Raw genomic sequence first — 60,948 nt, forward strand, 5'->3', positions numbered from 1 at the left:
AAATTTATGAGGTTTTTAGAGGTCACGTAACGTGGATTTTTTAGAGGCCAGGTAACGTCGATTTTTAAAAGATTATTAGATGTCAATTAAAGGGGATTTTTAAAATATATTTTGAGGCCACGTAACGTGGGGCTTTAAAAAAATGTTTAGAGGCTACATAACGTGGATTTTTTAAATATTTTTAGAGGCCACCCAAAGTGGCTTTTTTTAAATATTTTTAGATGCCATATAACGTGGCTTTTTTAAATATTTTTAGAGGCCATATAACGTAGCCTTTTTTTTTTAAATTAGAGGATACGTAACGTGGCTTTTTTTTAAAAAAAAATAGAGGCTACGTAACGTGACTTTTTTTAAAAAAAAATTTAGAGGCTACGTAACGTGGCTTTTTAAAAAAAAAATTATGTGGATTTTAGAGGCCACGTAACGTGGAAATGTTTAAAAGATCTTTAGAGGCCAGGTAACGTCGATTTTTAAAAGATTTTTAGATGCCACTTAACGGGGATTTTTAAAAGATTTTTTGAGGCCACGTAATGTGGGGTTTTAAAAAATGTTTAGAGGCTACGTAACGTGGATTTTTTAAATATTTTTAGAGGTCACCCAACGTGGCTTTTTTAAATATTTTTAGAGGCCTCCTAATGCGGATTTTTTAAACATATATAGAGGTCACCTAACATGGATCTTTTAAATATTTATAGAGACCAGATATTTTGTGGCCATTTACCGTGTATTTTAAAAGATTTTTAGAGGACACTTAACGTAGATTTTTAAAGGACTTTTAGATGCTACGTAACGTGGATTTTTAAGAGATTTTTAGAAGACACTTAACGTAGATTTTTAAGGATGTTTCGTAACGTAGATTTTTAAGAGATTTTTAGAAGACACTTAACGTAGATTTTTAAGGATGTTTCGTAACGTAGATTTTTAAAAGATTCTTAGAGGCCACGTGACGTATATTTTTAAAAGATTTTAGAAGCCTCTTTACGTCCTTCAGCACCATAAACGTGGATTTTTAAGAAGAATTTTCTATGGTCTTCCAGCGCCATTAAGCGTGGTCTTTTAAAAAGATAATTTCTAGGTCCTTCAGCGCCATAAACGTGGACTTTTAAGAAGATATTTCTATGGTCCTTCAGCGCCATTAAACGTAGATTTTTAGGAAGAATTTTCTATGGTCCTTCAGCGCCATTAAGCGTGGATTTTTAAGAAGAATTTTCTATGATTTTTAAGCTCCATTAAACGTGAATTTTTAAGAAGAATTATCTATGGTCCTTCAGCACCATTAAACATTTTCAAAAATAATTAAACGTGCATTTTTAAGAAGAATTTTCTATGATCCTTCAGCGCCACTAAATGTGAATTTTTAGGAGGAATTTCCAATGATCCTTCAGCATCATTAAAAGTGAATTTTTGAAAAGAATTTTCTATGGTCCTTCAGCTCCATTAAACGTGGTTTTTTAAGAAGAATTTTCTGTGGTCCTTCAGCGCCATAAACGTGGATTTTTAAGAAGAATTTTCTATGGTCCTTAATCGCCATTAAACGTGAATTTTTAAGAAGAATGTCCTTCAGCACCATTAAACGTGGATTTTTAAGAAGATTTTTTCAAGGTACTTCAGAGCAAGTAAAAAATTTTTTAAGAAGAATTTTCCATAGTACTTTAAAGCAAACAAACGTGGCTTTTTTAAAAAGAATTTTTCATGGTACTTCAGAGCAAATACAAGTTTTTTAAGAAGAATTTTCCATAGTACTTTAGAGCAAACAAACGTGGCTTTTTTTAAGAAGAATTTTTCATGGTACTTCAGAGCAAATAAACGTTGATTTTTAGAAGAGCCATTAACCGGGATTTTTTGAGAAGATTTTTGTATGGTCCTTCATTAGACGTGGATATTTTAAAAATATTTTTTATAGTAATTCAGAGCAATTAAACGTGGATTTCTTCAGTCAATTTAGCTACGGTAAAAAAAGTAAGAACGGCGTTCGGTTCGGTCAGGCCTAGAATTGTTATACCATCCACCACAAGCTGTATCGAAGTAAAATGGAACAATTAGTTTCCTTTCGTTTATGAAGAAGACTAAATACCAAATTTCTGCAAGTTCGTTAAAAGAATGTGGTACCGTTCCATATGGGCTATATGAAAACGTCGCTCTATACCTACAAATTTCTGGCGGAAAGTTTTTAGATTCAAAGAAGGCTAAATACCAAATTTCCTATATTTCGGTAAAACTTTCAAAATATCTAAAATCAAGAGGTACGCTTCTATGGGTGATATAGGAACCCGCGGACCTATACTGATACTTATCTTCTGGAATATTTTATAACCCTGTGTAAGACTGAGTAACAAATTTCAGTCTTTCAGTGGGATATTGATGTCACAACCTTCAGAATTACGAAAATCGGGAGGTACCATTCTATGGGGGCTATATCGAAACGTTGAGCTATGCCGACGAATTTCAGTCATAAAGGCATTTACCTCCAACAAAGACTAAATACCAAATTTCAGCCATTTCGGTGGGTTGCTGTGCCCACAACCTTCAAAATACCGAAAATCGGAAGGTACCGTTCTGTGAAACCTATATGAAGGCGCAGACCTATACCGGCATAATTCTGGGGGAAAGTTTTATTCCTCCAACAAAGACTAAGTACAGAATTTCAGCCATTTCGGTGTGATAATGAAGCTAAAACCTTCAAAATGCAGAAAATCGGGTGGTACCGTTATATGGGGGCTATATGAAGGCGTGGACCTATACCGACAAATTGCACATGGAAAGTTTTATACCCTAAATGAAGACTTAATACCAAAATTTCAGCCATTTCAGTGGATCATTGTGGCCACAACCTTCAAAATACCGAAAATCGGGAGGTACCGTTCTATGGGGGCTATACGAAGACGTGGACCTATACCGACAAAATTCTGGGGGAAAGTTGTATACCCCCAACAAAGACTAAGTACCAAATTTCAGCCATTTCGTTGTGATAATGAAGCTAAAACCTTTAAAATACCGAAAATCGGTTGGTACCGTTCTATGGGAGATATATAAAAACGTAAAGCGATTAGCCCATTTGCAATACCAATCATCCTAGGAGTAATAGAAACTTCTTCAAATTTCAAAGCGCTATCTTAAAAATTGCGAGTGGTTTCTTGATTTCAATAGACGGTCCGTCCGAACATGGTTACATGGACTTAGAATTTTACCCTGATCAAGAGGGTCTCCGATGAATATTTCGATGTGTTACAAATGGAATGACAAATTTATTTATGGTGGAGGTTATAACAATAAAAAATGTTCTATTAGGGGTATCCCTTGACTTACATGGGCTAAGCAGCTAGTGTTTCGCTTACCTGCAAATAAAGAAGAATATAATATTAATTAATATTTTATAATAACTGTTTGTCTGTATGAATAACCTCTTGTAATTAAAATGATAATCTCTATTTAACAGTTTCCAAAAAAATCTTTTACATGTTAACAATTTCAATGATCCTTTAACACGAAACAACTTGTCAGCAGGCCATTAGAAATAAAACGCTTCTAAAATTTTGTACTATAAACATTTAAAAACCAACAAACTAATTGTTCATTTTAAAAAGCTTTTTAGTAAATTTCAAATGGTACTTAGTCAAATGCAAAAAGCCACAAAACATAATTCACTCTACTATGTTGCATATTCTGATCTGCCCAGCTCTCCTCTACATTCACTTTATTCATTCCCCATTTGTTGTTTTTTTCTGGTTCCCTTTTAGATAAGATAATCATAATGATGGTGGCCAGTGTTTTCATTTTTAAGGGGGAAAATAACAAAAAAAAAAAAAAAGAAACAGAAAAATTTGGTCAGTCAAGGTCGAATTGAGGATGAGCGTCATATTAGAAGGTGGACATCGTTTCAGCAATAAATCTTCAGAGGGGGATTTAAAAAGAAATGCCTACACAATGAGGAGCCATTTTCTCATAAGCAGGACAGACAGGGTATAATTTGGAATTTTCGCAAAAGAATAGGACTTATGCCTTTGTCGCCAGTGAGTTGTACACTGATGGAGATTTGGCTATTAACGACTCAGTCTTTCCCAATTTGTACAAAATATTTAAAACACTATTTTAATCTCTTCATATCTCCAAACATTGTGCTGATAATGTGACGAACTTAGAATAATCTTTATGCCATGCTATAGCATATAATAATAAAAATGTAAAAGCATTTGAAGAACATTTTACAGGCTAATACAACTAAACTACCACTTACCATGATTACCACCATCAAACTATTACCAAAAAAAAAGAACCCTTATCCAGCAAAATAGAAAGAATAACAGCAGTGCCAGAAATGCTCGCTCCCACAACAACCTATCCCAACACGAAACACACACCGACTTACTCACCAACCAAAGGGGGTAACTTAGCGCGACAAAATAAACCCCTAAAAACAACAACAAAATCCCACAACATTTAAACCAAAAAATACTAGACTTATCAAGTCGGCGGACCAAGAGCCACAAATAACAACAGCAACAATAACAACGTGAGTAGAAATATATATTACCAAAACAAAAAAACAAAACAAAAATGCAACAACTATTACCAACACAAAAGCAGCAGCTTCAACAATAGCAAATACCCTGAAAAATAAACAACTCCAAGAGGGAGTAATGACCTCTTCTTTTGGGCTTTGGAGTTTAAAGAATAAAACCGATAAAAATGCACTTCCAACCGTACACAAAAAACAGTCATCATAGCTATAGACGCCAAAGAGAAGAAACAAAAAAAAAACGTGCAACGACGAAATGCAGTCAGCCAACCTTACGCACGTACGGGTACAACATACCCATACACACATACAAACATAGTTATGCAGATGCATATTAAATATTTTTTCCAGGATGTTTTCACAGGGACAGTGGTTAAAGGGGAAGAAATAAAGATTTTCAGGGGCAAGGTTAGAGCTCAACAATCTTAGATTTTCTAAAAATTTTTAAAAGTCCAACAAGCGTGGATATTTTAAAGAATTTTGGGAGCTATTTTAAGTTTTATTTAAAAAAAATGTACCACAAAACTTGGATTTTTATGTATTTTAGGAGTTTAAAAATCGTGGATCTTGTAAAGGTTTTAGGAGGCCACCTAACGTGGAGTTTTTAAATATTTTTAGAGGCCACCTAACGTGGATTTTTTAAATATTTTTAGAGGCCACCTAACGTGGATTTTTTAAATATTTTTAGAGGCCACCTAACGTGGATTTTTTAAATATTTTTAGAGGCCACCTAACGTGGATTTTTTAAATATTTTTAGAGGCCACCTAACGTGGATTTTTTTAAATATTTTTAGAGGCCTCCTAACGTGGATTTTTTAAATATTTTTAGAGGCCACCTAACGTGGATTTTTTAAATATTTTTAGAGGCCACCTAACGTGGATTTTTTTAAATATTTTTAGAGGCCACCTAACGTGGATTTTTTAAATATTTTTAGAGGCCACCTAACGTGGATTTTTTTAAATATTTTTAGAGGCCACCTAACGTGGATTTTTAAAAGATTTTTAGAGGCCATTCAACGTGGATTTTTAAAAGATTTTTAGAGGCCACCTAACGTAGATTTTTTAAATATTTTTAGAGGATTTTTAAGATATTTTAAGAGGCCATGTAAGGGGGTTCTTTGAAGATTTTTAGAGGCCACGTATCGTGGATTTTTAATAGATTGTTAGAGGCCACGTATCGTGGATTTTTAAAAGATTTTTAGATGCCACGTATCGTGGATTTTTAAAAGATTTTTAGAGGCCACGTATCGTGGATTTTTAAAAGATTTTTAGAGGCCACGTATCGTGGATTTTTAAAAGATTTTTAGAGGCCACGTATCGTGGATTTTTAAAAGATTTTTAGAGGCCACGTATCGTGGATTTTTAAAAGATTTTTAGAGGCCACGTATCGTGGATTTTTAAAAGATTTTTAGAGGCCACGTATCGTGGATTTTTAAAAGATTTTTAGAGGCCACCTAACGTGGATTTTTAAAAGATTTTTAGAGGCCACGTATCGTAGATTTTTAAAAGATTTTTAGAGGCCACGTATCGTGGATTTTTAAAAGATTTTTAGAGGCCACGTATCGTGGATTTTTAAAAGATTTTTAGAGGCCACGTATCGTGGATTTTTAAAAGATTTTTAGAGGCCACGTATCGTGGATTTTTAAAAGATTTTTAGAGGCCACGTATCGTGGATTTTTAAAAGATTTTTAGAGGCCACCTAACGTGGATTTTTGAAATATTTTTAGAGGCCACCTAACGTGGATTTTTTAAATATTTTTAGAGGCCACCTAACGTGGATTTTTTAAATATTTTTAGAGGCCACCTAACGCGGATTTTTTAAATATTTTTAGAGGCCACCTAACGTGGATTTTTGAAATATTTTTAGAGGCCAACTAACGTGGATTTTTTAAATATTTTTAGAGGCCACCTAACGTGGATTTTTTAAATATTTTTAGAGGCCACCTAACGTGGATTTTTTAAATATTTTTAGAGGCCACCTAACGTGGATTTTTTAAATATATTTAGAGGCCACCTAACGTGGAGTTTTTAAATATTTTTAGAGGCCACCTAACGTGGATTTTTTTAATATTTTTAGAGGCCACCTAACGTGGATTTTTAAACAATTTTTAGAGGCCACCTAACGTGGATTTTTTTAAATTATTTTTAGAGGCCACCTAACGGGGATTTTTTAAATATTTTTAGAGGCCACCTAACGTGGATTTTTTAAATATTTTTAGAGGCCACCTAACGTGGATTTTTTAAATATTTTTAGAGGCCACCTAACGTGGATTTTTTAAATATTTTTAGAGGCCACCTAACGTGGATTTTTTAAATATTTTTAGAGGCCACCTAACGTGGATTTTTTAAATATTTTTAGAGGCCACCTAACGTGGATTTTTTAAATATTTTTAGAGGCCACCTAACGTGGATTTTTTAAATATTTTTAGAGGCCACCTAACGTGGATTTTTTAAATATTTTTAGAGGCCACCTAACGTGGATTTTTTAAATATTTTTAGAGGCCACCTAACGTGGATTTTTTAAATATTTTTAGAGGCCACCTAACGTGGATTTTTTTAATATTTTTAGAGGCCACCTATCGTGGATTTTTGTAAATATTTTTAGAGGCCACCTAACGTGATTTTTTTAAATATTTCCAGAGGCCACCTAACGTGGATTTTTTAAATATTTTTAGAGGCCACCTAACGTGGATTTTTTTAATATTTTTAGAGGCCACCTAACGTGGATTTTTTAAATATTTTTAGAGGCCACCTAACGTGGATTTTTTTAATATTTTTAGAGGCCACCTATCGTGGATTTTTGTAAATATTTTTAGAGGCCACCTATCGTGGATTTTTGTAAATATTTTTAGAGGCCACCTAACGTGGATTTTTTTAAACGTTTTTAGAGGCCACCTAACGTGATTTTTTTTAAATATTTCCAGAGGCCACCTAACGTGTTTATATTTTAAATATTTTTAGAGGCCACCTAACGTGGATTTTTTAAATATTTTTAGAGGCCACCTCACGTGTTTTTATATAAATATTTTTAGAGGCCACTTAACCTGGATTTTTTAAATGTTTTTAAAGGCCACCTAACGTGCATTTTTAAATATTTTTAGAGGCCACCTAACGTGGATTTTTTAAATATTTTTAGAGGCCACCTAACGTGGATTTTTTTAAATATTTTTAGAGGCCACCTAACGTGGATTTTTTTAAATATTTTTAGAGGCCACCTAACGTGGATTTTTTAAATATTTTTAGAGGCCACCTAACGTGGATTTTTTAAATATTTTTAGAGGCCACCTAACGTGGATTTTTTTAAATATTTTTAGAGGCCACCTAACGTGGATTTTTTAAATATTTTTAGAGGCCACCTAACGTGTATTTTTTAAATATTTTTAGAGGCCACCTAACGTGGATTTTTTAAATATTTTTAGAGGCCACCTAACGTGGATTTTTTAAATATTTTTAGAGGCCACCTAACGTGGATTTTTTAAATATTTTTAGAGGCCACCTAACGTGGATTTTTTAAATATTTTTAGAGGCCACCTAACGTGGATTTTTTAAATATTTTTAGAGGCCACCTAACGTGGATTTTTTAAATATTTTTAGAGGCCACCTAACGTGGATTTTTTAAATATTCTTAGAGGCCACCTAACGTGGATGTTTTAAATATTTTTAGAGGCCACCTAACGTGGATTTTTTTAAATATTTTTAGAGGCCACCTAACGTGGATTTTTTAATTATTTTTAGAAGCCACCTAACGTGGATTTTTTAAATATTTTTAGAGGCCACCTAACGTGGATTTTTTAATTATTTTTAGAAGCCACCTAACGTGGATTTTTTAAATATTTTTAGAGGTCATCTAACGTGGATTTTTTTAAATATTTTTAGAGGCCACGTATCGTGGATTTTTAAAAGATTTTTAGAGGCCACGTATCGTGGATTTTTAAAAGATTTTTAGAGGCCACGTATCGTGGATTTTTAAAAGATTTTTAGAGGCCACGTATCGTGGATTTTTAAAAGATTTTTAGAGGCCACTGAAGGGGTCACAGAAACTGTATTTTTAAAGATTTTCATAGGGCATCAAGGAGGGCAGGGAGCGTGAATGTGCAGAGGAAAACAAACTGATAGGCATAGCTCTACTAATATCATTTCAAAGCCACCATGCCGATTGGATCCACTTTGCGTCAACCAAAAAAGCCACAAAGTACATTGCAATGCCACCGAACACGACAACAAGAAAAACATTTACTGTAGAAGAGCCAGAAGTGCAACAAAAACAAATACATTCCTCTCACAGCGAACGGAGGCAGCATCATCTGCATGCAACATGCATAAATGTAAAGGGAAAATGTGTGAAGCGAACAAAAAAAAAATACAAACAAAATAAAACATTTACACGAAATAGAAAATATGCAGCTAGTCCATCCAGCTACTACTGGCACAAATGGTGAACTATAATAATGATGGTGATCGTTGCTCTCGTTGAAGATACCACGACTAGTGCTCTTAAACGATGGTAAAACTGCTACCAACCACAAGTTGTACAGCATCAAACAGCAAGTACTGCTGCTAAATTTTAAGTTAGCCAAGTTAACAAAGCAAACGTTTAGCGAACTTCAGTTGTTTTTTGGTGGGATTTTTGGAAGGGTATATGGTTAGCTGTGTGATGCTGATGCTGCTGATGTTATTTGTTCCTGCTGTTCAGCTGCTGTTGTTAAATTCCCATTAACACAAAATGTTCCTTCAAAACTGTTTTTAGTATTTTAGTTGACGTTAATGTTGTTGCTGTTTCGGTTTTTTTAGGGGGAATCATCAGCTACAAATTCTAATGCATTAAATTTGTGGTTTTTAGTTTTGTTTTAGAATTTAAGCGAAGCTGAGTGAGACAAAGGCCACGGAAAAAGATGTAAAGTGAAAAATGAAGAAATAATTTGGAGGTTGTTTTTACCTAGTATTGAAAGGAATGGGTTTTAATTTATGCTTCAGTCATGGACTGCTTTCAGATTGTTTATTTTGGATGACGTAAAAACAGGGGTAGGCAGATAACTTATATAGGATTATTAGAACAATAAAAGCGAGCCACATTTTTAACAAAAATTATAATTAATTATTCAAGGGTCAAATGTTCAATCAATCTTTGGGGTTTTGGAAGTATGTTTTAAAGGATCACCTGTACCCTCAAACGTGAGTTTTCAGGAATATGTTTCCAACTATCAGAGTCTCTGCATTTTCCATAGCCGTAAATTTTTCAAATTTAAAAAATTGTTTTTGTTTCCTTTCACATCTAAACACACCACCACTGAACATAAAACACCTGTGGCATGACAAAACAAAAAATTCTTCTTGTCCCATTTTGAAAGGTCATCACCAATAAGCCACCACAAAACTTTATGTTAAAAAAATCCGCCTTTCGCGGAAGTTGGAAATTATGGAAATTGCCTAAATAACTACAAAAACAACAAAAAAACAAAACTTAAAGAACATTTTCTTTGAATAAAGTTTGACACACTTATCGGTACAGAAATCAAACAACTCTACAAGAAGAACGTTTTAACTTTTTCTTTCTTTCTCGTGACAAAAGACGACAAAACAAAATGTTTATCAAAATTCATTCAATATCATTTGTCCCATTTGCATTTGGCTTATTGTTGGGGTATTTTGAGTTCCAGTATATATGTGTGTGTGTTTGAGTTTGGAATAAATAAAACTGACCTATGTCAACCAAAAAATAAACATAAAAAGTTACAAAGTTTTTTCTTCTCTATCTCTCAGCCAGTATTGTGGATGGTGATTGACCTCATAACAAACAAACAAACAACTTGGCCTAGAAATGTAAATGTGGACAGGAAAAGAACTAAATTTTGGGCAATAAAATAACCAAGGCATTTATCATTTAAGTACCAATAAGAAGATTTCTATTAAGAAATGTTTAACCCTTTTTTGGCCCGACGTTGCCTGTGGGAAATTTTGCATGTTTGTGTATGCGTATTTCCCACACCTTTTGAGATATTTATATACAAAGTGGGTGTCGGTAGTTTGATTTCAGGAGAATAAAAAAAGTAAAGGTACTTTTACGAGTAGTCCACTGAAAATTTGGATGTGAAATATTTTAGTGACTTTATAAAATGCTGCATTGTGGTAAAAAAGTGGTTGAAGGGCAATATATCAGTTTTAGAGTCTGCAAACAAAACAGAAAATATTTTTCAAACGCTTCTATGAGCATCTCATTTCAATATGAGCATTTCAACCCAGTGGGAAAATTGGGAACATATTACATTGCAAATATATTTTTTTATGCATTATAACCAATACGTTACATAACGTATCCGCAAGAATCGAGAAAAGAATTATATTGGACAAGAAGTAAAATTATTAAATACATTATAGAAGACATATTCTAAAATTTATCCTAAAGAATCGATCGAGTAATTTTACTTGACAAAAAATCCATATTTATTACCTATTACATTCCTGAAGGATACGACAAGGGAATGCAGTGCTTCAGTTTTTTTCGACTGCTTTTTTATTTTGTAGTCCCGTTATCTGCCGATGCCTTTGCATGTCACAACAAAAAATTTTCAGTTTTGTTATTGTCGTGTTGCAGTGAAGACGTAACTTTATAAAATTTATTTGAATACTTTAAGGACGATTATTAGCAAACAAGAAAAAAACTTTGAGAAATTGGATGAATTTTTTTGGAATTTTGCAGACGAAAATCGTATTATTTTAAATTATTTAACTGCTATTTGCTATTATTTAATAATATAGAATAATAAATTTTTAATTTTGTTCTATTTTCATTATAGATTTCTAATTGTGTTTAAAATCATTATACTTATGTATAAATATAAATAACAAATAATAAAAAGAAATTGTGTCTAATTTTAATATCGGGGGGATAAATTATTAAAAAATGTGCATACATAAATAATACGATGCATTCTAATATATAAATTATATTCGATATTCCTAATGAACTATAAAAGAATATATTGTAATCCATAGATTACACTATGCTTTCTATGGATACCATAAAGGAATATATTATTTTCCTAGGACATGTACCGTGTTACGAATAATGTATTCGGTAATCAATAAAACACAGTGGCTCTGTATTACCCGTTCGATTCCCATTGATTACATTTTCCCACTGGGAAATTATATAACCACCACCATATAAGTTAAATTTGGCCAATTTGTGAACTATATATGATAAATATAGACCAATAAACAAACTCATCAAATATAACGATAATACAAAGACTTAAGAAACAAACCTGGTTAATTTTTGTTACCACAATGGGCCAATGTTGCCCACAGGCAACCGCGCGGAATTGATAATTGATTATTATTGATGATTGATTATTGTTGCGACCACTAATCATAATAAATATGAAAAATATTTTTATCTCTACGGAAAAAAATTCGGGGTTCAAAGGGTTAAGCAACTACTATGAGGCCGGCAACAATGTTTAGAATACCTGAAATAGTCGATTTTTAAAGATTTTAAGAGGCCAGATAATGTTTTTTTTAAGATTGTTTGAATGCCTGAAAACATGGATTTTTAGGAAACCATATAAAGTGGATTTTCTTAAAGATTTTTAGAGGCCACATAATGTATTTTTTTAAAGATTTTTAAAAGGCCACATAACGTTTTTAGTGCATTTTATAAAAAGACCTGAAACGTGAATTTTTAAAGAGTTTTAAAAGGCCTGAAAACATGGATTTTTTTATAGATTTTTAGGATTGTTTTTTTTTTTTTTTAAAGAATTTTAAAAGGCCCCAAGCATAGATTTTTGGGGAATTTTAGGAGGCAAGAAAACGTAGATTTTTTTTAAGATTTTTACGTGAATTTTCTAAAGTTTTTCATATTCTCTGAAAACGTAGATTTTGTTAATGCTTTAAAAAGGCTTGCAGACCTGGAGTTTTAAATTATTTTAGGAGTTCCCAAAACGTGGATTCTTAATTTTTATTTCGAATGCCATAAACACTGGATTATTAAATATTTTTAGAAGGCCTGAAGACGTGATTTTTTTTAAAGATTTTTAGAAGGCCTGAAAACGAGGATTTTTTTATAGATTTTTAGAAGGCCTGAAAACATTGATTTTTTAAAGAATTGTATAAGGCCCCAAACATAGATTTTTGGGGAATTTTAGAGGCCTCAAAAAGTGGATTTTTTTATAGATTTTTAGGAGGCCTGAAAACAATGATTTTTTTAAAAAATTTTATAAGGCCCAAGCATAGATGTTTGGAGAATTTTAGGAGGTCTGAAAACGTAAATTTTTTTTAAGATTTTTACGTGAATTTTCTAAAGTTTTTTAGAATCTCTGAAAACGTAGATTTTTTAAATGCTCTAAAAAAGCTTGAAGACCTGATGTTTTATATTATTTTAAGAGTTTCCAAAACGTAGCTTCTTAAAATTTTTAGAAGGCCATAAGCCCTGGATTATTACATATTTTTAGGGGGCCTGAAGAAAGGGATTTTTAAAATTTGTAGAAGGTCAGAAAGCTTGGATTTTTAAATGATTTTTAAGAGGCCTGAAAACATAAATTTTTAAAAAATTTAGTAGGCCTGAAAACATAAATTTTTAAAGATTTTTAGAATACCACAAATCGGGGATTTTTTTAAGATTTCAAGAAAACCACAAAATGTGAATTTTATTATACCCTTAGCCTTTAGGCTAAAGAGGGAATTTACACTTTGATACGACCAAAAATGTGCCTCATCGAAATAATGGTTTTAGGCCCCAAGTATGTTTGTACGATATCCGTGTCAGACAATTTTGAGTAAATCTAGCAATGTCCGTCCGTCTGTCGGTCTGTCTGGCTGGCTGGCTGGTGCTCACGATAACTCTCGAACGGATCAATCGATTCGGTTCCAATTTTGGGTATCGAAATATTTTGTCCAGATTTGATTTTAGTTCGAAGATGGGCCATATAGGTCCACTCCTTCAGGTACCTCCCCCACAAAAGTTCCAAAATGTTCGGTAAATTTGTGGGCACGATAACTCTTGAAGGAAGTAACCGATTTGGTCCATACTTTGCACATTGTGAAATTTCTACCAAACTTAGATGAGGTTTCAATATGGACTTAATCGGCCCACTGCTTCGGGTACCTTCCACACAAAATTTCGGATAAGTTCAGTTTAGGACTTGCTCTCGGATCGCTTTAATTTTTGTTGCAACAACTTGTATTCACTTCCTCCCATACGAGGGTACAAGTTTCATCAGGTGCAAGTCCATACTTCCTGAGAAAATTGCCGGAAAGGTGCAAAAACCCCTATGACAACTTGTGCAGTGGCTGGAGCGCAAGATAACCCTCCAACGGATCTGTCGATTAGGTCCAAAATTTGGCCTTCGTAATATTTGATCAAAACATAGTTTAAATTCGAAAATGGGCTATATCGGTCCACTCCTTCAGGTACCTCCCCCACAAAACTTCAGAAATGTTCGGAAAAAATTTGCGCACGATAAACATTGAAGGGAATGACCGATTTGGTCCATACGCATTACGCATCCTAATATATCTGCCAGATATAGATCAGGTTTGAATATGGACTATATTTGCCCATTCCTTCGGGTACCTCCCACACAAAATTTCGGATTAGTTCACTTTAAGACTTGTAGTGGGATTCTGTAACTCATTTTTGCTGTTATCGATAATTGTCGGTGAAATTAAAATACGTATAATTTCGATAATTAACTAAATTTTTCGGTAAGTTAACGATGAATAAAAAGTAGTCGCTAGCCTCTACCGACACAAACAGTGATGCATACTTTTCTGCTACTGCTCTCGAATCACTTTGATTTTTGTTAAAGCGATTTGCATTCGCTACCTCCATTACGACGGTAAACGTTTTTTAAGGGGCAAGTCCATATTTCTTGGGAAAACAGCCCGAAAAGTGTAAAAAACCCCTATGTCACCATATGTGGCGGTCGGAGAGCACGATAACTCTCGAACTGTTCAACCGATTTGGTCCAACATTTGGTCTTCGTCATATTATATCCAAACTTACTTTCATGTGGCAATACGGGTCCACAACTTTCGGTACTTCTCCCCAATATTTTAAAAAAAAATGTCACTAAAATGCTAGGACGATATCCCTTGAATGGGGCAACCAATTTGGTCAAAACTTTGCACCTCCTAATATGTTATCAAAATTTAGTATAACTTCTAAAATGGCCCATATCGGTCCTCCCTAAGGGTATCTGCACTACAAAAGTTCAACATTTTTGTATTAGTGCAGTTAATTCCTAATCCACGTTTTTGTCGGAATGTTCACATGTCTAAAAAGGGCCACAAAATTCTGAAGAGACCTTAAAAACATTCGATCTGTCCGGAGGTGAAAGTTTGGCTTCACATTAGCTGAGGGTATGTATCTGTCGGCAAAGCCGATTGACACTTTTTTACTTGTTTTAACTAAAATAAAGATCCCTGATGATGACCGTCGAAGACGGCCGAAATATTGGAAACAAAATAAAACAAATGTAACGCTGTTTTATTAAATAGAGACCTACAGCCGAACAAACTACAACAATATAAAAAAATCAAAGGTCGACAAAAATATAATCAGAAATATTCTTAAACTTTATCTGAGTTGTTTTTAATATATATTTTTTTTTTAATATTTAAACAAATATTTTCCGGATTTCTTACAAATATTTTTTAATTGCTTTGGAATATACATATTTTTGTGGATATTTTTAAAAAAAAAAGATTTTAAATACATATTTTCGTTTTTTTTTTTTTAATATTTTTTATTTAAAAAATATTTTTTTGAGTTGTTTTTAATATATTTTTTTAATATTTCAAAAATACTTTCCGGATTTTTACAAATATTTGTTAATTGCTTTGGAATATATTTTTATGGATATTTTAAAAATATTTTTGTTTTTTTACAAATATTTTTTATTTAAAAATGTGGTCCACCAGTGGATTTTTATGCCACTATCGTAAATAATGTCAAAAAGAAACATATGGGCCATGATTATGCATTTGAAATAATATTTTCTTGTTTTTTTTATTTTTCAATAGTTTTTGATTCTTTTAATTCAAGTATTATTATTTTCCGGATTTTTTACAAATATTTTAATCGCTTTGGTATATATTTTTATGGATATTTTAGAAATATTTTTGACGACGATTATGAATTTTTTAAAGAACATTTTTTGGATTTTAAAATACATATATTTGTTTTTTTACAAATATGTTTTTATTTAAAAATGTGGTTTACCAGTGGATTTTTTAAATTTTTTGGATTTTTTAAAAACATATCGTTTAAACAATTTGAAGGAAAATCTAAGCCTCATTAGTTAATTTTGTTATGAAACCGACAATCGTGATTTTTTTAGAATGTTTTTACAAACGCCTGAACCACAGTCCGGGATTTTAAACAGTATTTTTGAAGGAGTTTTCAGTCACAATCCTGGATTTTTTAAATACATTGGGGGTTTTTCGAAAATATATATTTTCTAATTTTTTAAATATATTTTTGGATTTTAAAAAAAATATTTTTTTATATTTCTGCGATATTTCAAATATATTATTGTATTACAATTTGGGGATTTCTGTAAGTAATATTTTTTGAATTTTCTACAAATATTTTTTAAGAAAATGGGTTGGATTTTTCCACCTATGTGCAGTGCTATGCACACCCGCCTTGCACTCAGAAGGTCTGCGGCTCGATGCCCAGGCCAGGCAACATAAAATTTTCAACGGTAGCAAAATACCCCTCAGTAATTTTGGCGGCATTTCCTGAGAAGTTCAGCCATGTAAAGCTTCTGTACAAGTGGTGTCGTAAGACACGCCGTTTGAACTCGGCGATAAACAGTAGGTCCCATACCATTGAGCTAATATGAATTGGCGTGCACTCATTGATAGGAGAGAAGTCTCCCTTTTTCTTCTGGGATGTTTGTGGGACAATTATTATATGTTGGATTTTTAAAATTATACTTTTGGATTTTTAATGCTATTTTGTTTGTGGATTTAAAAAAAATATTTGTTGAATTTTTAAAAATACTTTTTATTTTTTAAAATATTTTTGGATTTATAAAAATAATTTTTGATTAAAAATCTGCTAATCAAACAATAATGGATATTTCTAAAAAATATTTTTTGAGTTTTTTTTTAAATATTTTTTATTATTTTTGGAACATTTTTCTGTTCGAAATTCGATGTTCTTTCCAAATATATATTTTTTGGAATATTTAGCAATATCTTGTTATGAAAAATTTTGTACACAATTGAGGATTTTAAAATATTGATTTTTGACATTTGTTGAATTTTTAAAAATACTTTTTATTTTCTGGTTGTTTTGTTTTAGTTGAAGATTCAATCATATGATTGTCTAAGTCTGGAGTTTCCCCCATTGGCTTAACTTCATCACTTTCCTCTTTGCAGAGAAAAATGTTTACAAAACGCACTGACAGCTTGCAAAATTAACTGATCGCTACCAATATCATGATTTCATCCCGGCGAAGGGAATTATCAATTGGCTTTTCAGTTTTTGAAATGATGAATTTTTAGTGAAAAACCTGAACTCTTTAAGCATCGAGTATATTCATTTTGTTCTGGTGTTTTTTGGGAAAGCCGAAAAGTGAGCATCATTCTCATTAACATGAGAATACTCGATGCTTAAAGAGTTCAGGTTTTCACTAAAAATTCATCATTTCAAAAACTGAAAAGCCAATTGATAATTCCCTTCGCCGGGATGAAATCATGATATTGGTAGCGATCAGTTAATTTTGCAAGCTGTCAGTGCGTTTTGTAAACATTTTTCTCTGCAAAGAGGAAAGTGATGAAGTTAAGCCAATGGGGGAAACTCCAGACTTAGACAATCTTTTTATTTTCTAAAATATTTTTAGATTTATAAAAATAGTTTTTGATTAAAAATCTGGTAATAAATCAATAATGGATATTTTTATTATAAAAAAATATTTTTTGAGTTTTCTAAAATATTTTTTTATTATTTTAGGAACATTTTTCTGTTTGAAATTCAATGTTTTTTTCCTAATATATATTTTGAAATATTTAGCAATATCTTGTTATGAAAAATTTTTTCCACAATTGAGGATTAAAAGAAAATTGAATTTTGACAAATATTTTTAGATAAAAAATTTGGTCAACATGGATTTTAATAAAAATATTTTTGGATTTTTTACTATAGAGAATTTTTTAAATTATTTTTAAAATTTATTATTTTTTTTAAAGTTTTTAAAAATACTTTTCTGGATTATATAAAAATGTTTGTGATTGCGGTTCAGAATCATGGACTTTGTTAAAATAGTTTGAAGGAACAAACGGATTTTTTAAGAAAATTTTGCGCTTTAAAATTCCACCGCGATTGGGGAACCTTAAGCTGAACATAAGTGCAAATATGTTAAACTTATTTGGATGAGGTACTTAAAGGAGTGTGTTCCTCTTGGGCTTGATCGCAGCTTAGGAGTCACACCTTCCGATAGATGCCATGGTACCCAAAAGCCATTTTAGTTGACCTTCTTAGGATTTCTACAGCTTTCAGGTCATTAGTTGAGAAAAAACTGGCCCAAGGACTAACTACGGACTTAAGTGAAAATTTTGACCTCTTGCGAAGGAGAAATTGTGTCCGATAATAATTTGCCCGATAAAGACTACTTCGAACTTGATTTAAGTTTGAAACAAATCGTATGATGTGCAACGATAGCTATCTGTTCATTTGCCATTTAAGTTGTACAAAATTTTGTTGAGTACAAACCTTCGGTCGATAGTATTATATGGTCGAACTTATTTGACATATTCAGTCTTTAATACTAATGTGATTTCCCAAAACAAAATTAATGTATACATTATTTAAAGCTAACATATGAAAATAAAGTCTCCAAACAGTTTAGTAACAAATGGGAGTCACCCGTAAGATCTTTTCTTAATGTTAAATTTGAAACAGAACATGGAGAGAAAGCGTAACCAGAGGTAGGCTTTAAGAAATTAATTTTATAACCTAAGCAATTAAATAAGATAATTGTGGCTTTGGTTTACGGGAAGTGAAATTTGACAATGTGAGAAGAATCCAGTTTTTTAAAGAAGAACTTAATCTTGATCAGTTCTTCCTACTTGCAGTGACATTGTGAAATTTAACACAATTGACCCAATTAAAACTTCTTCCCAAAAACTATGTAATTCCCCATAGGGAAATCCCGTATGATATACGAAACTACTTCCGTTAGTTTCCCCAACTTCCTGACCAAAATGCATCAATCTGTTTTTATTGAATTCAAAATCTTAACTCAAATTTTTGTCACCATTAAACTGCATCTAATTGTCTAACTAGCCATGTCACCTACTTCCTAACTGTTACTAGCCTCCAAATTCAATTGAATGAATAGCATTATCTGACAAAACAAATCGCTTTAAATTGGAGCAAATATGAAAGCAACCAAAACAATAAAGAACTGAAATGAAAACAGTTCTGAAGAAGCACACACACGCGCGGACAATTGATAAAGAAGCTTCTAACCTGGTTTTTGAGACGAGCTTGTGTGTGTCTGTGTTCTTGGGTCTATTGTCCGCCGTCTCATTACTACTGAGTCATGATGCTAGCAATTTGGTTTTATGTATTGTCGCTTTTCAATTATGTACTGGTTTTCAAAGCATAGCACAAAGAAGGATAGAGAGGAAATAAATGATAAATCAAATCAAAGAAAAACAGAAAACAGGTTAAGAAGAGCAGCATTGTTAATGGGGAGGAAGGCTTTTTTGGAAAGAAGATACATTGGAACACTGTAAAATATGGGGAAGTTATGGAAAATTAAAGTCCATCCATTAGCATCCAGCTTTTCACCATTATTTCCTCCAAATCCCATTTTAAAAACAATTTTTCAAATATAAATAACTTCCCAATCAAGCCAATCATGATATGGCTATTCATTCAAAATATGAACATTAATTATATCATCATCAACATTATCATGTTCTCTTATTTTAACCATCTTCGTCATCATTTTTATAACAATGATTTGTTTGGCGTTTTAATTTTGTTGTTATAACCATCATTTGTTTTAAATATGGAATTAATTTAAATTTTTCACAATAGAAGCTGTCTGTCTCATTGTCTGATTGTTGTCAGTTGAAGGTCACCTTCCCCCGCTAACTTGGCTTTTGGCTTGGCCCAAAACGTTTGGAAGTGATTTAGTTTTTCTTTATTTTTCTAGTTTTTTATTTGTTGAAGACACAATTGTCGTCATTTGATATTGTCATCTTTTGTGTTAACTTTTTTTGCCATGCTTTTGTTGTTATATTTGACTTTGATCTTAAAATTAAAAAAGTCAAGTTATTTGTCTTATTTTTTGTCAGTTGTGTGATTTCGTCTTTGTGTTCCATCAAAACGTGACACCTTATGTTCTTCTCTTTGAAATGCAGTCAAGTGGTTGTGAATGGAAAGATGGAGACTTGAAAAAATAATAAAATAATTTTTGAAATCACATAGAATATTTGATTTCCTAGATTAGTGTTATAATATAAAATGTAATATATAAAATATAAAGTATAGAATATAAAATAAAAAATATAAAATGTACAATATAATATATAAAATATAAATTATAAAATCTATATAAATAACAAGTAAAAAGTCGTTAAGTTCGGCCGGGCCCAACTTTTTATACCCTCCACCATAAAATAGTCTTAATTAAAATGGAATAATTAGGGTCCTTTCACCATTTTAGGTGGAACAACTTTTCGACAATGGATAGACTCCTACGGCCTCCCACTATTGCTTAAATTACACTGTGAACACAAATGTTGGGGCAGAGCTAGTTCCTTTTGGAGATGAAAGCCCTGGGTGTGTGTATATTAAAAACCACGAAGGACAGACGCGCCGTGTGTCGAACTTCCGTGTTATGGCGTGATGAAGTTTTTGCAAGAGACCCAGTAAGCCATCATGAATTAGCATTATATCTTTGTTTGTTGTTTTTGTAGAGCACTTAAGCAACAGTGGACAAAGAAATAACGCTAATTCCTGATGGCCCACAGGGTCTCTAACAAAAATGTCATCACGCCATAACGCGGAAGTTCGATTCACGGCGGATCTGTCCTTCGGGGTTCATAATATACTCACCAAGGCCTTTCTTCCCCAAGAGGAATTTTACGTGCCCCAGACTTCCACCTCCATTTTGTTGCACAGTGTTATTTAATCTAATCTAAAAAAATGTGTTCAGCTAGGTGAAAGGTATCACCTACGGGGCTATATCAAAGAGACAACCTATCTTTAAATTTTTTGGCGGAAAAGTTTTATAGCTGCAGGGAACTTCAAGAGTCAAATTGAGGGTAGTTTCATCAAAACAATGTAGACCCTCAAAAATGAACCCATGTTGACGAATTTTAGTGAAGAAATTTCGTGATCACTTAATACTCCCGAAAATCGTGAGGTACAGTTATATGGGGGGATATACCAAAGCATGGACCTAGATTGACGATTATTTTTGAATAGACGAAATTGTAGCTAAAATTCTCAAAATACCGATCATTACAGCTAGTTCGGTTAAAAATTGCAGCTAAAATTCTCAAAATACCGAAAATCGGGAGATACCGTTATATGGGGGTTATACCAAAACATGGGCCTATGTTGGCGATGTTTGGTGGAGATGTTTCATGACCACTGAGAACTTCAAATGGCAAATTACAGCTAGTTCGGTTAAAAATTGCAGCTAAAATTCTCAAAATACCGAAAATCGATAAATGGGGGCTATACCAAAACATGGACCTATGTTGACGATGTTTCGTGGCGATGTTTCATGACCACTGAGAACTTCAAATGTCAAATTACAGCTGGTTCTGTTAAAAATTGTAACTAAATTGCTCAAAATACCGAAAATCGGGAGGTACGTTTTAAAGGGGGCCATACCAAAACATGGACCTATGTTGACGATGTTTGGTGGAGATATTTAATGACCACTGAGAACCTCAAATGTCAAATTGCAGAAAGTTCTGTTAAAAATTGTGGCTAAAATAAAAATACCGAAAATCGGGAGGTACGGTTATATGGGGACTATACCAAAACATGGACCTAAGCCCATATCCTTTGGGATATAAGTTTGTTGATCACTAGGAACCCTAAGTGCCAAATTATAGCTAATTCGGTCTGCAAATGTGGCGAAGAACGTCAAAATACCTCAAATCCGGCGGTACCGTTATATGGGGGCTATACCAAAGAGTGGACTGATATAGCCCATCTTCGAACTTGACCTGCCTATGGAAAAAAGAATTTTGGGTGCAAAATTTCTGCACTCTATCTCAATTATTGCGGACGCTAGAGTGATTGCAACGGACGGACATGGCTATATCGTCTTAGAATTTTATCCTGATCAAGAATAGGATAAGAAAACGGTCCGTAGGGTAATTGGTTGAATGTGTGTTGTGGTATAACGGTAGAATTCATTTTTCAATACAAAACTCCTTAGGCCATGTTAGCTCGATTAATCCATAAATAATAAACTTTCACAAATAATTGGCCTTCGTCCTAAAAAGACAATAATAAATAAAAATTCACAGCTGAGCCCGGCTGCCCCGGCTGAGGTTTGAACCTGGGTCCTCTCCAACAAATAGACAATGTTGTCAAGGTCCTAGCGCTCTAGGCCACAGCCAATCTATCTATCAAAACTACTGAAAAAGTAGGCATTGCAATTCATGAAGGAAAACCCCCTTTGATTGTACGTGTGTATGTATTGAGAAATAGATTTCTAGACAAGACACTAGGGTGACTTGATAAAGAAAAATACTTCAATAAAATACTTCATATTTACAAATTTGTAAAAATGTGTGTATAAATAGAAGTTATCAAAATCAGCCTTTTTCTTCTAGCCATTAATTAACATTCAAAATACCCCTGACGAGCTTTGGCAACCACCAAGCGAAACGGTCCGTAGGGTAATTGTTTGAATGTGTGTTGTGGTATAACGCTAGAATTCATTTTTCAATACAAAACTCCTTAGGCCATGTCAATCCATAAATAATAAACTGATCAAGAATATATATACTTAATAGGGTCGCAAATGATTAGTTCAATGTGTTATAAACGGAATGACAAACTTAATATACCCTACATACTATGGTGGAGTGTATAAAATTGAAATGACGTTCGTTGGAAATGGCATCAGTTGAGAACGGCTGGACCGATTTGAATAATTCTTAGGGTTTTATGCAAAAAAATTTGACCACGCCCTTGACCTTTTCTACAAAAATTACTTACTTACTTAGTTGGCCCATTACAGAACATTTGTTCTATAGGCCGAACTAAAAAAAGATCTCAAATTCTCTCTGTCTATTGCTTCTCTTTCTGGAATACCGCGCCTTGTCATCTCTTAATCCACTTGTTTGCGCCATCTCTTCTTTGGCCTGCCAATTCTGCATGCACCGCCAAGCGGCTCATATTTATACGCCTTTTTAGCGAGTTCATCATCTCTCGTTCTTATGATATGGACTAGGCAACGCAATCGTTGCATCTCAATACGTTTAAATATATTGATGTCGTTGTATAGCAGATACAACTCCTGGTCCATGCGACATCGATATTCACCGTCAACGCAGATTGGTCCGTAGATCTTTTGAAGAAATTTTCTCTCAAACTCACCAAGCACTGCCTTATCTGCTTGCGCAAGTACCCAGGCTTCGGAACCATACATCAGCACGGGTAGTATCAGTGTTTTTTAAAGCGTTATTTTTGTTTGACGAGATATGGCTTTGTTTTTAAACTGCTTACTTAAGCCAAAGTAGCTTCAGTTAGGCAATACAATTCTTATTTTTATTTCACAACTGATGCCGCTGGGATATATAGAAGAACAACATCAACACTGCTCATGGATGACAACAATATACCAATTTTTGAGACAGAACATATAAAGAATATATGGAAAAACTATATTGAACAACTATTTACCGACGACCGACGTTCAATATACCAACATAATGTAAGTGCTGATATATCTGGAACCCCTATCACGAAATCGGAAGTGGAACGTGCGATCTTATCATTAAAAGATAAGAGATCAACTGGACCTGACGAAATTCCATCTGAAATTTTAAAACTTATAGATGGAGACAACGTATTATTGATTGTCCGCCTATTTAACTGTGTATATGATACTGGTCAATACTCTTACGATTGGTTAAAATCTACCTTTATTCCGATACCCAAAAAATCGAATGCAAAATACAGGCTTATTAGTCTCATGTGCCATATATTAAAAATCTTCCTCCGAATAATCCATACGAGAATATACAGCAAATGTGAAACTGCTATGGGGGGATCCCAATTCGGCTTCAAAGAAGGTATGGGTACCCGAGAAGCTCTACTATCTCTTCAAATACTTGTACAAAAATGTAGAGATGTTCATAAGGATGTGTTCATATGTTTCATAGACTATGAAAAGGCTTTCGACACTGTCAAACATGATAAACTGATAAACATACTAAGAGATATTGGGATAGAAGAAAAGGAAATTAGGTGTATAAGAAATCTATATTGGAACCAAACCGCAAGACTTGAAATAAATGGTGAAGTTACAGACGAAGTCCCCATATCCAAAGGTGTTCGACAAGGCTGCATATTATCACCCCTCCTCTTCAATGTATACTCTCAGCGAATATTTTGTGAATCAGTTGAAAAAGAACGCATGGGTATAAAAATACACGGCAAGATGGTAAACAATATACGATACGCCGATGATACCACCATAGTTGCTGGCAGTATGTCTGATCTACAACATCTACTAAACAAACTGACACAAATAAGCGAAATATATGGTCTCAATATAAATATAAAAAAGACAAAATACATGGTGATCAGTAGAAAAGATAATAACATTTTTGATACAACACTAAAAATAAAGAACGAGACAATTGAGCGTGTAAAAACATTTAAATACCTTGGTGTCCTAATAAACGACAACTGGAATAATTCAAATGAAATCAATCGTCGAGTGGAGATGGCTAGAGATACCTTTTTCAAATATAAAACCGTGCTAACAAATCATGACATAAGCTTAGCAACAAAGATAAGATTTGTGAAATGTTACATTTGGTCAGTGCTACTATATGCAGTCTAAACCTGGACTATTAAAAGTGCAGATGAGAAGAAACTCGAAGCTTTCGAAATATGGATATATCGACGAATTTTAAGAATAACATATACTGCACATATAACAAACCAGGAAGTTCTTCGAAGAATGAACCATGACAGACAACTCCTGCATACTGTTAAATCGCGAAAAATCTCATACTTAGGTCATCTAATGAGAAATGAAAAATACAAATTTATACAAAACATTATAAAAAGCAAAATAGAAGGAAACCGAAACAGAGGCAGGAGGGAGACATACTGGCTAAAAAATATTCTAGATTGGACGGGATACAGATATGAAACCAACTTACTATATGCCGCTAAAAATCGAGAGCTTACATACACTTAGATAATATCTATATTTTGAATTATATTTTTGAATATGTAAACAATAATATTGTATGATCGCTTTACATCCGAATATCGGATACGCAAATAAAGAAGAAGATGTCGTTTGTTGCGTTTACGGCGGTGCCGAGGCAGACGAAGTCCTTTACTACCTCAAAATTATGGGAACCAACGTCAACAGTTGGCCCGATCTCTATGAACGCATTGCGCGTTGACACCATCAACTTGGTTTTCTCACCGTTTACCGCCAGACCCACTTTAGCAGATTCTCCTTCGACCTTCATAAAGGTATCAGTTACTTCTTTTACTGATCGGCCCATGATGTCTATATCATCAGCATAAGCAAGTAACATGTGGTTATTGGTGTAGATTGTGCCACTTCTTTTGACGTTTGCCTCTCGAACAACCTTTTCCAGCAGGATGTTGAAGAGATCACACAAGAGGCTGTCTCCTTGCCTGAAACCTCTTTTAGTACAAAATTCTTCGGAGAGGTTCTTTCCTATTTTAACTGAGGATCTCGTGTCAGTTAAAGTCATTTTCAAAGCCGAATGAGCTTTGCGGGGATACCAAATTCAGACATTGCCTGGAATACCTTTGAATGTAGTGGACTGTCGAAGGCTGCTTTATAATCGACAAAAAGGTGGTAGGTGGCGATCTGCATCTCTTGGGTCTTCTCCAGGATTTGCCGCAGGGTATTTATCTGGTCAATGGTGGACTTGCCAGGTCTAAAGCCGCATTGGTATGGTCCAATTATCTCGTTGACCATATGCTTTAGTCGTTCGCACAATATCCCTGACACGATCTTGCAGTCAATCGTGAGTAGACGTATGCCCCTGTAATTAGAGCATACAGTCTTATCTCCCTTCTAATGGAGGGGTACAGGATACTTAGGTTCCAATCGTCTGGTACTCGTTCTTCCTGTCAGATGGTGCTAACTAGCTGATGAATACACCTTATCAGCATGTCGCCTCCGGTTTTGAACAGCTCGGCTGGTAAGCCATCGGCTCCTGTTGCCTTATTATTCTTCAGCCGGTTGATTGCTGTTTTTACCTCATCTTGGCCGGGCGGTATACATTCTATACCATCTTCTGGGATTGGATCTGTGGTATCTTCGTCGTCTTCGCTGGTTTGAAAAATGCTCTTTCCATATCCTGAGCACACTATCTGTATCAGTTACCAAATTACCTTGCTGGTCCCTACAGGAGAATGTGCCTGTACCAAAGCCATCAGTTTGATGCTTCACTCTTTGGTATCATTTTTGGACTTCATTCTGGCTTCTGTACATCTCGATTTTTTCACACTCCCGCTTTCCCATATCTCTCTTTTTCCTGCGGAAAAACGTTTCTCCTCTCTCGTTTTCTCCCGATATCTCTCTCGTGTGCTACGCGTTTGTTCTGATTGTAAAGTAGTCCTATATACCGCATTTTTCTCTTCGGTAGCAGCACGACACTCCTGGTGATACCATGGATTCCTTGGTGGAGGTCTCTGGTATCCATGTACTGATTTTGCGGCAGTTTCCATGGAGTGGGCAATGTTTTGCCATTGTCGTGATATGTTATCGGGACGAGGAGTGCTTTGATTAAGCAGTTGGGCCAGTTGAGTGGAATATGTGACTGCAGCTTACCGATGTCTAACTTTCGTGTTGTGTCTGTTCGTACTTTGTTTGCTACGTTTAGCGGGGTGCGTACACTGTTGCAACAAGATAGTGGTCCGAGTCTATGGTTGCTCTTCGGAACGAGCGCACATCCAACACTCTCGATGAATGTCTTCCATCTATCACAACGTGATCAATTTGATTTCTTGTTCTTTGATCCGGCGTCAGCCAGGTGCCCTTATGAATATCGAGATGATTAAATCTGGTGCTGCTAACTACCATGTTTTTTGCCGCTGCGAAGTCTATCAGCCTCATGCCATTGTCAGATGTTTCATTGTGGAGACTGAATTTTCCGACTGTTGGGCCAAAGATATTCTCCTTTCCAATTTTGGCATTAAAATCGCCTAGAATAATTTTAATGTCATGGTCAGAACAACGGTCATATGCTTTTTCTAAGCGCTAATAAAATATATCTTTGGTCTGTTCCTCCTTGTCTTCAGTGGGAGCATGAGCGCAAATAAAGCTGATGCTGAAGAATTTTGCTTTTATTCGAATTGTAGCAAGTCTTTCATTCACTGGTGTGAAGCTGGAGACCAGGTGTTTTAACCTCTGACCAACCACAATTCCGCAATCAAACTCATGCTTTATGTCATGACAGCTATAATACAGTGTGTCACTTTTAGGTGTTGTTGTGACGCCTTTCCCGTTCCATTGTATCTCCTGTATGGTAGTAATGTCGGCCTTGTAATTTTCAAGTACGTCTGCCAATGCGAAGACTGCACCTTCTCTATAAAGAGTGCGAACATTCCAGGTGCAGATTCGCAGATCATGGTCCTTAAAACGTTTGCGGGGTTCGTCAACTTTAGAGGGGTTTGTTTTTCTTTTCTTTCGTTTTTTCATAATAGGCTGTTTATTCTAGGGAAGGGTTACTAACCCGAGTATCAAGTATTAAGTATTAAGTATTAAGTATTAAGTATTAAGTATTAAGTATTAAGTATTAAGTATTAAGTATTAAGTATTAAGTATTAAGTATTAAGTATTAAGTATTAAGTATTAAGTATTAAGTATTAAGTATTAAGTATTAAGTATTAAGTATTAAGTATTAAGTATTAAGTATTAAGTATTAAGTATTAAGTATTAAGTATTAAGTATTAAGTATTAAGTATTAAGTATTAAGTATTAAGTATTAAGTATTAAGTATTAAGTATTAAGTATTAAGTATTAAGTATTAAGTATTAAGTATTAAGTATTAAGTATTAAGTATTAAGTATTAAGTATTAAGTATTAAGTATTAAGTATTAAGTATTAAGTATTAAGTATTAAGTATTAAGTATTAAGTATTAAGTATTAAGTATTAAGTATTAAGTATTAAGTATTAAGTATTAAGTATTAAGTATTAAGTATTAAGTATTAAGTATTAAGTATTAAGTATTAAGTATTAAGTATTAAGTATTAAGTATTAAGTATTAAGTATTAAGTATTAAGTATTAAGTATTAAGTATTAAGTATTAAGTATTAAGTATTAAGTATTAAGTATTAAGTATTAAGTATTAAGTATTAAGTATTAAGTATTAAGTATTAAGTATTAAGTATTAAGTATTAAGTATTAAGTATTAAGTATTAAGTATTAAGTATTAAGTATTAAGTATTAAGTATTAAGTATTAAGTATTAAGTATTAAGTATTAAGTATTAAGTATTAAGTATTAAGTATTAAGTATTAAGTATTAAGTATTAAGTATTAAGTATTAAGTATTAAGTATTAAGTATTAAGTATTAAGTATTAAGTATTAAGTATTAAGTATTAAGTATTAAGTATTAAGTATTAAGTATTAAGTATTAAGTATTAAGTATTAAGTATTAAGTATTAAGTATTAAGTATTAAGTATTAAGTATTAAGTATTAAGTACTAAGTATTAAGTATTAAGTATTAAGTATTAAGTATTAAGTATTAAGTATTAAGTATTAAGTATTAAGTATTAAGTATTAAGTATTAAGTATTAAGTATTAAGTATTAAGTATTAAGTATTAAGTATTAAGTATTAAGTATTAAGTATTAAGTATTAAGTATTAAGTATTAAGTATTAAGTATTAAGTATTAAGTATTAAGTATTAAGTATTAAGTATTAAGTATTAAGTATTAAGTATTAAGTATTAAGTATTAAGTATTAAGTATTAAGTATTAAGTATTAAGTATTAAGTATTAAGTATTAAGTATTAAGTATTAAGTATTAAGTATTAAGTATTAAGTATTAAGTATTAAGTATTAAGTATTAAGTATTAAGTATTAAGTATTAAGTATTAAGTATTAAGTATTAAGTATTAAGTATTAAGTATTAAGTATTAAGTATTAAGTATTAAGTATTAAGTATTAAGTATTAAGTATTAAGTATTAAGTATTAAACATTAAACATTAAATACAAATTATAAAATATTAAATACAAAACATAAAATATAAAATTTTTTAAATTTTATTTAAAATTTTTTTGGTACTGAAGTCATGTCTTGGAATGGAACATTTTACCGTTTCCAAATATTTTCCTATGGAAACAAAAGGTTTCTTTTAAATTACCCTAAATTATAACACATTATGGGTAAATATTTACCCAGCTATACACCTTCGTGGAAACACAATAAATAATTTTCACGCAGCCGGACAATGTTTAAAAGGGAAAACACAAAAATTTCCCATCTCACCATGCAACTAATTTAAAATTTTCTATTTAGGGTTTCCATAACAGCAGTTGGTTGGTGGATAAACTTAAAGATGTTGATGAGTGTGAGGTTGTTGTTGGTGGTTTTTGTTTATAGTGGTTTTACATAATATTTAATTATGGCTATCTAACAAGCCATATCATGGAAAATGGGATGAGAAGAGAAAAACAAAACTACAATAAAAAGGAAAACAAATGCCTATTCATCATTATTATCAACATCATTATTGTTACTTCTTTCTTTAATTTCTTCTGTTTGAGACATCCCAAACATCATCATTATCATGGTTTTGTGATATTTAACTTACCTTGCTGTCTTGTAGAGGAGGAGGGGGTGAGTTTTGTTTTGTTGAAGTAAATGCCACAGAATGTTGGTTGTCTTGAATTTTGGTTCAATAGATCTGAAACGTGCCCCCTTTTGGGTTATCTTCGTTTTTTTTTACTTTTGGGTTTTCCTTTGAATGACGTTCGTTGTGTATAGTTCTTTTTTGGTTTCTATTCAAAATTTTTTCTTTAGATATTCTTCGCCTTTGATTCGTTTAATTTTGTTTTTCGTTGCTTAAAAGTAAACACTTTGTTTTAAAGTCGAAATTTGTATTTCGGTTAGGGACCGGAAGTAGTTGGGTGGTGGTGGGATTGTTTCTGAAAGAAAAAATAAAAACAAATTGAAGATGTGATAAGGCTTGATATTAAAGATTTTATATAACAGATATTTTACTAAACAACTACAACAATGTGAGCAAAAAGAACAACATTCTACTTATCCTCCAGTTTTGCGTTAATTAAACCGAGACATTGCTTTGCCCCAAAACTGTATCAGCAAATGCCCCATTTTATATCAAAATCAAAAATCAGAACGGTTAGTTTTCGCATTTGACACTATATAGAATTAGATCACTAGTCCAAATGCAAAATCAACCGGCAACAAAAAAATTTCCAACCTGTTTTATTTTATAATAAATTTGGAATTTCTATATAACCGTGACTTGATTGAAATTCCATAAATGTGTGACCGTCAATGCACAGCCAGCCAGCCAGCCAACCAATCACACAATACGCCTATATACATTTTTTCAGTTATAACTGCTCTTTTGTTGACCCATATCTGATGTTGTTGGTTGCTTGGACAGAAATGGTCAATGCAAAAATAAAACCTGATGATGATGTGTATGATGGTGCGGGCAACAGCAACATAACGTCCTAAAACGGGTTAACCACATGAGACAAGTCTTTAAGCGGGAAATGCAAAAGCCACACCAACATCTCACCAGTCAACCCAACAGCCAGGCATGACATAGCTTGGCCAGGCCAACCTGTCACTAACAGCCCGTACAGTATTAAATGCTACAATTGCTGCTGCATTGCAAGCAATGCACAGCCCAAAGCCATGGCTTGTAAGAACCATAGCCACAGACAATGTTAACCAGGCAAATAGTGATTTAAAGAACCAAACATACATAACCAACAAGAACAACAACAATATCACACTGGCAACCTGTTTGCTGACAGACTGACATTTTAACATAAATAACATTGTCAAAAACTTACTTTGCATGGACAAAAAAAATAAAAATAAATACGAATGATATAAGTAATGGGAGGATAAAATGAAAATATCTGATATTAAAAATAAATTTGTAGGCCCGGTTAAATAGAAAAAATATGAATATATTTTAATGACCTTTTTAAACACAGGGGCATTAGGGAGTGTTTTCTGGGGAGTTTTGAAGATATCCAATTTATTAAAAAAATCGACGTTAATTTTTAAAGAATTTTTTGCTTGGACTTCTAAAAGAATTTTAAAGTGGATTTTTTTAAAAAAAAATTATTTGGGTGATATTATTTAATTAGTCTGTGGGGAAAATTTTTAAACGAATTTTGATGAGGAATTTAAGAACGTTTTGGCGTGGATTTTCTTAAAGAATTTTTGATGTGATTTTTATACCCTCCACCATAGTATGGAGGGTATATTAAGTTTGTCATTCTGTTTGTAACACATCGAACTAATCATTTGCGACCCTATAAAGTATATATATTCTTGATCAGGATAAAATTCTATGACGATCTAGCCATGTCCGTCTGTCCGTCTGTTGTAATCACTCTAGCGTCCGCAATAATTGAGATAGAGTGCTGAAATTTTGCACCCGAGGGTCTTTTTTCCATAGGCAGGTCAAGTTCGAAGATGGGCTATATCGGTCCACTCTTTGGTATAGCCCCCATATAACGGTACCTCCGGATTTGAGGTGTTTTGACGTTCTTCGCCACATTTGTAGACAGAATTAGCTATAATTTGGCACTTAGGGTTCCTAGTGATCAACAAACTTATATCCCAAAGGATATGGGCATAGGTTCATGTTTTGGTATAGTCCCCATAGAACGGTACCTCCCGATTTTCGGTATTTTGAGAATTTTAGCCACAATTTTTAACCGAACTATCTGCAATTTGACATTTGAGGTTCTCAGTGGTAATGAAACATCTCCACGAAACATCGTCAACATATGTCCATGTTTTGGTATAGCCCCCATATATCGGTACCTCCCGATTTTTGGTATTTTGAGAATTTTAGCTACAACTTTTAACCGAACTAGCTGTAATTTGCCATTTGAGGTTCTTAGTGGTCATGAAATATCTCCACCAAACATCGTCAACATAGGTCCATGTTTAGGTATGGCCCCCTTATAACCGTACCTCCCGATTTTCGGTATTTTGAGCATTTTAGTTAAAATTTTTAACCGAACTAGCTGTAATTTGACATTTAAGATTCTTAGTGGTCATGAAACATCTCCACGAAACATCGACAACATAGGTCCATGTTTTGGTATAGCCCCCATATATCGGTACCTCCCGATTTTCGGTATTTTGAGAATTTTAGCTACAATTTAAACCGAACTAGCTGTAATTTGCTATTTGAGGTTCTCAGTGGTCATAAAACATCTCCACCAATCATCGTCAACAAAGGTCCATGTTTTGGTATAGCCCCCATACAACGGTACCTCCTGATTTTCGGTATTTTGAGAATTTTAGCTACAGTTTTTACCGAAATTGCTGTAATTTGACATTTGAAGTTCTCAGTGGTCATAAAACATCTCCACGAAACATCGTCAACATAGGTCCATGTTTTGGTATAGCCCCCATATAATGGTATCTCCCCATTTTCGGTATTTTGAGAATTTTAGCTGCAATTTTTAACCGAACTAGCTGTAATGATCGGTATTTTGAGAATTTTAGCTACAATTTTGTCTATTCAAAAATAATCGTCAATATCGCCATGTTTTGGTATATCCCCCCATATAACTGTACCTCCCTATTTTCGGGAATTTTCAGTGGTCACGAAATTTCTTCACTAAAATTCGTTAACATGGGTCCATTTTTGAGGGTCTACATTGTTTTGATGAAAGTACCCTCAATTTGACTCTTGAAGTTCACTGCAGCTATAAAACTTTTCCGCCAAAAATTTAAAGATAGGTTGACTCTTTGATGTAGCCCCGTACGTGGTACCTTTCACCTAGCTGAACACATTTTTTTAGATTAGATTAGATAACACTGTGCAACAAAATGGAGGTGAAAGTCTGGGGCACGGAAAATTCCTCTTGGGGAAGAAAGGCCTTGGTGAGTATATTATGAACCCCGAAGGACAGATCCGCCGTGAGTCGAACTTCTGCGTTATGGCGTGATGAAATTTTTGTTAGAGACCCTGTGGGCCATCAGGAATTAGCGTTATATCTTTGTTCACTTTTGCTTATGTGCTCTACAAAAACAACAAACAGAGATATAATGCTAATTCATGATGGCTTACAGGGTCTCTAGCAGAAACTTCATCACGCCATAACGCGGAAGTTCGACTTACGGCGCATCTGTCCTTCGGGGTTTTTAATATACACACACCAAGGGCTTTCATCTCCAAAAGGAATTATCTCTGCCCCAACATTTGTGTTCACAGTGTAATTTAAGCAATAGTGGGAGGCCGTAGGAGTCTATCCATTGTCGAAAAGTTGTTCCACCTAAAATGGTGAAAGGACCCTAATTATTCCATTTTAATTAAGACTATTTTATGGTGGAGGGCATAAAAAGTTCGGCCCGGCCGAACTTAACGACTTTTTACTTGTTTATTTAATAAATTTTGGCATGGATTACTAAAATTGGATTTGTTAAAGAATTTTGGGGTGGATTTTTAAAAAGAAATTTGATGTGGATTTTTTAAAACAATTTCGTTGGAGTGAATTTTTTAAAACAATTTTTTGGAGCGGATTATTTGGTAATGATTTTCTTCGGGTTTTATATAAGAATTTTTGGGGTGGATCTTAAAAAGTTTTGACGTGAATCGAAGAATTATTCGACCTTTTTTGAAGCTGCTCTTCTCCAGATAAGGCCTGGATTTTGTAAAGAATTTTTCAAACTACCCTTTCCACACTGACCTAAGAATTTCACAAAAAACCAGCAGCAACTAAGATCAGGACTGTTTCTAAATTTTAGTGGAATATTTGTACACATGCTTATCAATGCAGATTTTTTTAAGATTATTTTACGAAGTTAGCAGTTAAAATATCTCATCCAATAACTCTTACAAACTACTTCTCCGCCAAAAATATACATTTTTGTTTTTAAAGTTTTTACAGTTATTGCCACAAAACAACGACAACAATAACAAAATATACCCATTATCCATGCCTTATTTGGAGCGATACAAACAAACATACATTCGAAATAGTTTTTTTTTATTTTCAAAATCAAAACATGATTTTAGATGGAGCTTGTATGAGAAACAGCTAATGAATGACCAATGCTGTTGAGTTGTTGTAAAATAAACACCGTTAAAGCGTTAATTAATGAAGAAAAGAACTGAACTGAGAAAAATAGGAAAATAAATAATACAACAAAACAGCAATGAAATACAATTAATGAATTAAAACATTTGCCACTGTAACGTGGGGCAGCAGGGGTTCCAGAAACGTGAGTGATTAATTTAAAGATTTTTTTATTCTTTACATTCATTAGAAATAGTTATAGAAATAGTTTTGGCATTTGATTTTCAACGATATCAATGAGTATATTTCAATGTAGAGTAGAATGACAATCTAAATCAATTTTATTTTATGGGATATTCACCATTGAAATCCAAAAAATCGGAAGATTGGGAAGAATAGCCGCTACGGGGACGTCACGTTGTTTATAAACCTACGCCAACCTACTTGAGTAATTTCTTATAAAATACTCCTAATAAAAGGGAAGAATTCTGACCCTAAATATGATCTGATCTTTACAAACATTAATAGTCTTATTGCTCTCTAAAACCCTCATTTCATGATTAGAAGGTTTACATGGACAGACAAAACTAACTTATATTACCCTACCCACATAGTGGTATAGATTTTTTTATACTTCTTATATGGCAAAAATATCACTTGGCCTGTGTTTTTCGAACATTCCGGCCATTGTCGAAGGAAGCAAATACTACAAAAACTTTATTGCGAGAGGTGTATGAAGGAGTGACACTTAAATATTGGGACATTTCAATGACAATATCTGGGGAAGTATTGGCTTCCACTACCAAACAAAAATGTTCTTGTCATGCCAAATGTATTCAACTTTTCCAGAGGAGGTAATGGACAACATATTGAATTTGGATCTAATTTTAGGAATCATTCCTTTCAAAAGTTATCGTGTCAACTAGCCACTTTTAATTTGTCACCCTTAGGTCAGAGCTTTTGTGCCAGAAAGGATTTTTTTATATTTTATGACACCAAAACTTGAATTTATGTTTAAATATTTTATGAGAGCTTAGATTTTTTAAAATACTAGCGGACCCGGCGAACTTCGTCTCGCTATTAAGGAATAAAATTTCATACAAAAACTCATTTTTCGATTTTTCCAATTTTCCGACTTTTCCAGAGACATTTTCCCAAATTTTCTTCCGTAAAGACCTTCTCCTCGAAAATACGAATAACTGACAAAAAATTTTACAGAAATCGGCCTAGCCGTTCTAATTTTATGAATTACTATACATTTTTTACACCATTTTTATATATATAGATTTTATGAGACAGTTGATTTTTTCAAATATATTTTATGATACCTTGGATTTGTTTAAAACATTTTTGTAAAATTTGATTTTTTCAAAAATAATTTTACGACACCGTGCATATCTTTCAAGCTTGTTTTATGAGGTTGTGGATTTTTTTTCAAAAATATTTTATGGGACCTTGAATATTTTCAAAACAAGTAAGAAAAGGCTATAGTCGGACGGGGCCGACCATGTGATACCCTACACCTTTACCCCTGGGAATTAGCTTTCCACATATCAAAATTTCTTTATGGAACAAATAAACTTATTGTAAGAATTAACTTTGTGCATTCTGGTGCCGTATCACACCAAGCTTAAATAATAATATAATAATTGTTTCACAAGCATCCTAGAAGGGACAAGGGAGACTTCTCTCATATCAGTGAGTGACTGTACCACGATTCATATTCGCTCAATGATATGGGACCCACAGATCATCATCCAAAATTGCAAGCATCTATTTCGACCTAAAGACTTACATCGTGCAAAATTTCGTGATTATTGAGCTATAATAGCGACCTCTAGCGTGTTTATGATTATACTACAAAGAAATTACAGGGTATATTAGGCTGCAACTCTGTTATCTTATCATGTACACCAACACAATTGACATCAATAGAAACGTCAAGCGTTCCTCTTCCAAGTATAGCTTACTTGCCCGAAATGTCTTTTCCAGGAACAAAGATAAAAGCTGTATATTAAAATTTTTCACAATTTTCACACAAAAGTTCTGGTCCATTTAACCCTCTAAATATTATCTGATCGCCATCTCAAATTGCAAGCTACTGCTCTGTCATATACTCTTACCTTATTTAAAATTTCGAGGCGATCTGACTATTATTGCGACCTACAGAGCATATAAAAAATCGGATAAAAATTATGTTTTTGGTCCATTTCACCCGCTAAATATTTCACGATCATTACCAATTAAAATAGCGATCTATTCTGATGTGAAATCGACCTCCATACCAAATTTCGTGACGATCGGTCCATAATTGCGGCCTGGAGTTTGATTACAATTTATAATGGACAGACGGACACACGGACGGACGGACGGACACACATCTCAAAATCGTTTTATCTCGCCGAGATATGAAGATTGGTATACCACATTGGCGGTCTCCGACGAGTATTTCGCGGTGTTACATGAATTTTTACCAAAACAAACTTATAATACCCTTTCCACATAGTGGTGTAGGGTATAAATATTCTCATAATTTATTTATTTAAATTTTAAAAAAAATTTAATGAGATTGTCGGGATTTTTAAAAATATTCTTTTTTAACTATTTTATGAAACAGCGGATATTTTGAAAAATACTTTATGAGACCGTGGATATTTTTTAAGAAATTTAATGAGACCGTGGAGATTTTTAAAAATATTTTCTTTTTTCAAAAATATTCTTTGAGACCCTGCATTTAAAAAAAAAAAAAATTATGAGACAGTGGACTTTTTGAAAAAAAATATATAACCATACCAATTTTCACCATTATATTATGAGACCGTCGATTTCTTCAAAAATATTTTATCCGACCTTAAATTTCAAAACTAGTTTATAAGACCCTGGATTTTTTTAAACTATTTTATGAGACCGTGTATATTTTGAAAAATATTTTGTGAGACCTTTGGGTTTTTCAAATTTTTTTTGCCACCGTGGATATTTTCAATAATATTTTATGAGACAGTGAATTTTTTTAAAACATATTTTATGAGAACGAGTATTTTATGAGACCGAAAAATATTTTTAAGATCTTGGATTTTTTCACAAATATTTTTAAGACCGTGGATTTTTTAAAAACATTTTTATGAGACCGTGCATATCTTTCAAAACTATTTTATTTTGTGAGATCGTGGATTTTTCTTTTCAAAAAAACCGTGGAGATTTTTAAAAATATTTTCTTTTTTTCAAAAATATTTTATAGAACTTGAAATTCTTTTAAAAAAATATTTTATGAGGCTGTGGATATTTTGAATTTTTTTCCTAAAGACCTTGGATTTTTCAAACCTATTTTATGAGACCGTGGATATTTTCAAAAATATTTTGTGCGACCTTTGGATTTTTTCAAAAACATTTTTCGAGAACGTTGATATTTAAAAAAAAATGTATGAGAACGTGGATTTTGTCAAACATATTTGATGACACCTTGGATTTAACAAAAAATATTTTATTAGACCGTGGGATTTTTTTTTCAAAAATATTTCATTTATTAGTGGAAAAGATTTGGCATTGTTCGCCAAGGGGTAAGGCGGGGAATACTATAGTTTCGATTCTCGTCACAGAATCTCATCACTTCCCTTGTTTTTTGTTTGTAGAGATTCTCCACCGAAGTTATTTTTCAATAACTTCTTCAACAAAAAACTTGTTATACCCTAACATCAGTCGTCAGCTCGAAGTATAAAGGTAAGCAAAGAACAAAGTTTAATGAGAAGTTTTTCCTTGGCAACCTCACACAACTCCGACGAAAGTGTCTGCGAAAACAATTCAAACCTTTTCCACTAGTATGTGTCGTCGAATTTCGACGAATGCACAGACCAAAATTTGGTCGGTCTGCTTTACAGCAAAGACAACACACGTCGTGCCAGTGTCTTCAATTAGAAACATTGTGGCGTTTTTTTTTTGGGATAGCGTTTGCAATTTTGTTTTTTCAAAATAGTCTGGCTTAATCCCATTGTTGTTGTTTTAATATTTTCAAAAATATTGTATGAGATCTTAATTTTTTTTCAAAACTATTTTATGAGACCTTGTATTATATCAAAAATATTTAATAACTGTAGATTTTTTAAAAATATTTTATGAGAACGTGGGTTTTTCGAACATATTTTAGGAGACCGCAGATTTTTTAAAAAATATTTTGCGAGAACGTGATTTTTTTCGAAAATATTTTATAGCTGTGGATATTTCCAAAAATATTTTGTGAGGCCGTGGATCGTTATATTAATATTATTTAATGAGACCATTGAGATTTTTAAAACATATTTTTTTTTGTTTTTCAAAAAAAAAAAAATAAATAAATAAAAAAAATGAGACCATAGATTAAAAAAATATTTTATGAGATCAAAGCATTAAATTTTGTTTAGATATTTTAGTCAGAACATTTTTCAAAAACATTTTTTTGAGGCTGTGGATTTTTTCAAGAATATTTTATGCGGTGGATATTTGTAAAAATTGGATTGGATTTATTTCAAAAAAAAAAAAATATTTTATGAGGCAGTGGATTATTTAAAAAAATATTTTATGGCTATCTTCAAAAATATTTTGTGAGACCATAGATTATTTTCCAAAATTTTTATGAGGTCGTGGAATTTTTTACATATATTTTTAGAGACTGTGAAGTTTTTTTAATATGAGACGCCAGAATGAATGTTGTATGAGAAAGTAAATTCTTTAAAAAATGTATTTATTTATTTATTTTATTTAGGCAACTATCCCTATGGGAAATTCCTTGTTTTTTTAATACTTCTGCAGACCACATGTATGCAAATGAAACTAAAATTCATATTTTTATTTCATCAAATTTGGAATCCTAGCAACCTAAATTCAATGTGATTGTACTTGGAAATGCCAAAGATTGAAGGAAATCAAACATTAAAGTTTGATTTAATTCCTGCATATATGTAGAATAGAATTGTGTTCTAGACTCAATAACAAATCAAATTGGCAACAAATGATCCATTTGTACATTTTTAAAGAATTTCAATTAAACGTGCTAAAGGCTTTCTTTTTGTTGACTCAAAAAACATTCTAATTTGATTACAATCTTCCTTTACGAATACCGTCACAGTATTCTAATTGAAGTCAACACCACATAAAAATCCTTAAAACACACCTGTGTTACGTTTTTTCAATGAAAAATCTGTTTGAGATTTTTTGTTATTCATACGGGTCCATGTGTGTATCTTTACACACGAGTTTGAGCATGTTATCTCTCTCTGTAGGCCTCCAAAAAATCTTCTTAAATGCCTAAATGTTAGAACAACACACAAACCCTATATGACGACTATTCAACACTAACGGTAATTAAACATCAAAGCAACTGACTAAACGAAAATGAATGACTGTTAAGTCTGGGTGGATGGCTGGCTAACTGGCTTGTTGGCAGCCTCTCTGCCTCTCTGTTAACGAAGGCGAATCAAGTGAATTGACCGCGTTCTTTATTTTACAAACAAAAACAAACAGCAACAATAAATGCTATGCCTAGGAAACCACCAGCTAATACCAAACGGGAAAAACACACACAGAACACCGGAAAGTAGAGGCCTAACATCAATTCCACCACTTCTGTTAAGAAAAAAAGTAACAACAAACACTCACAAACATTGTATGTTTGTGTACGTGTGTGTTGTGATTCAAAGGAGCGAAAAAACATACATAAAACAGTTGAAACAAACAGGTAGTCGTTGTTACCAAAGCCGATTTTATTTTAATGCTGCTGTTGTTGTTTTTGCTGTTTCATTCTTTCATTGTTTAAGATAAATTGTTTTAAAACAAAATGTCAGTGTGTGAATGTAAAGTGCCTTGGTAGTTTTTGTGTGTGTGTGCGGGGGTAGGGGTAAATAGGTGAGAGGCACCAAGAAAGTGCAACTAATATTATGTTGTGCAAGGAGCAATTGGATGGACGGACGGTCTACGGTTTGTTCTGAAATAAAAAAAGAAATGTTATTTGTTCGTCTGTTCTTTGAATGCAATGTAAAACACTGTGGGTTGGAGAGACTCCGAAAGACCAACAAATGTCAATTTGTAAAGAATATTTTCAGAAACACCTTCGGACCAGCAAAGGTGGATTTTTTAAATAATATTTTTGGAGGCTTCATTAGACCAACAAATGTGAATTTATTAAAGAATATTTTTAGAAGACGTGGATTTTTTAAAAAAAAACAAGTGAGCAAAGGCTATAGTCGGGACGGGGCCGACCATGTGATACCCTACACCACTACCCATCTACATAAGCTTTTCACTGGTAAACATTTCTTTTAGGGAATATAATCCGACTACCACCAAATATAATATTCCCTTTTTCTCTCTGGGACCCCCATAAGCAACCAAAATTTCGTGATCATCCGATCAAAATTGCGACCTGTAACGCAATTGCAAAAAAATGGAAGAATTGGATGCATTACCCACTATTGTATTACCCACTATTGTAAAGGTAATATTTTATTCTTCCATTAACAGGCTTTACCGTTGGAATACCCGTACTAGAAGCCGATGTATTCACAAAGAATAAAACTTTGAATTTGTCTCCACATAAGTTTTTCAGCATTCCGACCCTTAAATATTATCCGACTATCTGTGGGGCCACCATCAACCCCCAAAATTTCGTGACTATCCGATCAAAATTCCAGCCTGTAGCGTGATTACAAAAAATGGAAAAATTGGATATATTATTGACTTTTGCGATATCTCGGTTGTTTGCCCACTTACGCCAACATACTTTGCATCAATATAAAGGAGATCTTTTCTTCTTTCCATTGCCTTTGCTATTGGAATACTCCTACCAGAAGCGGAGATATTCACATAAGAAAAAAACGTTTACTTTTCTCCACATAAGCTTTTTGCTTATTCCGACTCTTGAATATTATCCGACAATCACTAAATTTAATAAGCTTCTTCGTCTGTGAGACCCACATCAACTCCCAAAAAATTCGTGACGATCCGATCAAAATTGCGACATGTAGCGTAAATACAAAAAAATCGGAAAATGGAAAGTATTACCGACTATTGCGATATCTCTGTTGTTTGACCACCTACGACAACCTACTTTACATCGTTGTAAAGGTGATATTTTCTACTTTCCGTGCAATGTTTTGCTTTTGATATACCTCTTAAAGAAACAGAGATCTTGACTTTGTAATACAACGTTGACCTTTTCTCCAAAGAGGTTTTTGCCCATTCCGACCCTTAATATTAACCAACCATCATCAAACTCAGTAGGCTTTTTCCTTTGTGGGTCCCTCATTAACCCCCAAAATTTCGTGACGATCCGATCAAAATTGCGACCTGTAGCGTGATTACAAAAAATCGGAAAATGGAAAAAATACCGACGACTGATATACCTCCATTATTTGACCACCTACGCCAACCTACTATGCATCATTGTAAAGATGGGATTTTCTACTTTCATACCCAGGCTTTGCTTTTGGAAAGTCCTAATCCAAATCTGTGATATTCGTCAGTATGATTAAAATCGCAAAATTGAAAAGTTGGGTTGTATTTGCGACTATTGTGATCTCTTCGTTGTTTGATCACCTGCGACAACCTACTTTACGTTGTTAGAAAGGTGATATTTTCTACTTTCATTAGCAGGTTCTGCTTTTGATATGCACATTGTAGATGCGCAGATATTCGCTTTGGAAAAAACGTTGACTTTTTCTCCAAATAAGTTTTTTGCCCATTCCGAGCCCTAAATATTATCCGAACATCACCAAAATTAATAGGCTTTTTCCCCTTCGGGACCCTCATCAACACCCAAAATTTGGGGACGATCCGATCAAAATTGCGACCTGTAGAGCAATTTCGGGGAAAAATGAAAAATGGGATGTATTACCGACTATTGCTATACCTCCGTTATTTGACCACCTTCGCCAACCTACTATGCATCATTGTAAAGATGGGATTTTCTACTTTCATACGCAGGCTTTGCTTTTGGAAAGTCCCCATCCAAATCTGTGATATTGTTAATTATGACTAAAATCGCAAAATTGAAAAGTTGGGTTGTATTTGCGACTACTGTGATATCTTCGTTGTTTGATTACCTACGACAACCTACTTTACGTCGTTAGAAAGGTGATATTTTCTGCTTTCATTAGCAGGTTTTGCTTTTGATATACACATTGTAGATGCGCAGATATTCGCTTTGGAAAAAAACGTTGACTTTTTCTCCAAATAAGTTTTTTGCCCATTCCGAGCCCTAAATATTATCCGAGCATCACCAAAATCAATAGGCTTCTTCCCCTCCGGGACCCTCATCAACCCCCAAAATTTGGTGTCGATCCGATCAAAATTGCGACCTGTAGCGTGATTACAAGGTTTAGATGGACAGACGGACAGACGGACAGACGGACGGACGGACGGACGGACACACATAGCCAGATCGACTCAGCTCGTCGAGACATTCATTTTGGTATATATATGTATGGGTCTACGACCATTATTTCGATGCGTTACAAACTTTTTGGGCAAAACCAACTTATAATACCCTCCCCACATAGTGGTGTAGGGTATAAATATTTTAAGAAGACGTGGATTTTTTAAAAAATATTTTTGGAAGACGTGGATTTTTTAAAAAATATTTTTAGAAGACGTGGATTTTTTAAAAAATATTTTTAGAGGACGTGGATTTTTTAAAAAATATTTTTAGAAGACGTGGATTTTTTAAAAAATATTTTTAGAAGACGTGGATTTTTTCAAAAATATTTTTAGAAGACGTGGATTTTTTAAAAAATATTTTTAGAAGACGTGGATTTTTTAAAAAATATTTTTAGAAGACGTGGATTTTTTAAAAAATATTATTAGAAGACGTGGATTTTTTCAAAAATATTTTTAGAAGACGTGGATTTTTTAGTAAATATTTTTAGAAAACGTGGATTTTTTAATAAATATTTTTAGAAGACGTGGATTTTTTAAAAAATATTTTTGGAAGACGTGGATTTTTTAAAAAATATTTTTAGAAGACGTGGATTTTTTAAAAAATATTTTTAGAAGACGTGGATTTTTTAAAAAATATTTTTAGAAGACGTGGATTTTTTAAAAAATATTTTTAGAGGACGTGTATTTTTTAAAAAATATTTTTAGAAGACGTGTATTTTTTGAAAAATATTTTTAGAAGACGTGGATTTTTTAAAAAATATTTTTAGAAGGCGTGGATTTTTTAAAAAATATTTTTAGAAGACGTGGATTTTTTAAAAAATATTTTTAGAAGACGTGGATTTTTTAAAAAATATTTTTAGAAGAGGTGGATTTTTTTAAAAATATTTTAAGAAGACGTGGATTTTTTAGTAAATATTTTTAGAAAACGTGGATTTTTTAATAAATATTTTTAGAAGACGTGGATTTTTTAAAAAATATTTTTGGAAGACGTGGATTTTTTAAAAAATATTTTTAGAAGACGTGGATTTTTTAAAAAATATTTTTAGAAGACGTGGATTTTTTAAAAAATATTTTTAGAAGACGTGGATTTCTTAAAAAATATTTTTAGAAGACGTGGATTTTTTTAAAAAATATTTTTAGAAGACGTGGATTTTTTAAAAAATATTTTTAGAAGACGTGGATTTTTTAAAAAATATTTTTAGAAGACGTGGATTTTTTAGTAAATATTTTTAGAAAACGTGGATTTTTTAATAAATATTTTTAGAAGACGTGGATTTTTTAAAAAATATTTTTAGAAGACGTGGATTTTTTAAAAAATATTTTTAGAAGACGTGGATTTTTTAGTAAATATTTTTAGAAAACGTGGATTTTTTAATAAATATTTTTAGAAGACGTGGATTTTTTAAAAAATATTTTTAGAAGACGTGGATTTTTTTAAAAATATTTTTAGAAGACGTGGATTTTTTAGTAAATATTTTTAGAAAACGTGGATTTTTTAATAAATATTTTTAGAAGACGTGGATTTTTTAAAAAATATTTTTAGAAGACGTGGATTTTTTAAAAAATATTTTTAGAAGACGTGGATTTTTTAAAAAATATTTTTAGAAGACGTGGATTTTTAAAAAATATTTTTAGAAGACGTGGATTTTTTAAAAAATATTTTTAGAAGACGTGGATTTTTTAAAAAATATTTTTAGAAGACGTGGATTTTTTAAAAAATATTTTTAGAAAACGTGGATTTTTTAAAAAATATTTTTAGAATACGTGGATTTTTTTAAAAAATATTTTTATTATACGTGGATTTTTTTAAAAAATATTTTTAGAATACGTGGATTTTTTAAAAAAATATTTTTAGAAGACGTGGATTTTTTAAAAAAATATTTTTAGAAGACGTGGATTTTTTAAAAAATATTTTAGAAGACGTGGATTTTTTAAAAAAATATTTTTAGAAGACGTGGATTTTTTAAAAAATATTTTTAGAAGACGTGAATTTTTTAAAAAATATTTTTAGAAGACGTGGATTTCTTAAAAAATATTTTTAGAAGACGTGGATTTTTTTAAAAAATATTTTTAGAAGACGTGGATTTTTTAAAAAATATTTTTAGAAGACGTGGATTTTTTAAAAAATATTTTTAGAAGACGTGGATTTTTTAAAAAAATATTTTTAGAAGACGTGGATTTTTTAAAAAATATTTTTAGAAGACGTGGATTTTTTAAAAAATATTTTTAGAAGACGTGGATTTTTTAAAAAATATTTTTAGAAGACGTGGATTTTTTAAAAAATATTTTTAGAAGACGTGGATTTTTTAAAAAATATTTTTAGAAGACGTGGATTTTTTTAAAAAATATTTTTAGAAGACGTGGATTTTTTAAAAAATATTTTTAGAAGACGTGGATTTTTTAAAAAATATTTTTAGAAGACGTGGATTTTTTAAAAAATATTTTTAGAAGACGTGGATTTTTTAAAAAATATTTTTAGAAGACGTGGATTTTTTAAAAAATATTGTTAGAAGACGTGGATTTTTTAAAAAATATTTTTAGAAGACGTGGATTTTTTAAAAAATATTTTTAGAAGACGTGGATTTTTTAAAAAATATTTTTAGAAGACGTGGATTTTTTAAAAAATATTTTTAGAAGACGTGGATTTTTAAAAAAATATTTTTAGAAGACGTGGATTTTTTAAAAAATATTTTTAGAAGACGTGGATTTTTTAAAAAATATTTTTAGAAGACGTGGATTTTTTAAAAAATATTTTTAGAAGACGTGGATTTTTTAAAAAATATTGTTAGAAGACGTGGATTTTTTAAAAAATATTTTTAGAAGACGTGGATTTTTTAAAAAATATTTTTAGAAGACGTGGATTTTTTAAAAAATATTTTTAGAAGACGTGGATTTTTTAAAAAATATTTTTAGAAGACGTGGATTTTTTTAAAAAATATTTTTAGAAGACGTGGATTTTTTAAAAAATATTTTTAGAAGACGTGGATTTTTTAAAAAATATTTTTAGAAGACGTGGATTTTTTAAAAAATATTTTTAGAAGACGTGGATTTTTTAAAAAAATATTTTTAGAAGACGTGGATTTTTTAAAAAATATTTTTAGAAGACGTGGATTTTTTAAAAAATATTTTTAGAAGACGTGGATTTTTTAAAAAATATTTTTAGAAGACGTGGATTTTTTAAAAAAAATATTTTTAGAAGACGTGGATTTTTTAAAAAATATTTTTAGAAGACGTGGATTTTTTAAAAAATATTTTTAGAAGACGTGGATTTTTTAAAAAATATTTTTAGAAGACGTGGATTTTTTAAAAAATATTTTTAGAAGACGTGGATTTTTTAAAAAATATTTTTAGAAGACGTGGATTTTTTAAAAAATATTTTTAGAAGACGTGGATTTTTTAAAAAATATTTTTAGAAGACGTAAATTTTTTTAAAAAATATTTTTAGAAGACGTAATTTTTTTAGAAAATATTTTTAGAAGACGTGGTTTTTTTAAAAAATATTTTTAGAAGACGTGGATTTTTTAAAAAATATTTTTAGAAGACGTGGATTTTTTAAAAAATATTTTTAGAAGACGTGGATTTTTTAAAAAATATTTTTAGAAGACGTGGATTTTTTAAAAAATATTTTTAGAAGACGTGGATTTTTTAAAAAATATTTTTAGAAGACGTGGATTTTTTAAAAAATATTTTTAGAAGACGTGGATTTTTTAAAAAATATTTTTAGAAGACGTGGATTTTTTAAAAAATATTTTTAGAAGACGTGGATTTTTTAAAAAATATTTTTAGAAGACGTGGATTTTTTAAAAAATATTTTTAGAAGACGTGGATTTTTTAAAAAATATTTTTAGAAGACGTGGATTTTTTAAAAAAATATTTTTAGAAGACGTGGATTTTTTAAAAAAATATTTTTAGAAGACGTGGATTTTTTAAAAAATATTTTTAGAAGACGTGGATTTTTTAAAAAAAATATTTTTAGAAGACGTGGATTTTTTAAAAAATATTTTTAGAAGACGTGGATTTTTTAAAAAATATTTTTAGAAGACGTGGATTTTTTAAAAAAAATATTTTTAGAAGACGTGGATTTTTTAAAAAATATTTTTAGAAGACGTGGATTTTTTAAAAAATATTTTTAGAAGACGTAAATTTTTAAAAAAAATATTTTTAGAAGACGCGGATTTTTTAAAAAATATTTTTAGAAGACGTGGATTTTTTAAAAAATATTTTTAGAAGACGTGGATTTTTTAAAAAATATTTTTAGAAGACGTGGATTTTTTTAAAATATTTTTAGAAGACGTAAATTTTTTAAAAAAATATTTTTAGAAGACGCGGATTTTTTAAAAAATAATTTTAGAAGACGTGGATTTTTTAAAAAATATTTTTAGAAGACGTGGATTTTAAAAAATATTTTTAGAAGACGTGGGTTTTAAAAAATATTTTTAAAAGACGTGGATTTTAAAAAATATTTTTAGAAGACGTGCATTTTTTAAAAAAAATATTTTTAGAAGACGTGGATTTTTTAAAAAATATTTTTAGAAGACGTGGATTTTTTAAAAAATATTTTTAGAAGACGTGGATTTTACAAAATATTTTTAGAAGACGTGGGTTTTAAAAAATATTTTTAAAAAACGTGGATTTTAAAAAATATTTTTAGAAGACGTGGGTTTTAAAAAATATTTTTAAAAGACGTGGATTTTAAAAAATATTTTTAGAAGACGTGGATTTTTAAAAAAATATTTTTAGAAGACGTGGATTTTTTTAAAATATTTTTAGAAGACGTAAATTTTTAAAAAAAATATTTTTAGAAGACGCGGATTTTTTAAAAAATAATTTTAGAAGACGTGGATTTTTTAAAAAATATTTTTAGAAGACGTGGATTTTTTAAAAAATATTTTTAGAAGACGTGGATTTTAAAAAATATTTTTAGAAGACGTGGGTTTTAAAAAATATTTTTAAAAGACGTGGATTTTAAAAAATATTTTTAAAAGACGTGGATTTTAAAAAATATTTTTAAAAGACGTGGATTTTTTAAAAAATATTTTTAGAAGACGTGGATTTTTTAAAAAATATTTTTAGAAGACGTGGATTTTTTAAAAAATATTTTTAGAAGACGTGGATTTTTTAAAAAATATTTTTAGAAGACGTGGATTTTTTAAAAAATATTTTTAGAAGATTTTATAAAAAAAAAATTTTAGAAGACGTGGATTTTATAAAAAAATTTTTTAGAAGACGTGGATTTTATAAAAAAATTTTTTAGAAGACGTGGATTTTTTAAAAAATATTTTTAGAAGACGTGGATTTTTTAAAAAATTCTTTGGATTTTTTAAAAAATATTTTTAGAAGAGGTGGACTTTTTTAAAAAATTCTTTGGATTTTTTTAAAAAATATTTTAGAAGACGTGGATTTTTTAAAAAATTCGTTGGATTTTTTAAACAATTTTTTAAAAAATATTTTTAGTAGACGTGGATTTTTTAAAAAATATTTTTAGAAGACGTGGATTTTTTAAAAAATATTTTTAGAAGACGTGGATTTAAAAAAAAAAATAAAGACGTGGATTTTAAAAAATATTTTTAGAAGACGTGGATTTAAAAAAAAAATAAAGACGTGGATTTTAAAAAATATTTTTAGAAGCCGAGGATTTTTTAAAAAATATGCTTAGAAGCCGTGGAATTTTTAAAAAATATTTTTAGAAGACGTGGATTTTTTAAAAAATATTTTTAGAAGACGTGGATTTTTTAAAAAATATTTTTAGAAGACGTGGATTTTTTAAAAAATATTTTTAGAAGACGTGGATTTTTTAAAAAATGTTTTTAGAAGATTTTATAAAAAAAAATTTTAGAAGACGTGGATTTTATAAAAAAATTTTTTAGAAGACGTGGATTTTATAAAAAAAATTTTTAGAAGACGTGGATTTTTTAAAAAATATTTTTACAAGACGTGGATTTTTTAAAAAATTCTTTGGATTTTTTAAAAAATATTTTTAGAAGACGTGGACTTTTTTAAAAAATTCTTTGGATTTTTTTAAAAAATATTTTAGAAGACGTGGATTTTTTAAAAAATTCGTTGGATTTTTTGAACAATTTTTAAAAAAATATTTTTAGTAGACGTGGATTTTTTAAAAAATATTTTTAGAAGACGTGGATTTTTTAAAAAATATTTTTAGAAGACGTGGATTTAAAAAAAAAATAAAGACGTGGATTTTAAAAAATATTTTTAGAAGCCGAGGATTTTTTAAAAAATATGCTTAGAAGCCGTGGAATTTTTAAAAAATATTTGTAGAAGCCGTCGATTTTAAAAAAAATTAGAATTTATTTATTATTGTCTTTTTAGGACGAAGGCCATTATTTATGAAAATTTTTAATTCAATTAATATTTTAGAAGCCGTGGTTTTTTTAAAAAATATTTTTAGAATCCCAACCACACCAAAAAATTCGGATTTTTTTTAAATATGTTTTAATTCTTCATTTTTGGAGACATCACGTCGATTTTGTTTTAATTTTTTTGAAGGCTTCAACCTCGTTTTATCTTTCGATATTTATATTTTTTTTTTAATAAATTCGGGGGCTTCATCGTGGATTTTTACAAGTGTTGTTGGAGGCTTCAACGTGGATTTTTCTTTAATATTTTTAGGGGCTTAAAAGTGGATTTTTTTAATACTTTTGGAGGCTTGAAAGTGATTTTTTAATGTTTTTGGAGGCTTAAATATGTGTTTTTTTTAATATTTTTAGAGACTTCAAGGTGGATTGGTTTTAAATATTTTTGGATTATTAGCCTGGATTTTTTAAGTATTTTGCGAGGCGTCACGCGCATTTTTTTTAAATATTTTTCAAGTTTTAGCAGACCAACAAATCTGGATTTTTTTAATTATTTTTGGAAGATCAGCCGACTAACTAATGTGTTTTTTTATTTTATTCTGGAGATTTTTTAAAAAATATTTTTGGAGACTTCGACGTGAATTTTAAAAAAAAATATTTTTGGAGGCTTCAAAAATGGATTTTTTTAAAAAATATTTTTGGTGGTTTCAACGTGGATTTTTTTAAATATTTATGGAAGATTCAACGTGGATCTTTTTAATATTCTTAGCGATTTCAAAGTGGATTTTTTAAAAATACCCTGTAGGAAATGTCAATAGTGAATCTATACTGACTTACTACTGACATTGTCAACAGTACTACTGACAAACTGTAGACAACTAATGTAATTTCCTATAGACATTTTGTATGAACGTGTCATTCGAAAGTCAGTACTGACAATGGAACTAGTATGTCAATAGTAAGTCAGTAGTTCCTAAGGAACCATGTGTTGACATTGGAGGTAGTGAGTCAGTATAGACAATGGAGGTAGTGAGTCAATAGTACCAGATTTTTAATAATAATTTTTTTAGCATATTTGGAACTTTTCATAGATAAAACAGCTATATAGTACGTTTAATAAGAAGATGAAGCTACACATTTGTTTAAATACTATATTTCATTAAAGAATAAAACAAATAATATTGAAAATGCTAAAAATTTACAAATTGCGTATTACAGTATTTTTATCTTTTTAAATGACTAAGCCAAAGATTCCACATAAGTAAAAATTGGTAAATAAAGACAATGTTTTCAAGGCTGCTTAAACATTTTAACATATACATATAAATAATAAAAAAGTTTTCGTTTTATTTTCTTGGCCAAGTCGCACCAATGACTTGTCTGCTTAAAATAGTTCTTCTTCTGTTGTACTTAACGTTTTATCAGGCGATTCGCTGAATGTTGATATAACATCTAGGAATTGAAAAGAATAAACATGTATAAATAAACATAAATAAAAAATATGTCCTTAAATTTGCTTGCCTATTACAGCTGTATAACACTGGAAAAATCTCACAATCGATTTTTGCCAAATAATTCTTCAACATTGTAATTCATTATTATGTTTAGTTGCATTCAGCATTTCCAGCGATACGGGACAATATATACATCAGGCTCCACAATCTTCTCTAAAGGTTCCACATAATGTCTAATTGTCGAAATTTCACCACAAATGTTGTTAGTCGCCTCAGAATTCGTACTTTGCTATAGAATTGTTTATTTTTCACATGTCTTTTATATTTTCTTTTGCTCATACTTGTTATTGAAATTATATGCTTTAAGTTTTCACGATATTTTATTGATTTTTACAAAAACACTTTTTTTGCCAACCGCAAAAATTATTTTACGCCAAACAATTCAGAAAATTAAAAAAGATGCTTCGTTGGGCTATCATCTGTCAATATACACAATGCTTCTTCTTATTAAGGTAAGGTATCAATAGTTGACAACCTGGTGACAAAGTGTTGACTTTGTCACCATATTAGTAGACAAAGTGACGACATGTCAACACATGACCCCACACTTCCTACAGGGTTTTTACAAAAACACTTTTTTCACCAACCGCAAAAATTATTTTACGCCAAACAATTAAGAAAATTAAAAAAAGGATGCTTCGTTGGGCTATCATCTGTCAATATACACAATGCTTCTTCTTATTAAGGTAAAGGTATCAATAGTTGACAACCTGGTGACAAAGTGTTGACTTTGTCACCATATTAGTAGACAAAGTGGCGACATGTCAACACATGACCCCACACTTCCTACAGGGTATTCTTAGAGGCTTCAACTAAATACTTTTAGCGGCTTCAGATTGGATTTTTTTAAATACTCTTAGGGGCTTCAACTTGGATTTTTTAAATACTTTTAGAGCTTCAGATTGGATTTTTTAAAAATACTCTTAGAGGCTTCAACTTGTATTTTTTTAAATATTTTTAGAGTCTTCAACTTGGATTTTTAAATACTTTTAGCGGCTTCAGATTGGATTTTTTAAAAATGCTCTTAGAGGCTTCAACTTGTATTTTTTAAAACGTTTTTTGGGCATCAACTTGGATTTTTGAAGCCTCAACTTAAATTTTTTTAAAAACATTTTTAGAGGCATCAACTTGGATTTTTTAAAACATTTTTAGAGGCTTCAACTTGGATTTTTTTTAAAAACATATTTGGAGGCTTCAAATGGATTTAAAAAAAAAAAACATTCTTAGAGGTTTGAACTACGACCAACGAACTTGGATTTGTTAAAAAAATATGTTTAGAATTGTGATTCGACTAAGAAACGTGAATATTTTAAAGCATATTTTAAGAGGCAATATCCGACAAAGAATCGAGAATTTCTGCAGTTTAATTTAGAATTTGTTTATAAAATTGCCAATAAGAACATTTCCCACTGTGCCCAAAATAGTTAAAAGCCCGCCATTCTCATGTCGCCTACAAATCGTTTTTATTTATGAGCCGCCACCAGCCTTCCTCATGTCGATGGTTGAACAGAAAACGAACAGAAGATGTAACATTGCCGTTCTTCATTCAGATCGGAACAGAAATGCCTTTTCAAAGTTCTTGTTCTTTCACATTGTTGGACACAATCACTTTACCGCCTCCCATATGTAGCTGACTGGCTGGCTGACTGGCGGCCTGTATGTTCAGTTTCTGTCGGTGTTCTCTTCATTAAACCACATTCTTCGGTGTATTTCCTTCAATTCGTTACGTTTCTTTCTTTTATATGGCCACAATTCACGTTCTTTTTGCGTTATAAATATTTCGCACAACACAACACACAGATGAGGAGAAGATTCTTGGCCACAGATATTCTGGGTTCTTGATTCTTGTTGTTATTGGTGTTTTTTTTCTTACTTTGCAATGATTTGGCTTTGCTTTAAAAGTTGATTGTTGTAGCTGTTGGCTAGATGTAGACAGGTTTTTTGATTTTTCTTTTCTTTCTATTTTTTATAGTTAGAGGCTCTCTAATCAATACTGTGGTGCTCACTAAACAACACACACACAAAGCCAAACTTATAATAAAACAACACACACACACTTAAATATAGACTAAATTTTACTAAGGAAAAAACACTAACCGTTAGAGGATAAAAACAACTAAAAGACAGCAGCAGGCTGGATTGGCTTCAAATAAAACACTTGATTTTCGTTCGTTGCTCTCACTCGTCTCCCGCCGCTCTCACTTAGTTACACGTATCGAGAGAAATAATTAACCAAAACCACTTGAAAGATCAATCATCAATCGAATTAACTTCGCGAAATTATGTTTTCTTAAAGAAAAACAATCAAACCGGAGGCACAACGAGAATTTAACAAAAAATTTTCATAAACAAAATCACAACAACGAAATTAACTACAAAATACAACAAACACTTAATGGGTTTTTATTGTTGTTGATGGTGACTTAAAACATGTTAATTTCGTTTCCTTTTGTCGTTTTATTTTTTCTATTTTTACCGGCCACACGTTAATTAACACGCACTCACTCAAATTGATTTCCTCTTTAAATTTTGTTGTGTTTCTTTTTTGAGGGAAAGGAAATTCTGGTTGTTGGACTGGAGGAATTCTTTTTTCTCAACAGAATAAACAGAAACAAATTAAATTCGGACGCCGACCATTCGAAGACACGAAACCGAACAAACGAGCGAACACTAGAAAAATACACGTTGTGGCGCGTTGGAACCTTGCAGGTGACTGTTGGCATTGGCAAAGCCAACAAGAAGACGAAGTCACAACACAGAAAACCAAAACAAGTTAACGACAGCGAGACTGTGACGATGATGAGGACAATAACGACGAGAGTTGCGCTGTTAGCAGAGATGTAATGCTACTAACAAGAGACCTGCACATAAAACATTGGCTTAAATCTCTGTTTATGTTTTAACAGTGGCTCTTTTCTCTCATTGATTTTATGTTCTCTGTTCAGAGAGAAAAAAAAAAAACATAAGCTAACATGAAATGTTAATGTTACTTTTGCAGTTTCATATTTTTCATAACAGAGGAAGTAGACATGTTAAAGCAACATAATCAGAAATTCTCATGGAGAATGTTACTAAGCATGTTACAACCAGATATGTACTTAATATTATATCGAATTAATACTGTCATAGACTAATGAAAGCATATACGAAGACATTGTAGTGTGCTTGTTTTATGTAGGCGTCGCCCTTGCATGTATGCACAGTCTTTTCACACAATTGAATTTTTTTGAATACAATTTTTGGGGGTAGGTTGTAGGATTTTTTAGCATATTTTCTGCATATACATCCGGCCAAAGACTATCCACATATTGTCTTTTATCAGAATAAATAGCTTAAAAATTAATAGTTTTTGCCATTTTAAGAAATAAGCAGACATTGAGTGCACAGATTTCTCACTGAATTCGTACTCACTGAGAAGATTTCTTCGCATATTATTTTATTATATCAAATTTATACTGTGGATTGTATTTTATTTAAATTCAAGATAGATTATAATCGTTAACGATTTCTAAAAGTAAATATAATTTTATAAAACATCGATAGCTATTAATCTGTAAAAAATCTATTATAAATAATTGTAAAAATATTGATATGAAACGTACTGTCCAATTGAAAAAAAAAAAAAAACAAGTAAGAAAGTATCAGTCAGCTGAGCCGACAGAGATATACCCTCAGCCACGTACCCGAAGAAAAAAGTTAACACAATACTTCTGTAGGTTTTTTAGCTGTTGGGAAAATTTTCCAGAATGGAAAGGGCCGCAAAAACCTAAATGTTGCAACAAACTTCAGAATGATCCAAGACGAGTGCATTTTTTCTAAACTTTGGGTAGGGTGTACCCGTAGGAGTGATCCGATGTAGTACATATTCGGACCTAATGCAAATCTGTATGAAATATTTTTTTTTCTTTATTAATCTATGGATATTTTCCTTACAGACTATATAATTAAAAATATTGTACTTAATTTTCTGAATTTAAATATATTACAATTTTACTTTTCAATTTACAAAGTTTGAGCTAAAACGATTTCTCTCTTAAAGGGGTAGGTGGAACTTTTTGGGTCATGTCTCAGGAAGTATGGACTTGCCCACGAAAAAAATTACAACGTCGTAACAGGGGCCGCAAGTGCAACCTGCTGCATCACAAATTAATAAGATCAGAGAGGAGTTGTTAAACTATACTTTTTCCTAATTTTGTGTGGGAGGTAACCAAATGAGTGGACCGATATAGTCCATATTAGACCCGCAAAGTTTGGCTCAATTCGGTTACTCCCTCCTAGAGTTATAATGCCCACAATCTTGGCGAAAATTTTTGAACCTTTGTGGGGGAGGTACCGGAAGGAGTGGACCGATATGGTCTATCTTCGAACTTAAACTAAGTTTGGACAAAATATTGAAAGACCCAAAATTTGAACCAAATATGTTGATCCGTTCGAGAGTTATAGTGCGCTCCAACTACGACACATGGTATTATATGGGTTGTTTGCAGTTTTCGTGCTGATTTCTGAGGAAGTATGGACTTGCTCCTGAAAAAAATTATATCGTCGTAATGGGGGTAGTCATTACAAGTGGGTGCAACAAAAATCAAAGCGATTCGAGAAGAGGCCTTAAACTGCACATAAGCAAAATTTTGTGTGGGAGGTACCCGAAAGAGTGGACCAATAGGGTCCATATTGGAACCTTATCTATGACTGGTAAAAATGTCACGATGTGCAAAGTATGGACTAATTCGGTTACTCCCTTCAAGAGTTATCGTGCGGACAATTTTTCCGAACATTTTTGAACTTTTGTGGGGGAAGTACCTGAAGGAGTGGATCGATATGGCCCATCTTCGAACTTAAATCAAATCTGGACAAAATATTTCGATACCCAAAATTTGAACCGAATCAATTGATCCGTTCGAGAGTTATCGTGCGCACAAGACAGACGGACGGACATTGCCAGATCGACTCAAAGTTGTCTGAGGCACATTTTTGGTCGTATCAAACTGTATGTACCCTCTTTAGCCTAAAGAACGGCGTTAAGGTCGGCGTACAGAAAAAAGGCCCCATGAAATAACACCCCAAACGGAAATGAAAATGGGCCCCAATTTTTAGGTGTTTTTCAATTTGAAAACTGGCCCCTATACAAAAAGGCCCTAAACTAGGAAATTTGGCCCCAAAAATATATTACATATATGCCCCAAAATGTCATTGGGGCCAAAATGCATTTCAGAAATTGAGGTGCATTTGGCAAATGCAATATCACCCCAAACACCGAAAATACAATTAGGCCCCAAACTATCCATTTACGCCCCAAAATTTTTTTCACTTAAATTTGGGGTGTATTTTGAAAAAAGATGTTTAGAGATATTCATTCAATAATTTGTAATAGGTAACTATGCAAATATCTTTTAATGACGAAAGCGCCGCAAGCAAAAATATTTTTGAAACAAATTTTGAGATTTTTTACAAAAATATTGTAGGCAAAAAGTTGAAAAGTTGCGCGATTTTTTACAAAAATGTTTTCACTATTTTAGAAAATACTAAGTTTTTCTAACAAATTGCAAATATATATATTTTTGAAAAAAAAAAATCGCACGATTTTTTACAAAAATGTTTTCACATTTCTTGAATTACAAAGTTTTTCTAGAAAATTGCAAATACTCTTATAAAACTCAAAAGAGGCGCAGTCGAAATTATTTTTGAAAAAATCGCACGATTTTTTACAAAAATATTTTTGCCTGAGGCGCTTTTCGGTTTTATAAGAGTATTTGCAATTTTTTAGAATTTTTTTTTTGAAAAATCGCGCAATTTTTTACAAAAATATTTTCACAATTTTTGAAAATATAAAGTTTTTCTAACAAATTGCAAATACTTTTTTAAAAAAGAAAAGCAGAAAACGAACGGCTACAGAAAACGAAGAGCTCAAAGCGGAATTAAAACTCCTCAAAGAAGAAAAAGAGGAAGAGAGCAAAAGGATACAAAGGCTAGAAGATCAGCTAGGCACCAAAAAGCTCGTTATACGAGGATTACCCAGTCAAAAGTCTTTGTATGGAGCTGTTAACAATCTGTTTCTTAATACCATGAAGCTAAATATTGAGAATGAAATCGAAAATGTTAGAAAAGTGCAAGAATCCAACAATAAAATGTCAGTAGTTGTTGATTTTGCATCAAAAAGAACGGCGACGGACATCTTAAAATCTTCAAGAATGTTGGCTGGTACATCAATTTATATCGAACGGGAATTGACTGGAAAACGTTTGCAGAAGAAAAGAGTGATGCTACTACTAAAGAAGGAATTGCAAAAGGTGAGAAAAGATAAAAGGATTGGCATAAGAGGAGAACAACTGTTGATGGATGGAAGAACTTTTCACTGGAATGCGGAAAATAAATTAATGTGTGGTAGGAGTTGTGGTGTCGAGATTCTGGGCAATATTTTTGGCGAGTGCATTCAAAATATAAATATAAATTACAATGATCTAGCTGATAAGTTGATTTCAAAAAACTAACAAATATAGAGCAATTAAAAGCAAAATTAAATAAAAGTAGAAAAGAACAATATAACATAGCATATTCTGAAAAAAAAGAAAACTATATACTTAGCATTGTGGCATATAATGTTCATGGCTTAGGAAGTAAAAATCTTCACCACCGGTTTTTTGAGTATTTAGATAAATTTGACATTTTCATTCTTTCTGAAACACATATTGAGGCTAAACAAGAAATAAACTTTGCAAACAAATTTAAAAACTTTAAGATTCATTGGAATGCTGCTACAAGAACCAGTGCAAGGGGACGAGGCATTGGAGGACAGTTATATGGAGTGCTCAGAGACTTGGAAAAAGCTGGCTTCAAGCATACTTTTACCAATAACGGAGACCAATATTTAATTCAATGTGAATTGAATTCTTTTCGATTTGAAATAATTCCAGTATACTTAAGGAGTGCATGTGGGTATGAAGATTTCGAAAAACTGCAATATGTCGTGGAAAATCAAGGAAGTACTAAGATTGTAATAGGAGACCACAATATTCGCATTGGTGAGGAACAAGAAGTACCCACAGAAATTCTTAAAAACTGCCCATGTAGTAGAGTTTCAAAGGACAAAACTATAAATGCAAATGGCAGAAAATACATAGAATTCTGTAATAATAATGGTCTTATAGTTTTAAATGGAAGAATGGCAGGAGATGAAGAAGGGAACTTCACTTTTGCGAACAAAAATGGTAACTCTGTTATCGACATATGTGCAGTGACGGTAGATACTATAAATTTTATCAAGACTTTCCGAGTGGAAGACCAAATCTGGTCAGATCATTTCCCTATAGTCTTAACCCTATCCATACCTTCATCGGGACCGAATATGTCAAAGAAACATAATCTTCTTCCAAAAGTACTATGGAAGGAAAGCAAGAAAAGTGTATATCAAAACTCTCTAAACAAAAACATCGATTATTTGCCCCCACAACCAAAGCTGAACGAGCTGACGAGAATTATACATAAGTCTTATCCGAAAAACACAACCAAGAAAAATATAATGTTCAAAAACAAATGGTTTGATACAGAATGCTTTAAAGCAAGGCAAAAAACAATGAAACTCCTCAATAAATTCAGAAGATCTGGAGAAAGTTACAACAGAATTCATTATATTGAAATGAAGAAAACGTATGAAAACTTATGCAAGTCGAAAAAAAGAAACTATTGCAATAATATAGAGCGAAGGCTGGACGCAATAAATGATAGCAAAACTTGGTGGTCTTTGGCAAGGGAGATCAGACAGTTAGATGAGGGAAGTAACTGCTGTATCTCAACAGATGAACTCAAAACATATTTTGAAAACCTCCTCAACCCCATCTGCAATATTTCACCATTTCATTTTGCACCAAATATATCAAGGGATATACACATGGATGCCGCATTTACTGTCGAAGAACTGAAAGAACAATTAAAAAAAGCAAAAGCAAATAAAGCTCCAGGGGAAGATCAAGTACCCTATGAATTTTTTATTCACGCAACAGACAGTTATCTAGAAATGCTGTGCAACAGTTTCAACAATATTTTTAACGGTTTTGATGATTATGAAACTTTTCGTTCCGGCATTATTTTTCCAATTTACAAGAAGGGAGATGTAATGGAAGTGAGCAACTATCGAGGCATCACATTTATGAACAGTGTTGGTAAATTGATGATCGGTATGATCAACCAGAGAATTGGAGAATGGGTGGAAAGAAACAATATATTGAATGAGTATCAAGCGGGATTTCGAAGAGGCTACTCGACAGTGGACAATATATTTAACCTTGCAGCGTTAACGAACTTACAAATTGACGAAGGCAAGAAGGTCTATGCTTTTTTCGTCGATTTTAAAGCAGCTTTTGATCGAGTTCCAAGGGATATGTTAATATATAAATTGCATGATATCGGGCTGTCCACAAAAGTCGTGAATTTTATACAAAGGATATATGAAAAAACAAAATCTGCAGTTTGGTCAGGCCAAGAACTATCCGATTTCTTTGAAACAAGATTGCTTGCTATCTCCTATTCTTTTCGCTCTTTACCTCAACGACCTGCATGATCATCTTGAAGGAGGCATTTATATAGATGACACAAACATTCGTGTATTAATGTATGCGGATGATATAGTCATTCTTGCTGAAAGTGCACCGATATTGCAACAAATGATCAACAAATTAGAAGCATATTGTACATTATGGGGAATGGAGGTAAACCAAACAAAGTCTGAGATAATGGTGTTAAGGAAAGGAGGCAGACTAGCGTCGAATGAGCAGTGGGTGTATAAAAACGAACAAATAAGAATAGTCAACGAATACAAATATTTGGGAATATTGATAACACCAACGTTTTCATTCGCTAAACACTTAAAGAAAAAAGAGGAAGCCACGAAACTATCCCTGCTCTCCACCTGGAAACAATTTATTTCAAACGCTTCCATAAGTCTCACTGCAAAATGGAAAATGTTTTTGGCTGTATGCCGCTCAATACATAGTTACGGGGCCCAAATCTGGGGCAATGCGTACTTTAGCGAAGTGGACAAAATGTATCGCTTCTTCATCAAGAAGATATTGAACCTACCGGAGTCTACACCCAATTATGTGATTTCACTTGAGACAGGATATGAACCAGGGTACATATATACGTATTCCCTGCACCTACAATATTTATCGAAAATATTATTTGATTTCGATAGTCATAGATTACCACACATACTGGGAATAAAATTGGCTACCAAAAATATATCCTGGTTTAAGGAATTTAAGCAAAAACTGTCTGAGAATAACATTTATCACAACAACGTAATGTCTAACAAGACTTATTGGTTAGAAGCTGCGCAGAAATTGCTGACAGAACTGAAACTCAAAAATATAATCGAACATATTGAAAAAGCAGAATGTAGTGGAACCCGAATATATAAATACCTCAATTTTAACATTGGTCCTCTTTATTGTAATGACAAATATAACCAAGAGCAAATTTCATTAATAATGAAGGCCAGAGGCGGATTATTAAGGCTGAATTTTAATACTTGGAGGCCTGAGGAGGAACAAAGGTGCTCGTTATGCAATACTGGAGAAATAGAAACAGTAGAGCACTTCATAGGACGTTGTCCAGTTTTAAAAAATATGCGTATCAGACATTTACAACAACCCCTATTGTCGCACTCAAAAGTTATTAGTATACAAAATGGTGGTGAAGAATTTTGCTGGATACAGTTGTATAAATTTTTGAAGGAAGCACTAAAATTTAGAAAAATCTTAATTGATGAATTTAACTATTAGCGTACATCTTGATAAACATTATCATATAACCACTCATCTACCCAGCAGACGGTTTATAAAACCATGCTGTAAATATTCTTTATTCTAACATAATATCTATAATTGCAATATTTTGTAACGATATTTGAAAAAAAAATAAAGAATCATTGAATTGAAATTGAATTGAATTGAAAAAAGAAAAGCATCGCAACCAAAATATTTTTGAAAAAATCGCGCGATTTTTTACAAAAATATTTTCACATTTTTGGAATTACAAAGTTTTTCTAAAAAATTGCAAATACTCTTATAAAACCGAAAAGCGCGGCAGCCGAAAATATTTTTTGTAAAAAATCGCGCGATTTTTTATAAAAATATTTTCACAATTTTAGAATATACAGAATTTTTCTAACAAATTGCAAATACTTGTATATAAAACGAAAAACGCCGCAGGCCCAGTATTTTTGAAAAAATCGGGCGATTTTTTACAAAAATATTTTTACTATTGAAAAAATACAGAGTTTTTGTAAAGAAATGCAAATACTTAAAAAAATTCCCGATTTAATTTTTTTTAACTAAATAATTAATATACTCGTATATACGACTGTGTCTTCGTCGAATACCTTAGGCCATGTTTATATTCTAACCTTTTGCGGGGTTAACCTTCATTATGAGGATTAATTTGAAATATAAGCAATGGAATTAACATTTGAAACCCAGTGGGTGTGTTAAATCCGGTTATATATAAACGTACTATTAGACTGGTAAAACTACTCCGAACTGCTACTGACAAATTCAGATATAATTTCATTTTTAAATAATATTATGAAATCTAGAAGATTTTGTGGAGACTTCGCTATTGTTTGACACTTAAGGCTTCCCCAATGTACAATTCCGTTAACATTCTAACCTCTTCTCTAAAATTTGTAACAGTTCTTTGATCAATAAAAAATAATGAAAAATTTCGACAAACAA

The 60,948-nt window shown here is 31.8% G+C and overlaps 1 long non-coding RNA gene across 1 annotated transcript; it reads right to left on the reverse strand.

Moving 5' to 3' along the window:
* Positions 1 to 29,781: 29,781 nt before the first annotated feature.
* LOC141395374 (uncharacterized) lies at positions 29,782 to 53,011 on the reverse strand. The gene is made up of 2 exons (XR_012410617.1): positions 52,319 to 53,011; positions 29,782 to 29,889 (listed from the first exon to the last, which is right to left on the reverse strand). It is a non-coding gene; the product is annotated as an uncharacterized lncRNA (long non-coding RNA).
* Positions 53,012 to 60,948: the final 7,937 nt, after the last annotated feature.

The sequence above is a fragment of the Musca autumnalis genome, unplaced genomic scaffold (assembly GCF_047663935.1).
Source record: "Musca autumnalis isolate F117 unplaced genomic scaffold, ASM4766393v1 scaffold_2, whole genome shotgun sequence".
Taxonomy (NCBI): Eukaryota; Metazoa; Arthropoda; class Insecta; order Diptera; family Muscidae; genus Musca; species Musca autumnalis.